General features: G+C 39.1%; 2 protein-coding genes across 2 annotated transcripts; one reads left to right on the forward strand and one right to left on the reverse strand.

Moving 5' to 3' along the window:
• Positions 1-8732: 8732 nt before the first annotated feature.
• Positions 8733-30100, forward strand: LOC131948710 (uncharacterized). The gene is made up of 14 exons (XM_059310377.1): positions 8733-8826; positions 13062-13110; positions 13558-13818; positions 15289-15387; positions 17112-17230; positions 17449-17659; positions 18369-18629; positions 19791-19883; positions 21822-21934; positions 22182-22395; positions 26198-26482; positions 27065-27604; positions 28147-28196; positions 29285-30100. The coding sequence occupies exons 2-13, from the start codon at positions 13062-13064 to the stop codon at positions 28185-28187; spliced, it is 2286 nt and encodes a 761-aa protein (XP_059166360.1). The 5' UTR covers positions 8733-8826; the 3' UTR covers positions 28188-28196; positions 29285-30100.
• A 99-nt stretch (positions 30101-30199) lies between these two features.
• On the reverse strand, positions 30200-59889 carry LOC131948753 (protein kinase C). Its single transcript, XM_059310433.1, has 18 exons — positions 59809-59889; positions 55918-56066; positions 53311-53374; positions 53018-53110; positions 51836-51946; positions 51066-51158; positions 49681-49752; positions 49372-49463; positions 48531-48593; positions 42149-42281; positions 38170-38250; positions 37473-37580; positions 35805-35928; positions 35459-35610; positions 34294-34370; positions 33698-33837; positions 32872-32985; positions 30200-30413 (listed from the first exon to the last, which is right to left on the reverse strand). The coding sequence occupies exons 2-18, from the start codon at positions 56049-56051 to the stop codon at positions 30409-30411; spliced, it is 1656 nt and encodes a 551-aa protein (XP_059166416.1). The 5' UTR covers positions 56052-56066; positions 59809-59889; the 3' UTR covers positions 30200-30408.
• Positions 59890-60948: the final 1059 nt, after the last annotated feature.

Here is a 60948-nt window from a genome sequence, read left to right on the forward strand (position 1 = left end):
GTGGGGCCACTAACTCAAACGAAAAAAAAAGAACAGATTCATACTCACAGCCGTAGACATATGCACACGGTGGCCAGAAGCCGTACCGCTGAAAAGTGTAACGGCAGCAGAGATCCAAGATGCGCTACTCTCCATCTTCACGAGGATGGGATTCCCGGAAGTCATACTCTCAGATAACGGGACCCAGTTCACGTCGGAAATTTTCTGCACCGTGTCTAAAATGTTGGGGATTAAAATCATTCACGCTTCGGCATATCACGCCATGGCCAACGGGGCGGTAGAACGATGGAATGGAACTTTGAAGGAAATGCTAAAGAAAGTAGCTATAGACAAGGATGACGATTGGGACGTGTTCATCCCAGCAGCACTTTTCGCCTACAGAGAAGTTCCAAACGAAAGCACTGGTTACCCGCCATTCGAACTTATGTTCGGCAGGAAAGTGAGGGGCCCGATGAGCATCCTAAAGGATATCCTCACAGGAGAAGTAAGGGAATATAAGACAAGAGCTGCATATGACTACCTGCTGGACCTTAAGCAGCAGTTGCAAACGGCATGCAGTTATGCAACCCGCAAATCAGAAAATGAGAAAGATAAAGCAAAGAGCTACTACGATAGATCAGCCACAACCAAAGATATCAAAGTGGGGGATCATGTACTGATACTGAAGCCCCAACTATTAAACAAACTTGAGCTAAGGTGGGCGGGACCTTACGAAGTCTTAAAAAAAATCGGAGACTTGGACTATGTTATTAAAACAGGGGACAGCACTAAGGTGGTCCATGTAAATCGGATGATGCTGTACCATCACAGACAAAAACCAGACGACAGCAAGGGACACCCCATGTTAGTGGCAGTGTCAGGAGTGGTGGAGGCAGAAGAAGAAAACCAAGTATCACTAACAGATGAGGAGGACAGGGAACCGGGTATTCCATTGGACAATAAAAACTCCTGACATACTGGAGGAAACTAAGTTAAGTGATATCAAAATAGGAGACACCCTGACAAAAACACAGCGGACAGATCTAGACAAAATTATCCAAGAGTACACAGCTGTAATTAGCAACTTACCTGGAAAAACAAGTTTACTAGAACATAAAATAAAACTGACCAACACCAGAGCAATAAGAACGAAACCCTACTGCATACCATACGCCCGAAGAGAGCTTATGAAGAAAGAGATGGACGAAATGGAGAGACTGGGGATAATAGAGAGGTCCGACTCCGACTTCAGCGCACCTGTAGTACTAGTTAAGAAAAAAGATGGGTCGACACGGTTCTGTGTAGACTATAAGAGACTTAACGCAGTCACAGTCTACGACGCGGAACCCATCCCAGATACAGATGAGCTGTTCGCTAAATTAAATAGGGCAAAATATTTTACTAAACTCGACCTCACAAAAGGGTATTGGCAGATCCCCATGCAAAATGACAGCAAAAAACTCACCGCATTTGTCACACCCTGGGGCCTATTTCAGTTTAATTACCTGCCCTTTGGCCTATGCACGGCACCCGCCACATTCGCCAGATTAATGCGAGTCGTATTAAAAGACTTGGAAAATGTGGTGTCATTTTTTGATGACATCTGTATCTACAGCGAGACATGGGAGGAACACCTTATGGCAATAAAGGCGGTGTTCAATAGATTGAGGGACGCGGGCCTGACAGTAAGACCTGCCAAATTAGAGCTAGGGTTTGAAAAAATTAATTTCCTAGGGCACATAGTGGGGAGGGGGCTACTGACACCAGAGAGAAACAAGGTAAACAAAATCTTAAACGTAGCAATACCCACCACAAAGAAAGAGGTAAGATCATTAGTGGGTCTTATAGGGTATTATGCTAAATTTATACCAGAATTCAGCGAGGCCAACGCAATACTGACAGACTTGTTAGCAAAGGGTAAACCTGAAAAGGTCGTGTGGTCAGATGAATGTAACCGTGCTTTAAGACTGGTCCAGAAACACTTGAACTCAGAACCATTTCTTATTTTACCTAATATTAATGAGCAATTTATTCTCAGGACCGACGCCTCGTCACGAGGTATCGGGGCAGCCTTGATGCAAATGAGAAATGGGGTCCTAAGACCAGTAAAATACATCAGCAGAAAACTCCAACCGAGAGAGACTCGGTACTCTACTATAGAAAGAGAGTGCCTAGCAATTGTCTGGGCCACAGGCAAACTAGCGTTGTATTTATACAACGCTAGCTTTGTACTGCAGACGGACCAGCGTGCTCTAAAATACCTTCATAAATGTAGGTTCAATAATGCCAGACTGACACGCTGGTCCTTACTGCTACAGGAATATAAATTTACTATAGAACACATTCCGGGGAGGGATAATCTTCTAGCGGATTTTTTGTCAAGAAATTTTAAATCGGGAGTCTGAGATGTAAATTGTAATTTAAACCACAGATTTGTTGGTTTGTTTTTTTTTGCTGTTTTTTTTTTCGGTTATTTTTACTCGGTTGTTTGTCTTGGAGTCATGTACAAAGAGATGTATAAATGCATTATTTATTTACTCTCCTCTTGGTGTAGTATACCTGTCAAATCATTATTTTTTATTTTTTTTGTTTGTTTTTTAAAATTATTTTATTTATCTATTTATCTATTTTGTCTCTGTTTGTTTTCGCCCTCTAGGTTAACTTAGGATTTGGGGATTTAGTTAGTATTTGTAGTATGTACTACAAATACTTGGGTGGGGGGTAGTGTTACGGGTCAGTGTAGGTTAGACTAGAATATGATAGAATGATCTAGAATTAGGGGAGAGTGAGTGTGTGACTTGAGTTTACCCTAGAATATTGTTAACCCCGGTGTGTTTGTGTATTGTTATCCCAAGGTCGAATGCGGTATAAAAGCTGGAGTGAATGGTTGTCAGGGGCAGTTAGTTGGCAGTCAGCGGGTTAGTAGCGGTTAGGACGAGGGCTGTTCTGTTACGCTTGAATGCATTGAGAAGAATAAAAGTAGTGAAGTTAAACACGAAGCGTTGTTATTGATTTGAAATGAACCCAGAACGTAACAAATACGTATACAGTGTTTCTTCCAGACTTTTTTCTCCGGGGGGGCACTTGAAATCTTCGGGGGGGCGGTAAACTTTCTTCGGGGGGGCGGACACTGTTAAAAGTATATATTTTCTATATAAATTATATAAATTTCATTTCGTTCGGGGGGGCGGTAAAAAATTTTCGGGGGGGCTTCGCCCCCCCGAAGAGATGCCTGGAAGAAACTCTGTACGTATATATGAAATTTCATCAACCTAGCTGTAACGGTACTCAAGTTATCGTGTTTACACACAGACAGACAAAAACACAGACAGACACAGAGACATACGGACAAGATTGCAAAATTATGTTTTTCCGTATCAGTGAGGTGTAAAACGTCGAGATTTGTAAAAATCTCGATTTATTTTTTTGCACGATTACAAGACTTTCTCTTTACTTCGTATATACGAGAAAGTAAAAAAGAATATATTAGCAGTAAATTCGGTTTTATATACGTTTACTTTTACAAAGAAATGTGATAGCAAACTGGTCTACTTTGAGTTATCTTCCTTGAGTATGTTTGATAATAAATTTGGGAAAAGTAGTTGTGACCAGAGGCGTCGCGAGGCGGGAGCGGGGGGCGCGGACCGCACCGGGTGACACCATTTAGGGTGGGTCGGGTGACACCAAGACATAAAAAAATTGCAAGATATATAGAATAAATACGTTGTTTTTTTTTGTTCATTAGAGTTAAAAAGTACTTTAAGTACATAATGACGATCCTCACAAGGGAGGGGGGGGGGTGGTGACACCATGACGTAAACATGCAAAAAAAATTAAATACATTAAATAAAAATGTGAACACGTATACACATGCGTATATACATATACATATATATATATATATATATATATATATATATATATATATATATATATATATATATATATATATATATATATATATATATATATATATATATATACATATATATATATATATATATATATATATATATATATATATATATATATATATATATATATATATATATATATATATATATATATATATATATATATATATATATATATATATATATATATATATATATATATATATGGCTCCGCCCTTGGTGCAATAGAACACGGGGGCTGGTGCGTTGGCCGCAAGGTCCACGAAGAGAGGGCCAAAACTGACCTCGACTGACCGGCCGCTTATATGAGCTATATTACGAATAAACCTTTTGCCGAATACCCCCCCCCTTTGATATGTTGTGAGGTCGTAGACCGACCCTAGAGGGTAACAAAAATACATTATTCCCGTCGGGAGGGCCCCCTAGGGCAGGGGTCGGCAACCTGCGGCTCGCCAGCACTATGTCATTGAAAGTTATTGGCAAACTTATTACTCGCAATGTTATTAGAAGCAAATGCTTTCATAAAAGTATAAATAATTTAATTATATTAAATTTACTTTCACAAACAATTATTACAATTTCAGCACAATACATAACTTAATTTATTACGAAATGTCTAAACAAATGCTATACTTTGTGATTTTTTTTTTTTTTTAAAAAATAGTATACATATTATTTAAAAAGAGTACTTTAAAAAGTTACCTCCCCTGTACATATACCAAATTACGTTACTTTTTCACAAACAATTCTTTATATAAGAAAATATGGCATCTGGACAAATCTAACGACCCTAGGGCAGCAGAGGCGTAGCGACCCCACCCCGTGCCCGGGGCGAACATTCAGTCTGGCGCCCCCCATATATATATATATATATATATATATATATATATATATATATATATATATATATATATATATATATATATATATATATATATATATATATATATATATATATATATATATATATATATATATATATATATATATATATATATATATATATATATGCGTGTGTGTGTGTGTGTGTGTGCTCGTGTGTGCTCGTGTGTGCGTATATGTGTGTGCGACAGTCTTGAATAAAAATAATAATTACGCTGTATGATTGTCGTTCCCTAAAACTTTACTCGGCGTCAATTAAATTCATCTTAAGATGCATTATCCTTTAAAGATGATGATTAGTAATATCAGAAAAAAAGTGTAGCGGTGCTCAATCGTTTGGGACAGACTTTTTTAATCTTTTGAGCAGTCTCTGTTATGATTTAGTATATATTTGGATTATAAGTTTGTTAGATTAAGGTCATACAATTGACATACAATAGCAAATTATTGTTCACATTGGAATACGATATGGGTATTTCGTTGACAGGTCGATTGTATAATGAAACAAGCCAGAGGAAACACATTTCTTTTCTAAGTGTTAAAAGAGTTATCTAGTAACCAATCCAATACAAATCCTGCGATTTTTGTTGGTGAAAAAGCGCCCCCCCCCCCTCCTCACCATCTTGGACAAAAATGGTAGAGCGGATTTTTAACGTCACTAATTCTTGTTTTTATGTTACACAATCGTAAAATACGCTTTAGTTACATGGGTTCTTTTCTGAGTGATATGGGTTATTTATTCCTTTATTTCTCCGATTTTAGTCTTCGAAAAAGCGCCCCCCCCTCAACTAGGAAAGCTGGAAAGCAGTTTTTCCGGTCACTGTTTCTTAAGGATATACCTTTTACAGTTACTTAATCAAGGTAGAAAACAGCTAAATCAGTATGCAAAGGCTCTTAGCCGTTAAATTTCTTTACTTTGACTGTTTATAATTCAAAACTGCAGCTTAAAATGAGCTTGTAAAAAAAAAATTCTACCCCTTTTGGCGCCTCACTAGGGTCGGCGCCTGGGGCGGCCGCCTTCCGCGCCCTCCCCTAGCTACGCCTCTGTAGGGCAGGGGTCGGCAACCTTTTAAGACGAAAGCGCCAAAAGTTACCCCTTACAAAATTCCCAGTTTTTAAAGACCCACTAACATTTTTATTTCAATATTTGGTATTTGACTAGGATTAGTTAAATAAGTTTAATTTTTTATTTAAAGTAAATAACTTTAAATGTGAAATAATATGTTCTTCATATTAGAACATACACATGTTTCGCACAAAACATTAAATTATTTTAGCTAGCTCTGCTATGATAAAATTAGTAACCAAATAATATAAATATAGGACTATCAGTAACTCAATCCACTTTAGAAGCTGTTAACCTTTTTTTTTTCTTTCTTTACGGACATCGCCGGCTCAGGGGAGTTAACTCAGCTAACTCCGACTAACTGGCTTGGATCTAGGTTTGATTACTATGTATATGTATAATGTATATATATATATATATATATATATATATATATATATATATATATATATATATATATATATATATATATATATATATATATATATATACATATATATATATATATACATATATATATATATATACATATATATATATATACATATATATATATATATACATATATATATATATATATATATATATATATATATATATATATATATATATATATATATATATATATATATATATATATATATATATATATATATATATATATATATATATATATATATATATATATATATACATATATATATATATATACATATATATATATATATATACATATATATATATACATATTATATATATATATACATATATATATATATATATATATATATATATATATATATATATATATATATATATATGTATGTATGTATGTATATGTATATATATATATATGTATATATATATATATATATATATATATATATATATATATATATATATATATATATATATATATATATATATATATATATATATATATATATAGGCTATATTATATAGGCCATAAAATTTATAGATTAACAAATTTACGGGGGGGGGGGTTGAGAACATTAAGTGCCGCACCGGGTAAAACCCGCCCTCGCTATGCCAGTGGTGACCGGGTATTGTATTCTGCAATAAACGTAAAATTTCACATTTTTAGATATTTTGTTACACTCGCTTGAGCATTCAGATTTTGTATCGAAATACCCTGAACGGTTGACCTACTTGTAGCAACCGTTTCCGGGTTTGGTGTTGTGACCAGGTGCGTCGTAGTGTGTTGTCGCCAGGTAGGCCTCGCTTGACAGGACGATAGCGTGTTTGTTTCTGTATGTACCTCAGTTTAGGACGTTTTCGATGATGATCCCCATCGGTAAATTTGAATAATTTATGCATCCAAAGCGTAAGTATAATGTGTTTTTTTTTTAAATTATTGCCAATTAAAACGAACCTGAAGGCCAGGTAGGAATCTGGTCATGATAAAGTAGATCTAAAATCTAAATTGTAGTAAAACAACACTTAAAACTGTAAAACTAGAACTTAAAATACTGCTAGCTACAGTTAGTCGTTAGTAGATCTAGCTAATCTAGATTCTAGATCTAGTAACTTAAAGAGTTAGAGCCAATAGCCTACTGTCAACTGAACTGTTGTTACGTACTTCTCAGGCTGCACGATGAATAATGACATTAATTGACATAGCAGAATACATACTAGATCTACTACATGTGTTATAAGTCTGTGTTTGAGTACAGCGGTTGTGAAACGTTGGGGTGACGAGATTTGGCCTAGATTTTGATCAAGACACTTCCATTTTTTCGTTCATGGTGATGATCTATTTTTAGTAACGAGGTCATTGGTTGTAAAAATCGTCCTAACAGTAACAGAAATGACAAAGCCTCTTTTAACTCTTTATCTTACCCTCAAAACCTAGGGCCTATCCTCAAATTAATCCAATCATTTATTAAAGTAAACATGTGTTTGGTTTCAAAATGGGGGAGGCGGGCGGATTAGAGGTTGACATAAACACATTGACACACAACACTGTTACTCACAACACATTTTGTGGTGACACACAACACATGGTGACACACAACACATGGTGGTGACACACAACACACTGACACAACACACTGTGGGGACACACAACACATGGTGACACACAACACATGGTGGTGACACACAACACATGGTGGTGACACACAACACATGGTGACACACAACACATGGTGGTGACACACAACACATGGTGACACACAACACACGGTGACACACAACACATTGTGGTGACACACAACACACTGTTACACACAACACATTGTGGTGACACACAACACATTGTGGTGACACACAACACATGGTGGTGACACACAACACATGGTGACACAATCTACTGACAGTCTACTGTATTTGTTTTACCTCAACATTTTACTGTTGGTGTGTGAACAGGTATAGTGTACTTATTTTATATATATAGGCCTATATATATATATATATATATATATATATATATATATATATATATATATATATATATATATATATATATATATATATATATATATATATATATATATATATATATTAAACCTAACCCACTGTTAACACAACTCTGGTGAGAGGGTTATGACAAAATAAATCACTCTTATCTTAGTCATAATGTTATTGATTAGATCCCCCTTATCTAGGGCAGGTACTGGTAATAGGTGTTATACATGGTGTATCGACTTAGTGGATCGACTTGGTATATGGACTACTGATTTCATTCTAGGTTCATTCTAGGTTCATGAACTACATCTCTAGACACTTACACCAGCTAGCAAATAGTTTTAAATCACTCAAACATTTCATTAGTAGTCTCATTCAAGTGCAAGAAGATCAAAGTAAAAATTTCAAGTTCATATAATTAATAAGTTGAGCTTTGGGGTGTGGCCAGAAGAAATGGGTGTGGCCAGAGAACAGGGGTGTGGCCAGCCAAAGAGTGTGGATAATCACTTGCACAGAGGTGCACATAGTACCACTGGTGAGGCTAATCAGTACCATAGGGTATTTTGACATGTTTAGCTCAAATTAGTTGATTTTTTATGTTTCAACTTTTTGTTGCAATATGTTCAGCTCTACATGCTGTCTCATCATGCTGTCTCTACATGCTGTCTCTACATGCTGTCTCTACATGCTGTCTCTACATGCTGTCTCATCATGCTGAGCTAAATAGGTCATCTACACCTTCAAATGTCAAATTGGTTTCTTCTATGTTACATTTCTTTGGTTACATCTGAATCTTTTGCATGGTATACTTGTGGTAGCTTGGTTTAAAGTACCTGTGGTAGTTTGCTTTAAAGTACCTGTGGTAGTGGTAGCTTGGTTTAAAATACCTGTGGTAGCTTGGTTTAAATTACCTGTGGTAGCTTGGTTTAGAATACCTGTGATAGCTTGCTTTAAAATACTTGTGGTAGCTTGGTTTAAAATACCTGTGGTAGCTTGGTTTAAAATACCTGTGGTAGCTTGGTTTAAAATACCTGTGGTAGCTTGCTTTAAAGTACCTGTGGTAGCTTGCTTTAAAATACCTGTGGTAGCTTGCTTTAAAATACCTGTGGTAGCTTGCTTTAAAATACCTGTGGTAGCTTGGTTTAAAATACCTGTGGTAGCTTGGTTTAAAATACCTGTGGTAGCTTGGTTTAAAATACCTGTGGTAGCTTGCTTTAAAGTACCTGTGGTAGCTTGGTTTAAAATACCTGTGGTAGCTTGCTTTAAAATACCTGTGGTAGCTTGGTTTAAAATACCTGTGGTAGCTTGCTTTAAAGTACCTGTGGTAGCTTGGTTTAAAATACCTGTGGTAGCTTGGTTTAAAATACCTGTGGTAGCTTGGTTTAAAATACCTGTGGTAGCTTGCTTTAAAATACCTGTGGTAGCTTGGTTTAAAATACCTGTGGTAGCTTGGTTTAAAATACCTGTGGTAGCTTGGTTTAAAATACCTGTGGTAGCTTGGTTTAAAATACCTGTGGTAGCTTGGTTTAAAGTACCTGTGGTAGCTTGGTTTAAAATACCTGTGGTAGCTTGGTTTAAAATACCTGTGGTAGCTTGGTTTAAAATACCTGTGGTAGCTTGCTTTAAAGTACCTGTGGTAGCTTGGTTTAAAATACCTGTGGTAGCTTGGTTTAAAATACCTGTGGTAGCTTGGTTTAAAATACCTGTGGTAGCTTGCTTTAAAGTACCTGTGGTAGCTTGCTTTAAAATACCTGTGGTAGCTTGCTTTAAAATACCTGTGGTAGCTTGCTTTAAAATACCTGTGGTAGCTTGGTTTAAAATACCTGTGGTAGCTTGGTTTAAAATACCTGTGGTAGCTTGGTTTAAAATACCTGTGGTAGCTTGCTTTAAAGTACCTGTGGTAGCTTGGTTTAAAATACCTGTGGTAGCTTGCTTTAAAATACCTGTGGTAGCTTGGTTTAAAATACCTGTGGTAGCTTGCTTTAAAGTACCTGTGGTAGCTTGGTTTAAAATACCTGTGGTAGCTTGGTTTAAAATACCTGTGGTAGCTTGGTTTAAAATACCTGTGGTAGCTTGCTTTAAAATACCTGTGGTAGCTTGGTTTAAAATACCTGTGGTAGCTTGGTTTAAAATACCTGTGGTAGCTTGGTTTAAAATACCTGTGGTAGCTTGGTTTAAAATACCTGTGGTAGCTTGGTTTAAAGTACCTGTGGTAGCTTGGTTTAAAATACCTGTGGTAGCTTGGTTTAAAATACCTGTGGTAGCTTGGTTTAAAATACCTGTGGTAGCTTGCTTTAAAGTACCTGTGGTAGCTTGGTTTAAAATACCTGTGGTAGCTTGCTTTAAAATACCTGTGGTAGCTTGGTTTAAAATACCTGTGGTAGCTTGGTTTAAAATACCTGTGGTAGCTTGGTTTAAAGTACCTGTGGTAGCTTGGTTTAAAATACCTGTGGTAGCTTGGTTTAAAATACCTGTGGTAGCTTGGTTTAAAATACCTGTGGTAGCTTGGTTTAAAATACCTGTGGTAGCTTGCTTTAAAATACCTGTGGTAGCTTGGTTTAAAGTACCTGTGGTAGCTTGGTTTAAAATACCTGTGGTAGCTTGGTTTAAAATACCTGTGGTAGCTTGGTTTAAAATACCTGTGGTAGCTTGGTTTAAAATACCTGTGGTAGCTTGGTTTAAAATACCTGTGGTAGCTTGCTTTAAAATACCTGTGGTAGCTTGGTTTAAAATACCTGTGGTAGCTTGGTTTAAAGTACCTGTGGTAGCTTGGTTTAAAATACCTGTGGTAGCTTGGTTTAAAATACCTGTGGTAGCTTGGTTTAAAATACCTGTGGTAGCTTGGTTTAAAATACCTGTGGTAGCTTGGTTTAAAATACCTGTGGTAGCTTGGTTTAAAATACCTGTGGTAGCTTGGTTTAAAATACCTGTGGTAGCTTGGTTTAAAATACCTGTGGTAGCTTGGTTTAAAATACCTGTGGTAGCTTGGTTTAAAATACCTGTGGTAGCTTGGTTTAAAATACCTGTGGTAGCTTGGTTTAAAATACCTGTGGTAGCTTGGTTTAAAATACCTGTGGTAGCTTGGTTTAAAATACCTGTGGTAGCTTGGTTTAAAATACCTGTGGTAGCTTGGTTTAAAATACCTGTGGTAGCTTGGTTTAAAATACCTGTGGTAGCTTGGTTTAAAATACCTGTGGTAGCTTGCTTTAAAATACCTGTGGTAGCTTGGTTTAAAATACCTGTGGTAGCTTGGTTTAAAATACCTGTGGTAGCTTGGTTTAAAATACCTGTGGTAGCTTGGTTTAAAATACCTGTGGTAGCTTGGTTTAAAATACCTGTGAAGCTCCTGTAGTGTGAGGCACTAACAATTGATGTGGATTTAGCCTATCACAAATTCTTGGGTGTCTTTACTTTATTAAACACTGCATGAGTTGACCAATCTTTGCCAGCAATTATTCAGGAAATTTGTGTGAGAAGTTGTTTGGTCCCGAGTCTGAAATTCAAATTGCCAGTTATCTCAGGTCCTTTCTTTAATATGGCCACATCGCTGGGTGACTTATTGAGACCATTATCAGCCAATGAAGTTTTCTGTTTTCTGAAAAAACAGTTAGACCTATTTGATATATAAAGAATCAATATATGAGTAGAGTTTGACCTTGGTGAGGCAGGTGAGCTGTATTCACTCAAGTTTTTGTACCTGTGATCCTGGACTCAGTGAGGGGCAGACGATTGTTGGTTAGGGTTAATAATCAGGTTCAAATTTAAAGCAAAGTTCTGATGATGACACCACTGAGTTGACCAGAATCCTCCCCTCATTATTGTTGACATGGATTAAATAAAACATGTTTTTTTATTATTATTATTATTAATTTTGGAATTAAAGCAACTGTAAAAATATAAGCCTAAAAATTAAGAAATTAAATATTTTTAGAATCAATGTGGCAATCCAGATAACTTTAAAATAATTTTTGAGTTTAAGGCTACATTTTTATTTATTTTCAAAAAGCCTATGTTATAACATGGTTTCACTTTCCTAAGACTCCGTGTTCAATATTGTGAAATCCCTACTTTTAAGAAAAGCCATATTTATTTGTAAAAACTTTGCCATACATCGTTTAAAGTTTAACCATTTTTGTTTTTAATTTCTGTGATAACTGTATACAATTAAGTTGCTTTTGGCCTCTTTTTTTTGAAAAATAAATTTTGCTTAGTTACAGAAAATACTAAAAACATTAATACATACAATGTTTATAGCCACACTTATTTTATTAATATTGTACATGATTTTTAAAATATTTAATGGGCCTTTCAAATTATTTTGAGACTATTTTTGGTTGAGTCCATTACAATTGACCCAATTTAAAATTAAAATATTGTACTAATTTGGTTTTTTAAAAATACATACGGACTTACCTTTCCACCTTTACCAAATCTAAATACTAAAAAGTAGAAAATAAAACAAGTATAAAATCTTTATAAACTTTTAAATGCACTGAAATTTAGAATGTAAACAAACAAAAATGTCTTGAGTAAAACGTTTTGCTGGCTCATCTGTTTAGCAACCACTGATAGAAATTGTTATAAAAACCTTATAGTTACTAGCTTTTAAATGCACAGAAAATAAGAATATAAAAAACTTGCTTTCTTTAATAAAAGCATTGGTCCCTAAAATATGTAATAGATTTCATTGCACAAAAATATATAAGAGATCGGATAACATTTAGAAATGAAGAGGTTCCATTACACTAAAATACGTCAAAGATCTTATTTTTATTTATTTCTTCCTCTCACAGATGCAGTACCCAAGGATGATACTTTTGATTTTCATTGTCTTTGGACTTGGTAAGTGCTCATTGGTGGACTTTTGCACATATATTTGTTTGTATGTTCTTTTGTCTGTGTGTAGGGGTTCTGATAGAGTTTCTATGAATGTTAAATTTATTTGTCACCTTGGCCATGAATTCCCAGATTTCTCTGTTGAACTGATGTAGCAGCTGATGTAGCAGCTGATATTTCTGGGCTGACCACAGGGTTGACCATGGAGTAGTAGGGGCTAACCATGGAGTAGTAGGGGCTAACCATGTGGGATCATTGGCTAACCTTGCCCTAAGAAGGGCAAGCCATGCACCAGAAAGGGCTAACCTTGCCATAGGAAGGGCAAACCATGCACCAGAAAGGGCTAACCTTGACATAGGAAGGGCAAACCATGCACCAGAAAGGGCTAACCTTGACATAGGAGGGGCAAACCATGCACCAGAAAGGGCTAACCATATTGTTTACTGTCCCCAGCTGGTGCCGCTACTGTCGTGCAGGTCGAGTTTGAAGAGGACGGTCCCATCACAGCTATAGAAGGCTCTAGCACCAGCTTTACATGTACAGTCAGTGGCAACATCCAGGAAGTCACAGACGACAGACTGCAGATTGTTAAACTAGACATCAGGGGGCAGCAGGTCCTTGTTAATGGCCAAAATGTGGCAGAGCCCAAATTTTACAGCGTTTTTATCAGGCGCTCTGTAGACACCATCAGCATTCATTTCAGTATCCTGAAGGGTGAGTTTTCTTAGATAGTGACTGGCTACTTGACGGATGACTGATGACTGACTGTGTCTGTCTGACTGTGTCTGTCTGATGACTGTTGTAAACCTAATTGGTAAATGCGACAGAAACATTGTACAATCCTGTCTGTCCACCCCAACCAGTTGTCATAGTTTGAATGGCCAGCAAACTTGTCATAGTTTGAATGACCAACAAACTTGTCATAGTTTGAATGACCAGTAAACTTGTCATAGTTTGAATGACCAGTAAACTTGTCATAGTTTGAATGACCAGTAAACTTGTCATAGTTTGAATGACCAACAAACTTGTCATAGTTTGAATGACCAACAAACTTGTCATAGTTTGAATGACCAGTAAACTTGTCATAGTTTGAATGACCAGTAAACTTGTCATAGTTTGAATGACCAGCAGACTTGTCACAGTTTGACCAGCAAACTTGTCATAGTTTGAATGGCCAGCAAACTTGTCATAGTTTGAATGACCAGTAAACTTGTCATAGTTTGAATGACCAACAAACTTGTCATAGTTTGAATGACCAACAAACTTGTCATAGTTTGAATGACCAACAAACTTGTCATAGTTTGAATGACCAGTAAACTTGTCATAGTTTGAATGACCAGCAGACTTGTCACAGTTTGACCAGCAAACTTGTCATAGTTTGAATGGCCAGCAAACTTGTCATAGTTTGAATGACCAACAAACTTGTCATAGTTTGAATGACCAACAAACTTGTCACAGTTTGACCAGCAAACTTGTCATAGTTTGAATGACCAGCAAACTTGTCATAGTTTGAATGACCAGTAAACTTGTCACAGTTTGAATGACTAACAAACTTGTCATAGTTTGAATGACCAACAAACTTGTCATAGTTTGAATGGCCAGCAAACTTGTCATAGTTTGAATGGCCAGCAAACTTGTCATAGTTTGAATGACCAGTAAACTTGTCACAGTTTGAATGACCAGCAAACTTGTCATAGTTTGAATGACCAACAAACTTGTCATAGTTTGAATGACCAGCAAACTTGTCATAGTTTGAATGGCCAGCAAACTTGTCATAGTTTGAATGACCAGCAAACTTGTCATAGTTTGAATGACCAGTAAACTTGTCACAGTTTGAATGACCAACAAACTTGTCATAGTTTGAATGACCAACAAACTTGTCATAGTTTGAATGACCAACAAACTTGTCACAGTTTGACCAGCAAACTTGTCATAGTTTGAATGACCAGCAAACTTGTCATAGTTTGAATGACCAGTAAACTTGTCACAGTTTGAATGACTAACAAACTTGTCATAGTTTGAATGACCAACAAACTTGTCATAGTTTGAATGACCAACAAACTTGTCACAGTTTGACCAGCAAACTTGTCATAGTTTGACCAGCAAACTTGTCATAGTTTAAATGACCAGCAAACAAGAAGTTTTCTGAGGGAATCAACTGTGTCCACCCTGTTTTTATTTCAGTGCGTGTGGCAGATGACGGCAAATTTAAGTGTAATGTCAAGCCTTGGACAAATCTAGTAGTGAATGTTTTACAGGAGGAGTTGGAAATACAAGTTATCAGTAAGTCAATGTTGAATAGCAGTAGTAAGTTGATGTTGAATGGCAGTAGTAAGTTGATGTTGAATGGCAGTAGTAAGTTGATGTTGAATGGCAGTAGTAAGTTGATGTTGAATGGCAGTAGTAAGTTGATGTTTAATGGCAGTTGTAAGTTGATGTTGAATGGCAGTAGTAAGTTGATGTTGAATGGCAGTAGTAAGTTGATGTTGAATAGCAGTAGTAAGTTGATGTTGAATGGCAGTAGTAAGTTGATGTTGAATAGCAGTAGTAAGTTGATGTTGAATGGCAGTAGTAAGTTGATGTTGAATGGCAGTAGTAAGTTGATGTTGAATAACAGTAGTAAGTTGATGTTGAATGGCAGTAGTAAGTTGATGTTGAATGGCAGTAGTAAGTTGATGTTGAATAACAGTAGTAAGTTGATGTTGAATGGCAGTAGTAAGTTGATGTTGAATGGCAGTAGTAAGTTGATGTTGAATGCATCAGTGACTTGATGATTATACTGAATACTGACTGTCACACTTGTAACTGGGTCAATGAAATCTTGTTTGCCACATCTAGAAGCTTATATTACCTGTACATCTAGAAGCTTATATTACCTGTACATCTAGAAGCTTATATTACCTGTACATCTAGAAGCTTATATTACCTGTACATCTAGAAGCTTATATTGCCTGTACATCTAGAAACTTATATTGCCTGTACATCTAGAAACTTATATTGCCTGTACATCTAGAAACTTATATTACCTGTAGATCTAGAAGCTTATATTGCCTGTACATCTAGAAGCTTATATTGCCTATACATCTAGAAGCTTATATTACCTGTACATCTAGAAGCTTATATTACCTGTACATCTAGAAGCTTATATTACCTGTACATCTAGAAGCTTATATTGCCTATACATCTAGAAGCTTATATTACCTGTACATCTAGAAGCTTATATTACCTGTACATCTAGAAGCTTATATTACCTGTACATCTAGAAGCTTATATTGCCTGTACATCTAGAAACTTATATTGCCTGTACATCTAGAAGCTTATATTACCTGTACATCTAGAAGCTTATATTACCTGTACATCTAGAAACTTATATTGCGTGTACATCTAGAAGCTTATATTGCCTGTACATCTAGAAACTTATATTGCCTGTACATCTAGAAGCTTATATTACCTGTACATCTAGAAGCTTATATTACCTGTACATCTAGAAGCTTATATTACCTGTACATCTAGAAGCTTATATTGCCTGTACATCTAGAAGCTTATATTACCTGTACATCTAGAAACTTATATTACCTGTACATCTAGAAACTTATATTACCTGTACATCTAGAAGCTTATATTACCTGTACATCTAGAAGCTTATATTGCCTGTACATCTAGAAGCTTATATTACCTGTACATCTAGAAGCTTATATTACCTGTACATCTAGAAGCTTATATTGCCTGTACATCTAGAAACTTATATTACCTGTACATCTAGAAACTTATATTACCTGTACATCTAGAAGCTTATATTGCCTGTACATCTAGAAGCTTATATTACCTGTACATCTAGAAGCTTATATCACCTGTACATCTAGAAGCTTATATTACCTGTACATCTAGAAGCTTATATTACCTGTACATCTAGAAGCTTATATCACCTGTACATCTAGAAGCTTATATTACCTGTACATCTAGAAGCTTATATTACCTGTAAAACTTGTTGCATTGTCCACCACTAGGGCCCCCTGTGAATATTGCCTGCAGTAACGCCACAATTGATGCTGTCAATCAAAAGATTGAGGTCACATGCAAGTCAGAGCTCTACCCTGATGGCATTTGTAAAGTGAACTCTATGGGGGTAAGTCTTCACAATTTTTTTGTTTACACGATGTTTGTAAATCTTGACTAGTTTTTACTTTTTTAACTACATATTTTTACTTTATTAAAGGTGTAGTAAAACTATATGCAAAGTCTTTTTGTTGCTCTTGCTTAAGCTGTTTCCTCTTCTTTGTCCTTAATTTGAATGTTGTAAGGAATTGAGTCAATATCCAAGCATTGCTTGCTCTATTGAACCAGGGCACAGCAAATGGCTGGAGGTTTGATGTAGCCATTGACTACCAGCAGTCAGTGGACGATGAGACCGGCTACTACACCACCAGCTGTAAACTGCGTGTACCTGTCCCGATGGTCCTATTTGGCAGCATCTACAGCTTCAACGTCAGCATTCAGCCCAATGTTGGTCTCAGCAACTTCAGCAAGTCTACCAGGGTTGCAGGAATCTATGATGGTAACTCCTTTTGACTGTAGTGTAATATGTGCAAACATTTGTACTACTTTACAAATTAAGGACAACACCTGTAATTATATTTTTACCTTTAGCCTCCACCATAAGGACCAACACCTGTAATTATATTTTTACCTTTAGCCTCCACCATAAGGACCAACACCTGTAATTATATTTTTACCTTTAGCCTCCACCATAAGGACATTATATTTTTACCTTTAGCCTCCACCATAAGGACCAACACCTGTAATTATATTTTTACCTTTAGCCTCCACTATAAGGACAACACCTGTAATTATATTTTTACCTTTAGCCTCCACCATAAGGACCAACACCTGTAATTATATTTTTACCTTTAGCCTCCACTATAAGGACCAACACCTGTAATTATATTTTTACCTTTAGCCTCCACTATAAGGACCACACCTGTAATTATATTTTTACCTTTAGCCTCCACTATAAGGACCACACCTGTAATTATATTTTTACCTTTAGCCTCCACTATAAGGACAACACCTGTAATTATATTTTTACCTTTAGCCTCCACTATAAGGACATTATATTTTTACCTTTAGCCTCCACTATAAGGACCAACACCTGTAATTATATGTTTACCTTTAGCCTCCACTATAAGGACAACACCTGTAATTATATTTTTACCTTTAGCCTCCACCATAAGGACCAACACCTGTAATTATATTTTTACCTTTAGCCTCCACCATAAGGACAACACTGGTGCAGTTTTTGGAGCGCAGTCCCCTCTATGCTGTTATTGGCTCCACTGTGAAACTGACTTGCCAGATTGCTGGCCTCAACCCCAATGTTTCTCTGGACAGTTTAGAGATAATCCGCACAGGTGGCGCCGCCTCTACCCTCTCACAGGGCAATAAGGTCATCTCAGAAAGAAATTATTACAACGTGACCATCTCTAAAGCTCTTGATCAAGTCACTCTTGAGTTCTTCATAACAAAAGGTACTTTTTAGATTTTAATATCTTCCTCATAGCCGTCCATGGAGCAGATCAAGTAGAGTTCATCTGTTTCTGTGTACTTGTCATTATTTTACAATTTTAACATTGAAATAACTTTCTTAATTATTATTAAAATTGATCAAAATTTTCTCTGGTTATTTTGTATACATATACCAACAAAATTGATAGAACACATTTTTGAAAATTTGTATGGTTTTTCTTTTACAATTAAAATGGTGTATTTTTTGCTCAAGTTTTGATTTTTAGAAAAAAAATTGTAAAAACAAAAGCATTTTAAAATGTAATCTATTACTATTGTTAGCAAACTGTATCTCTATAACTCTGCAAGTTTTTTGTCGAATTCGCATAAGCCATCTTTGATTTATTTGGATATTAAAATGGTAAATAAAATACAAGATGGCCATGGCAACGGCATGAAATTTTCGGCCATTTTTTTTATTTTTAGACTTTACTCTTTAAGTCATAATTATATGCTAAATATTGTAGCATTAGCTTTAGAAATAAGCATTTTGGTTAATTTGGTTTTCAGCACTCGCCCATGCTCTTAAAAAGTTACCTTTTTGTTTCATTAAAAAGTTAACTTTGTGTTTCATTAAAAAGTTAACTTTGTGTTTCATTAAAAAGGTTAACTTTGTGTTTCATATAAAGTTAACTTTGTGTTTCATTAAAAAGTTAACTTTGTGTTTCATTAAAAAGTTAACTTTGTGTTTCATTAAAAAGTTAACTTTGTGTTTCATTCAAAAGTTAACTTTGTGTCACATTAAAAAGTTAACTTTGTGTTTCATTCAAAAGTTAACTTTGTGTTTCATTAAAAAGTTCTTTGTGTTTCATTCAAAAGTTAACTTTGTGTTTCATTAAAAAGTTAACTTTGTGTTTCATTAAAAAGTTAACTTTGTGTTTCATTAAAAAGTTAACTTTGTGTTTCAATAAAAAGTTAACTTTGTGTTTCAATAAAAAGTTAACTTTGTGTTTCATTAAAAAGTTAACTTTTTGTTTCAATAAAAAGTTAACTTTGTGTTTCAATAAAAAGTTAACTTTGTGTTTCAATAAAAAGTTAACTTTGTGTTTCATTAAAAAGTTAACTTTGTGTTTCAATAAAAAGTTAACTTTGTGTTTCATTAAAAAGTTAACTTTATGTTTCAGTACGAATCATAGACGACACAAAGTTTGTTTGCCACATCAAGAGAGGAGACTACACACTTGAGTATCAGACAGAAGTCCTTGTGTCAGCCATAAGTAAGTAGCTGCTGTCAGCCATAAGTAAGTAGCTGCTGCCAGCCATAAGTAAGTAGCTGCTGTCAGCCATAAGTAAGTAGCTGCTGCCAGCCATAAGTAAGTAGCTGCTGTCAGCCATAAGTAAGTAGCTGCTGCCAGCCATAAGTAAGTAGCTGCTGCCAGCTATAAGTAAGTAGCTGCTGCCAGCCATAAGTAAGTAGCTGCTGCCAGCCATAAGTAAGTAGCTGCTGCCAGCCATAAGTAAGTAGCTGCTGCCAGCTATAAGTAAGTAGCTGCTGCCAGCCATAAGTAAGTAGCTGCTGTCAGCCATAAGTAAGTAGCTGCTGCCAGCCATAAGTAAGTAGCTGCTGTCAGCCATAATTAAGTAGCTGCTGCCAGCCATAAGTAAGTAGCTGCTGCCAGCCATAAGTAAGTAGCTGCTGCCAGCCATAAGTAAGTAGCTGCTGTCAGCCATAAGTAAGTAGCTGCTGCCAGCCATAAGTAAGAAGCTGCTGTCAGCCATAAGTAAGTAGCTGCTGCCAGCCATAAGTAAGTAGCTGCTGTCAGCCATAAGTAAGTAGCTGCTGCCAGCCATAAGTAGCTGCTGCCAGCCATAAGTAAGTAGCTGCTGCCAGCCATAAGTAAGTAGCTGCTGTCAGCCATAAGTAAGTAGTTGCTGCCAGCCATAAGTAAGTAGCTGCTGCCAGCCATAAGTAAGTAGCTGCTGTCAGCCATAAGTAAGTAGCTGCTGCCAGCCATAAGTAGCTGCTGCCAGCAATAAGTAAGTAGCTGCTGCCAGCCATAAGTAAGTAGCTGCTGCCAGCCATAAGTAAGTAGCTGCTGTCAGCCATAAGTAAGTAGCTGCTGCCAGCCATAAGTAAGTAGCTGCTGTCAGCCATAATTAAGTAGCTGCTGCCAGCCATAAGTAAGTAGCTGCTGCCAGCCATAAGTAAGTAGCTGCTGCCAGCCATAAGTAAGTAGCTGCTGTCAGCCATAAGTAAGTAGCTGCTGCCAGCCATAAGTAAGTAGCTGCTGTCAGCCATAAGTAAGTAGCTGCTGCCAGCCATAAGTAAGTAGCTGCTGTCAGCCATAAGTAAGTAGCTGCTGCCAGCCATAAGTAGCTGCTGCCAGCCATAAGTAAGTAGCTGCTGCCAGCCATAAGTAAGTAGCTGCTGTCAGCCATAAGTAAGTAGTTGCTGCCAGCCATAAGTAAGTAGCTGCTGCCAGCCATAAGTAAGTAGCTGCTGTCAGCCATAAGTAAGTAGCTGCTGCCAGCCATAAGTAGCTGCTGCCAGCAATAAGTAAGTAGCTGCTGCCAGCCATAAGTAAGTAGCTGCTGCCAGCCATAAGTAGCTGCTGCCAGCCATAAGTAAGTAGCTGCTGTCAGTCATAAGTAAGTAGCTGCTGCCAGCCATAAGTAGCTGCTGCCAGCCATAACGACTACATCCTATGTACCTTTTGTGATGAATTGTGTAAAAAAAAAATGTCCTTGTACCTAGATGAATCACCTGTGTAAAAAAATGTCCTTGTACCTGTCATGAACAACCTGTGTAAAAAAAATGTCCTTGTTTGTACCTAGATGAATCACCTGTGTAAAAAAAAAATGTCCTTGTACCTAGATGAATCACCTGTGTAAAAAAATGTCCTTGTACCTGTCATGAACAACCTGTGTAAAAAATGTCCTTGTACCTGTCATGAACAACCTGTGTAAAAAATGTCCTTGTACCTGTCATGAACAACCTGTGTAAAAAATGTCCTTGTACCTGTCATGAACAACCTGTGTAAAAAATGTCCTTGTACCTGTCATGAACAACATGTGTAAAAAAATGTCCTTGTACCTGTCATGAACAATCTGTGTAAAAAAATGTCCTTGTACCTGTCATGAACAATCTGTGTAAAAAATGTCCTTGTACCTGTCATGAACAACCTGTTTATATCCTGAAAACTTTGTGTTACCAGAGATCCCTGATCCTGTCAACTGTGGATACCCTGTGTCCAACCAGCGGTCAGTTCAAATCAAGTGCTCCACCACCTCCTACCCTGCTGCTCAGTGCACCATCAAATCTGGACTGGTCAGTAAACTCTAGTCAGCCCTGGTACCTGGGAGGGTTAGACCTAAATGTCTGGATGCTTTTGGTCTAAAACTAAATTCTTAGACCAAAACTAAATTCTTAGACCAAAACTAAATTCTTAGACCAAAACTAAATTCTTAGACCAAAACTAAATTTTTAGACCAAAACAAAATTCTGTAATGGCAGGAAACCAAAAATGTAGAGGGAAAAAAGTCTTGAACTGTATCATGGGATTATTTTGTTCCAGAGCTCAGCGGGCAGCTTTAGCTACCAGGTCCAGTACAATTTCTACATGAGTGGCGGCGCCACTGGGTTCTACACCACAGAGTGCTCCATCAGCCTGCCCCTGCAGAGTGTTCTGGTTGGCTCCTACTACAAGTTTGTGGTCCAAGTGGCCCCTAATGTCGCGGACAGGAAAAATTTTACAGTCTCATCTCGCTGGTTCATTGGGACACCTGGGGGTAAGTTTCTTTAGTGTAGTGGTCAGCAGAGTTATAAGGTAAGTTCAGCTGGGTCTAAGGTTTCTTTAGTGTAGTGGTCAGCAGAGTTATAAGGTAAGTTCAGCTGGGTCTAAGGTTTCTATAGTGTAGTGGTCAGCAGAGTTATAAGGTAAGTTCAGCTGGGTCTAAGGTTTCTTTAGTGTAGTGGTCAGCAGAGTTCTATCTACTGTTATAAGGTAAGTTCAGCTGGGTCTAATGTTTCTATAGTGTAGTGGTCAGCAGAGTTATAAGGTAAGTTCAGCTGGGTCTAAGGTTTCTTTAGTGTAGTGGTCAGCAGAGTTATAAGGTAAGTTCAGCTGGGTCTAAGGTTTCTTTAGTGTAGTGGTCAGCAGAGTTATAAGGTAAGTTCAGCTGGGTCTAAGGTTTCTATAGTGTAGTGGTCAGCAGAGTTATAAGGTAAGTTCAGCTGGGTCTAAGGTTTCTTTAGTGTAGTGGTCAGCAGAGTTATAAGGTAAGTTCAGCTGGGTCTAAGGTTTCTTTAGTGTAGTGGTCAGCAGAGTTATAAGGTAAGTTCAGCTGGGTCTAAGGTTTCTATAGTGTAGTGGTCAGCAGAGTTATAAGGTAAGTTCAGCTGGGTCTAAGGTTTCTTTAGTGTAGTGGTCAGCAGAGTTCTATCTACTGTTATAAGGTAAGTTCAGCTGGGTCTAAGGTTTCTTTAGTGTAGTGGTCAGCAGAGTTATAAGGTAAGTTCAGCTGGGTCTAAGGTTTCTTTAGTGTAGTGGTCAGCAGAGTTATAAGGTAAGTTCAGCTGGGTCTAAGGTTTCTATAGTGTAGTGGTCAGCAGAGTTCTATCTACTGTTATAAGGTAAGTTCAGCTGGGTCTAAGGTTTCTTTAGTGTAGTGGTCAGCAGAGTTATAAGGTAAGTTCAGCTGGGTCTAAGGTTTCTTTAGTGTAGTGGTCAGCAGAGTTATAAGGTAAGTTCAGCTGGGTCTAAGGTTTCTATAGTGTAGTGGTCAGCAGAGTTCTATCGTTATACAGTAAGTTCAGCTGGGTCTAAGGTTTCTTTAGTGTAGTGGTCAGCAGAGTTATAAGGTAAGTTCAGCTGGGTCTAAGGTTTCTTTAGTGTAGTGGTCAGCAGAGTTATAAGGTAAGTTCAGCTGGGTCTAAGGTTTCTATAGTGTAGTGGTCAGCAGAGTTCTATCTACTGTTATAAGGTAAGTTCAGCTGGGTCTAAGGTTTCTTTAGTGTAGTGGTCAGCAGAGTTATAAGGTAAGTTCAGCTGGGTCTAAGGTTTCTTTAGTGTAGTGGTCAGCAGAGTTATAAGGTAAGTTCAGCTGGGTCTAAGGTTTCTATAGTGTAGTGGTCAGCAGAGTTCTATCGTTATACAGTAAGTTCAGCTGGGTCTAAGGTTTCTATAGTGTAGTGGTCAGCAGAGTTCTATCTACTGTTATAAGGTAAGTTCAGCTGGGTCTAAGGTTTCTATAGTGTAGTGGTCAGCAGAGTTATAAGGTAAGTTCAGCTGGGTCTAAGGTTTCTATAGTGTAGTGGTCAGCAGAGTTATAAGGTAAGTTCAGCTGGGTCTAAGGTTTCTATAGTGTAGTGGTCAGCAGAGTTATAAGGTAAGTTCAGCTGGGTCTAAGGTTTCTATAGTGTAGTGGTCAGCAGAGTTCTATCTACTGTTATAAGGTAAGTTCAGCTGGGTCTAAGGTTTCTATAGTGTAGTGGTCAGCAGAGTTATAAGGTAAGTTCAGCTGGGTCTAAGGTTTCTTTAGTGTAGTGGTCAGCAGAGTTCTATCTACTGTTATAAGGTAAGTTCAGCTGGGCCTAAGGTTTCTTTAGTGTAGTGGTCAGCAGAGTTATAAGGTAAGTTCAGCTGGGTCTAATGTTTCTATAGTGTAGTGGTCAGCAGAGTTATAAGGTAAGTTCAGCTGGGTCTAAGGTTTCTATAGTGTAGTGGTCAGCAGAGTTCTATCTACTGTTATAAGGTAAGTTCAGCTGGGTCTAAGGTTTCTATAGTGTAGTGGTCAGCAGAGTTATAAGGTAAGTTCAGCTGGGTCTAAGGTTTCTTTAGTGTAGTGGTCAGCAGAGTTCTATCTACTGTTATAAGGTAAGTTCAGCTGGGCCTAAGGTTTCTTTAGTGTAGTGGTCAGCAGAGTTATAAGGTAAGTTCAGCTGGGTCTAATGTTTCTATAGTGTAGTGGTCAGCAGAGTTATAAGGTAAGTTCAGCTGGGTCTAAGGTTTCTATAGTGTAGTGGTCAGCAGAGTTCTATCTACTGTTATAAGGTAAGTTCAGCTGGGTCTAATGTTTCTATAGTGTAGTGGTCAGCAGAGTTCTATCGTTATACAGTAAGTTCAGCTGGGTCTAAGGTTTCTTTAGTGTAGTGGTCAGCAGAGTTATAAGGTAAGTTCAGCTGGGTCTAAGGTTTCTTTAGTGTAGTGGTCAGCAGAGTTCTATCTACTGTTATAAGGTAAGTTCAGCTGGGTCTAAGGTTTCTTTAGTGTAGTGGTCAGCAGAGTTATAAGGTAAGTTCAGCTGGGTCTAAGGTTTCTTTAGTGTAGTGGTCAGCAGAGTTCTATCTACTGTTATAAGGTAAGTTCAGCTGGGTCTAAGGTTTCTTTAGTGTAGTGGTCAGCAGAGTTATATCTACTGTTATAAGGTAAGTTCAGCTGGGTCTAAGGTTTCTTTAGTGTAGTGGTCAGCAGAGTTCTATCGTTATACAGTAAGTTCAGCTGGGTCTAAGGTTTCTTTAGTGTAGTGGTCAGCAGAGTTATATCTACTGTTATAAGGTAAGTTCAGCTGGGTCTAAGGTTTCTTTAGTGTAGTGGTCAGCAGAGTTATAAGGTAAGTTCAGCTGGGTCTAATGTTTCTATAGTGTAGTGGTCAGCAGAGTTATAAGGTAAGTTCAGCTGGGTCTAAGGTTTCTATAGTGTAGTGGTCAGCAGAGTTATATCGTTATACAGTAAGTTCAGCTGGGCCTAAGGTTTCTTTAGTGTAGTGGTCAGCAGAGTTCTATCTACTGTTATAAGGTAAGTTCAGCTGGGTCTAAGGTTTCTTTAGTGTAGTGGTCAGCAGAGTTATAAGGTAAGTTCAGCTGGGTCTAAGGTTTCTTTAGTGTAGTGGTCAGCAGAGTTATAAGGTAAGTTCAGCTGTGTCTAAGGTTTCTATAGTGTAGTGGTCAGCAGAGTTCTATCTACTGTTATAAGGTAAGTTCAGCTGGGTCTAAGGTTATAAGGTAAGTTCAGCTGGGTCTAAGGTTTCTATAGTGTAGTGGTCAGCAGAGTTATAAGGTAAGTTCAGCTGGGTCTAAGGTTTCTTTAGTGTAGTGGTCAGCAGAGTTATAAGGTAAGTTCAGCTGGGTCTAAGGTTTCTATAGTGTAGTGGTCAGCAGAGTTATAAGGTAAGTTCAGCTGGGTCTAAGGTTTCTTTAGTGTAGTGGTCAGCAGAGTTCTATCTACTGTTATAAGGTAAGTTCAGCTGGGTCTAAGGTTTCTTTAGTGTAGTGGTCAGCAGAGTTATAAGGTAAGTTCAGCTGGGTCTAAGGTTTCTATAGTGTAGTGGTCAGCAGAGTTCTATCTACTGTTATAAGGTAAGTTCAGCTGGGTCTAATGTTTCTTTAGTGTAGTGGTCAGCAGAGTTATAAGGTAAGTTCAGCTGGGTCTAAGGTTTCTTTAGTGTAGTGGTCAGCAGAGTTCTATCTACTTTTATAAGAAGTGTTCAATAGGGTGAGGGGGTTTGTATTTTTGCTTCATCACAAATGTTGAAACTGGAATTCTTTAGCAGCCAACACCTTAATGAATGGGATTTGAATTTTTGTCTCCAGAAGTGAAGGAACCAACTGTAGATTTTTTCACTGCTAACTCAGAGAGTGGCTACATAACAGCGGAGCCAGGAAGTGATGTGACATTTGTGTGTGGTGCCACAGGAGCCCTACCAGGGTCCCTGCAGCTGTACAGGAGCCCCAGCAACATCCTGCACACCAGCGCAGACAGCAACACACTCAACTTTGTTCTGGCTGATGTTGGCTGCTCCCAGGAGGGCGAGTATGGCTGCAGGGTGGACTACAGCACCAGCGCAGCCAGGAAAATATTGCTGCATGTCAAGTCTTGTGAGTTGGACAGTCAACCTTTACTGGAACACTCAACTGTCTGTCATACAACACTCAACTGTCTGTCATACAACACTCAACTGTCTGTCATGCAACACTCAACTGTCTGTCATACAACACTCAACTGTCTGTCATACAACACTCAACTGTCTGTCATACAACACTCAACTGTCTGTCATACAACACTCAACTGTCTGTCATACAACACTCAACTGTCTGTCATACAACACTCAACTGTCTGTCATGCAACACTCAACTGTCTATCATACAACACTCAACTGTCTGTCATGCAACACTCAACTGTCTGTCATACAACACTCAACTGTCTGTCATACAACACTCAACTGTCTGTCATACAACACTTACCATCTCAGGCATATGACCTATGACATCTGTCACTGACCTATGACATCTGTCACTTACCTATGACATCTGTCACTTACCTATGACATCTGTCACTTACCTATGACATCTGTCACTTACCTATGACATCTGTCACTGACCTATGACATCTGTCACTGACCTATGACATCTGTCACTTACCTATGACAGTGATATCTGACATCCTCTACCCCCTACCAGGTGGATCAGGCTCTGATGCCACGCCCCTGTCCGTCATAGTGGCAGTGTGTGTGGGCGTGCCCATCCTGGGCATCGCCTTCATTGCTGCTGTCGTCATACTGATAGTCTGCTGTGTCAGGAGAGCCAAGCACCGGAGGAGCCTCTCATCCACCCCAGTCACCAGGTCCCCTGGGGGTGGGGATGACCTGGACTACTACAACACAGTCTGCTTCAGCCATGACTCTGTCTACTTCTCCGACCCCCCACCCTACAGCGTGGTGTGTGGCACCAAGGATGAGGACAAGCCACCCCCCTACTCACCAGATATAAGCGCCACCACACAACACTTAGCACCAAACTACACACCACCCACCACACAACCCTCAGCACCAACCTACACACCACCCACCACACAACCCTCAGCACCAACCTACACACCACCCACCACACAACCCTCAGCACCAACCTACACACCACCTACCACACAACCCTCAGCACCAACCTACACACCACCCACCACACAACCATCAAGGCATGTGGAACAAGAGCTGTCCCATCCCGGTAAGTTTGACAAAGCTTTTGATCATGTCAACTAAATTAACCCTAGCCCAGGAAACATTAGGTGATTATCAAGCAAGCACTCCATTGCCGCTCACCTTATTTTTGTTTTCAGCTGTGATTTTAGACTCGCGTCACATGTGTTTTATACTTTTGTTTTTAGCTGTGATTTTAGACTCGCGTCCCATGTGTTTTATACTTTTGTTTTTAGCTGTGATTTTAGACTCGCATCCCATGTGTTTTATACTTTTGTTTTTAGCTGTGATTTTAGACTCGCGTCCCATGTGTTTTATACTTTTGTTTTTAGCTGTGATTTTAGACTCGCGTCCCATGTGTTTTACTTTCATTTTTAGCTGTGATTTTAGACTCGCGTCCCATGTGTTTTATACTTTTGTTTTTAGCTGTGATTTTAGACTCGCGTCCCATGTGTTTTATACTTTTGTTTTTAGCTGTGATTTTAGACTCGCGTCCCATATGTTTTATACTTTTGTTTTTAGCTGTGATTTTAGACTCGCGTCCCATGTGTTTTATAATTTTGTTTTCAGCTGTGATTTTAGACTCGCGTCCCATGTGTTTTGATGTGTGAACACAGCCAGTGAGTTTTTTAATTGGTCTTTTAATTAATTAGCTGTGGTTAAAGGGGAAGACCTTAAAACTTGATCAATGGCAGAATAGATTATCTGAGGTTCATTTCACAATTATATTGCTCTGATTTTATAAATCTAAAGTTGATCTAAACTTTTCATGTCCACTGAGTTTGATCTAAACTTTTCATGTCCACTGGGTTTGATCTAAACTTTTCATGTCCACTGGGTTTGATCTAAACTTTTCATGTCCACTGAGTTTGATCTAAACTTTTCATGTCCACTGAGTTTGATCTAAACTTTTCATGTCCACTGGGTTTGATCTAAACTTTTCATGTCCACTGGGTTTGATCTAAACTTTTCATGTCCACTGAGTTTGATCTAAACTTTTCATGTCCACTGGGTTTGATCTAAACTTTTCATGTCCACTGAGTTTGATCTAAACTTTTCATGTCCACTGGGTTTGATCTAAACTTTTCATGTCCACTGGGTTTGATCTAAACTTTTCATGTCCACTGAGTTTGATCTAAACTTTTCATGTCCACTGAGTTTGATCTAAACTTTTCATGTCCACTGGGTTTGATCTAAACTTTTCATGTCCACTGAGTTTGATCTAAACTTTTCATGTCCACTGAGTTTGATCTAAACTTTCATGTCCACTGAGTTTGATCTAAACTTTTCATGTCCACTGAGTTTGATCTAAACTTTCATGTCCACTGAGTTTGATCTAAACTTTTCATGTCCACTGAGTTTGATCTAAACTTTTCATGTCCACTGGGTTTGATCTAAACTTTTCATGTCCACTGGGTTTGATCTAAACTTTTCATGTCCACTGGGTTTGATCTAAACTTTTCATGTCCACTGGGTTTGATCTAAACTTTTCATGTCCACTGAGTTTGATCTAAACTTTTCATGTCCACTTGGTTTGATCTAAACTTTTCATGTCCACTGCGTTTGATCTAACCTTTTCATGTCCACTGGGTTTGATCTAAACTTGTCATGTCCACTGAGTTTGATCTAAACTTTTCATGTCCACTGCGTTTGATCTAAACTTTTCATGTCCACTGGGTTTGATCTAAACTTTTCATGTCCATTTCAGGCCTTGAAGACACTTAAAGAATGTGAGAATCTCTGGGACCTTGGACCCCATCAAATGACCTTCACCTGATGAAAATGAACAAATCCCACTCATGACATAGATCGAATTAATTTTTTCAGCAATTTGAAACGAGTAGATTTCTCTTGAGATTTGAAACCTACATTTTATTTAGGTTATCGATTTTACAGTTTGACGAATTGTGTGTGTGGCTGTGTGTACGACTGTGTGTGTGTGGTTGTGTGTAAGACTGTGTGTGTGGGTGTGTGTTTGACTCTGTGTGTGGTTGTGTGTAAGACTGTGTACGACTGAGCTCTTTTGACATTCATGTAAATTTTTTTACTTTTTCCCCATTGATTTAAGTTTCAACTTTTGATTATAAATTTAAATTTGTTAAAATGTCATATAGATTATATTTCACAATTTAGACTTCATTAATCATTTTTGTTTCGTGATGTGATAGTGTTTGATCGACCAAGTTAATGTCAAGTTCACTCTATTTTAGCACCCATAGTAGCCTGCTTGTGTAGACTTGACTCACATGATAGTTTGTTGACAGACTTTGTCACGGCTTGTCATAATTATGTCATTGTAAATAGTTGTATTGTCATTAATGAAACTCACATTCCAAATCTAAAGCTAAACTGGCTAGCTTTGTTGCAAAACTGGCTAGCTGTGAAGCTAAACCAACTAACTTTGATGGTGCTCAAACTGTACATATAATGAGAATGTAAATAGCACAGGAACAATGTACCTGCCTTGATCTTGTCACTTGATCTTGTTTGAAATGTATGGGACACAAATACATTTAATCTGGAATATTTTTTTAATCAAAGTTTTCTTTTCTTTCTGAATATGTAGCCCATGTTCATGTAGTGTGTGTGTGTGGGGGGGGGGGTGAATGAGAAAATGTCAAGTAACAAAATGTCAAGTAACAAAATGTCAAGTAACAAAATGTCAAGTAACAAAATGTCAAGTAACAAAATGTCAAGTAACAAAATGTCAAGTGACAAAAGCTTGCCAATGACAGGAGGACAACTGTCAGCTGCTGTCACACTTGACTGGCCAATGACAGCTACTGTCTTGCATATGGTTGCAGACAGGTAGATAGCACTCATTGATTTGTGTCACTCTGTAAAAGTAGCAGAATTACCAGTCAAATGTCTATTTTTGGAACATCTGGTTGGCAGCTGTTTGGTGGATGGCTGTAGCTGCTTGCTCTCCTCCTTGCCTCCTCAAACCTCACTTCTCCTCAAACCTCACTTCTCCTCAAACCTCACTTCTCCTCAAACCTCACTTCTCCTCAAACCTCACTTCTCCTCAAACCTCACTTCTCCTCAAACCTCACTTCTCCTCAAACCTCAGTTCTCAAACCTCACTTCTCCTCAAACCTCACTTCTCCTCAATCCTCACTTCTCTTCTACTGTAAATAATTTGACTGGCGCTGTTCCTTGGTTCTTTGACAAACCTTGGTCTGTAGTCCTCTGTCATGGAAAACATTCACTACATCATAGTCACTACACTCACATCATAGTCACTACACTCACATCATAGTCACTACACTCACATCATCGTCACTACACTCACATCATCGTCACTACACTCACATCATAGTCACTACACTCACATCATAGTCACTACACTCACATCATGGTCACTACACAGTCACTACACTCACATCATAGTCACTACACTCACATCATCGTCACTACACTCACATCATCGTCACTACACTCACATCATGGTCACTACACAGTCACTACACTCACATCATAGTCACTACACTCACATCATAGTCACTACACTCACATCATAGTCACTACACTCACATCATAGTCACTACACTCACATCATGGTCACTACACAGTCACTACACTCACATCATAGTCACTACACTCACATCATAGTCACTACACTCACATCATAGTCACTACACTCACATCATAGTCACTACACTCACATCATAGTCACTACACTCACATCATAGTCACATCATAGTTACTACACTCACATCATAGTCACATCATAGTCACTACACTCACATCATAGTCACTACACTCACATCATTGTCACATCATAGTCACTACACTCACATCATAGTCACTACACTCACATCATAGTCACTACACTCACATCATAGTCACTACACTCACATCATAGTCACTACACTCACATCATAGTCACTACACTTACATCATTGTCACATCATAGTCACTACACTCACATCATAGTCACTACACTCACATCATAGTCACTACACTCACATCATAGTCACTACACAGTCACTACACTCACATCATAGTCACTACACTCACATCATAGTCACTACACTCACATCATAGTCACTACACTCACATCATAGTCACTACACTCACATCATAGTCACTACACTTACATCATTGTCACATCATAGTCACTACACTCACATCATAGTCACTACACAGTCACTACACTCACATCATAGTCACTACACTCACATCATAGTCACTACACTCACATCATAGTCACTACACTCACATCATAGTCACTACACTTACATCATTGTCACATCATAGTCACTACACTTACATCATAGTCACTACACTCACATCATAGTCACTACACTCACATCATAGTCACTACACAGTCACTACACTCACATCATAGTCACTACACTCACATCATAGTCACTACACTCACATCATAGTCACTACACTCACATCATGGTCACTACACTCACATCATCGTCACTACACTCACATCATAGTCACTACACTCACATCATAGTAACTACACTCACATCATAGTCACTACACTCACATCATAGTCACTACACTCACATCATAGTCACTACACAGTCACTACACTCACATCATAGTCACTACACTCACATCATAGTCACTACACAGTCACTACACTCACATCATAGTCACTACACTCACATCATAGTCACTACACTCACATCATAGTCACTACACTCACATCATAGTCACATCATAGTCACTACACTCATATCATAGTCACTACACTCACATCATTGTCACATCATAGTCACTACACTCACATCATAGTCACTACACTCACATCATAGTCACTACACACTCACTACACTCACATCATAGTCACTACACTCACATCATAGTCACTACACTCACATCATAGTCACTACACTCACATCATTGTCACATCATCGTCACATCATAGTCACTACACTCACATCATAGTCACTACACTCACATCATAGTCACTACATAGTCACTACACTCACATCATAGTCACTACACTCACATCATAGTCACTACACTCACATCATAGTCACATCATAGTCACATCATAGTCACTACACTCACATCATAGTCACATCATAGTCACTACACTCACATCATAGTCACATCATAGTCACTACACTCACATCATAGTCACTACACTCACATCATAGTCACTACACTCACATTATAGTCACTACACTCACATCATAGTCACTACACTCACATCATTGTCACATCATAGTCACTCCTCACATCACTATAAATCTCAGTATCTCGTTAGGATTTTAATCCCCCTCCCCCACACCCTGACCGACTAGCGTGACACTATAGCTGAACACTGACCATCATCCAGCTCTCCAGTGTCCATAGTTGCCAAATCCCTGAACCTTGTAATGGACATGTATCTGTCTCCTAGAGTCCCTTTTCGCCCGGGTACGTAGTTGGATGTAAGCAAGTCTGACAACACACAACATAGAGTTTTATTTTTGATATACATCTGTATTTGTATGTATGTATGTATGTATACAAATATGGATATACAGTAGTACTTTGAGATACGAGTGCCCCGACAAACACCTCTACCTCACACCTCTACCCTACACTGGGCCTACACCTCCACCCTACATTGGGCCTACACCTCCACCCTACATTGGGCCTACACCTCCACCCTACACTGGGCCTACACCTCCAGCCTACACTTGGCCTACACCTCCACCCTACACTGGGCCTACACCTCCACCCTACACTGGGCCTACACCTCCACCCTACACCTCCACCCTACATTGGGCCTACACCTCCACCCTACACCCTACACCTCCACCCTACGCCTCCACCCTACACCTCCACCCTACACTGGGCCTACACCTCCACCCTACACCTCCACCCTACACTGGGCCTACACCTCCACCCTACACCTCCACCCTACATTGGGCCTACACCTCCACCAGCAGCCAACATCAAGCTTGTCAGCTTTCTCGGCTGATCCTCAATGTAATTACACGTAAATACATTTTTCGAATTAAAAAACAAACAAGTAACAAAAATAAATATATATTATATATATATATATATATGTATATATATATATATATATATATATATATATATATATATATATATATATATAAACTATCAATGAAATAAAAAAAACATCTCAGCTTCGAATCACCAGCTGTGGACGCTTGTGAAAATTGAACTTGTGTCAACTCCGGTGCATCTGTACTCCTGGAGATAGTCAGGTCCTGGAGCTTTAGGATACAGTCCTCTACGTACAACTTGCCCTCCGTCATTGGGTACCTAGGGGGCTCACTGGGGGGGGGGGCATGGAAATACGACACTGTTTTACAATCACTGGCCCTAACATCACTTGCCATACAATCACTGGCCCTACAATCACATCACTGGCCATACAATCACTGACCGTACAATCACTGGCCATAAAAACACACAACATTTAACCCTCCTAATGCTGCAGCATCAATTTGGATTTTAAATGAAGTCAACCTTTCACGTTTTGATAAATTTTATTCCACGCTGTTTTCAGAAGTTCTGTTTATATTGTGATAAGTTGTGAGAAGGTCTGTTTATCTTGCGATAAGTTGTGGGGAATGTGTTTTTTGAAGGGGTGGAAGCAAGACATGTTGTAAAACAGATCACAAGGTTTTAAATGTTTAACAACCTGGCAAGTCACATCAACAAAGTCACAAGTCACATCAACAAAGTCACACGTCACATCAGCAACGTTACAATAATTGTTTGACTTACAGATGGTTGTTCATGTAGGCAAAAACCTCGTCCATCTTGCCGTGGTGTTTAATGTACACAGTCCAATCCGTGCTCAGCTGAAATACAGGTCAGTAGGGTGGGTACAGTGGGGGTGGGTACAGTGGGGTGGGTGCAGTGGGGTTGGGTACAGTCGGGTGGGTACAGTGGGGTGGGTACAGGTCAGTAGGGTGGGTACATTGGGGTGGGTACAGTGGGGTTGGGTACAGTGGGGTGGGTACAGGTCAGTGGGGTGGGTACAGGTCAGTGGGTGGGTACAGTGGGGTGGGTACAGTGGGGTTGGGTACAGTGGGGTGGGTACAGGTCAGTGGGGTGGGTACAGGTCAGTGGGTGGGTACAGTGGGGTTGGGTACAGTGGGGTTGGGTACAGTGGGGTGGGTACAGGTCAGTGGGTGGGTACAGTGGGGTTGGGTACAGTGGGGTGGGTACAGGTCAGTGGGGTGGGTACAGTGGGGTTGGGTACAATGGGGTGGGTACAGTGGGGTGGGTACAGGTCAGTGGGTGGGTACAGTGGGGTTGGGTACAGTGGGGTTGGGTACAGTGGGGTGGGTACAGGTCAGTGGGTGGGTACAGTGGGGTTGGGTACAGTGGGGTTGGGTACAGTGGGGTTGGGTACAGTGGGGTGGGTACAGGTCAGTGGGTGGGTACAGTGGGGTTGGGTACAGTGGGGTTGGGTACAGTGGGGTGGGTACAGTGGGGTTGGGTACAGTGGGGTTGGGTACAGTGGGGTGGGTACAGGTCAGTAGGGGTGGGTACAGTGGGGTGGGTACAGGTCAGTGGGGTGGGTACAGTGGGGTGGGTACAGTGGGGTGGGTACAGGTCAGTAGGGGTGGGTACAGTGGGGTGGGTACAGTGGGGTGGGTACAGGTCAGTAGGGGTGGGTACAGTGGGGTGGGTACAGGTCAGTAGGGGTGGGTACAGTGGGGTGGGTACAGTGGGGTGGGTACAGGTCAGTAGGGGTGGGTACAGGTCAGTGGGGTGGGTACAGTGGGGTTAGGTACAGTGGGGTGGGTACAGGTCAGTGGGTGGGTACAGTGGGGTGGGTACAGGTCAGTGGGGTGGGTACAGGTCAGTTAGTATGTCTCAGAGGAGTATCTACTTTTTAGGATTGTGAGAACGTACCTGCATTTGAATCGAGTCTACTCACCTCATAGTCGTCAAAACACATTGGCGTTAAGGATTTTCTGGTCAACTTTTTTTTGGCGGCAATGGCGACGTCCAAATCCAGAACTTCCAGACCTTCTCGCGTGCAATCAAGAGGGTTGCAGAGTTTTGCTGGCATCCGACACAACGCGTGCTCTACAAAAACAGAGAGGGGGGATGAATGAGCTTTCCGCGAGAGTTATCTTCTTACAGGTGCTGTTTCTTTTTTTTAAGTACACAACATTTAATGTTCGATTTTGGATCTTAAGAAGGTTCTGTCAAACTGAATTGACACTCGTGACAGATGACAACCTCACCTGATAGATTAGATAAAACCTTTGTCAACTTACCTGGAATCCTAAAGGGCGGGTCGTACGTCCGCTCGCCGACCTTGACCCAGTCGATCTGTGAGAAGAACTGGTGGTGTCTGATGGTCGCCCCGCTCAATCGGGCTGCTGGGTTTTTCTCTAGCAGCTGCACAAAGATTGTTCGTTAGACGGCCATTGTGTCAAGAGACACACAGACCTTACTATTGTGACAAGTGACACACAGACCTTACTATTGTGACAAGTGACACACAGACCTTACCATTGTGTCAAGAGACACACAGACCTTACTATTGCGACACACAGACCTTACTATTGTGACAAGTGACACACAGACCTTACCATTGTGACAAGTGACACACAGACATTACTATTGTGACAAGTGACACACAGACCTTACCATTGTGACAAGTGACACACAGACCTTACCATTGTGACAAGTGACACACAGACCTTACCATTGTGACAAGTGACACATAGACCTTACCATTGTGACACACAGACCTTACCATTGTGTCAAGAGACACACAGACCTTACTATTGTGACACACAGACCTTACTATTGTGACAAGTGACACACAGACCTTACCATTGTGACAAGTGACACACAGACCTTACCATTGTGACAAGTGACACACAGACCTTACCATTGTGACAAGTGACACATAGACCTTACCATTGTGACACACAGACCTTACTATTGTGACAAGTGACACACAGACCTTACTATTGTGACAAGTGACATACAGACCTTACCATTGTGACAAGCGACACACAGACCTTACCATTGTGACAAGTGACACATAGACCTTACTATTGTGACACACAGACATTACTATTGTGACAAGTGACACATAGACCTTACTATTGTGACAAGTGACACACAGACCTTACTATTGTGACACACAGACCTTACTATTGTGACACACAGACATTACCATTGTGACAAGTGACACATAGACCTTACTATTGTGACACACATACCTTACTATTGTGACAAGTGACACACAGACCTTACCATTGTGACAAGTGACACATAGACCTTACTATTGTGACACACAGACCTTACTATTGTGACAAGTGACACACAGACCTTACCATTGTGACAAGTGACACGCAGACATTACTATTGTGACAAGTGACATACAGACCTTACTATTGTGACACACAGACCTTACCATTGTGACAAGTGACACATAGACCTTACCATTGTGACAAGTGACACATAGACCTTACTATTGTGACACACAGACCTTACTATTGTGACAAGTGACACAGACCTTACCATTGTGACAAGTTACACACAGACATTACTATTGTGACAAGTGACACATAGACCTTACTATTGTGACAAGTGACACATAGACCTTACTATTGTGACAAGTGACACATAGACCTTACCATTGTGACAAATGACACACAGACCTTACCATTGTGACAAGTGACACACAGACCTTACTATTGTGACAAGTGACATACAGACCTTACTATTGTGACACACAGACCTTACCATTGTGACAAGTGACACATAGACCTTACCATTGTGACAAGTGACACATAGACCTTACTATTGTGACAAGTGACATACAGACCTTACTATTGTGACACACAGACCTTACCATTGTGACAAGTGACACATAGACCTTACTATTGTGACACAAAGACCTTACCATTGTGACACACAGACCTTACCATTGTGACAAGTGACACGCTAGTCTCGGCGTGTAGGGGCGGGAAGTGAGGTTTGGTGTAAACAATGTTCCAGTAAAGCTGTCGGCGGTTCGGCCCCACAAAGGGCATCTGATGACAGACAGGCATGACAGACAACATGACAGACAACATGACAGACAACATGACAACAAGGCAAAATCTGATGGATTACGCGATTGATACATGACAAACAGGCACTATCAGACGGATTCCTTGACAAAGACATGGCACAAGGACTAGAGAGAGACGACAGACTGGCGCTAGACAGACAGACAGACCACAGACAGACAGAGCACAGACAGGTAGACGACAGACAGATGACAAACAGACAGACAGACGACAGACAGACGACAGACAGACAGACGACAGACAGACAGACGACAGACAGACAGACGACAGACAGACAGATGACAGACAGATAGACAGACAAATGACAGACAGACGACAGACACGCGACAGACAGACAGACAAACGACAGACAGACTACAGACAGACAGACGAGAGACAGAGACAGACGACAGACAGTGTATAGGTGTATGAGTTACCTTGCCATGCATCAGGAGATAGAGGATGACAGACGACAGACAGACAGTGTATAGATGTATGAGTTACCTTGCCATGCATCAGGAGATAGAGGATGACAGACGACAGACAGACAGTGTATAGGTGTATGAGTTACCTTGCCATGCATCAGGAGATAGAGGATGACCCCGAGTGACCACCAGTCAGCCTCGCTTGAATATCTCAGACTGGTGATAAACTGGACACGAGATATCATGCTTACATCTAATGGTGTAATGTTTGCTTACATCTGGTGGTGTAACGTGTGCTTACATCTAATGGTGTAATTTTTGCTTACATCTGGTGGTGTAATATTTGCTTCGTGTTTTCTAACGTCTCCAAGAAAAGAATTATACATATATCTATATCTATATATATATATATATATATATATATATATATCTATATCTATAATAATAGTTTCGCTGTCTGTCTATGTATCTATCTATCTATCTATCTATGTATCTATCTGTCTGACAAGAACGCTCTAGAGAAAACACAAGCAAATTAAAAACTTTCACAGTAAAGCGGCTGGCGAAATATGACGTCATAGAGTAGAAAATAATATCAAGCCGGAGAGTGCACACAGTAATATGACGTCATTGATTCTCGAGTAAACATTGAATAAAAATGCAATTTTGTCTAATCTAAGTGGTTTGCGTGAAGAGTTTCATTCATACAATTCTTCGGGTAGGGGCGAAGCCCCACCCCCGCGTAAGAACGTCTGAGCCCCCCCCCTCCCCAACTCAAAAGAAATTTCTTCATCGATACTCTATAATAAAATTACCGTCTAATTAATGTGTCTAATCTAAAAAGTGGTTTCTTTCATGCAATTCTTCGGGTAGTGGCTAAGCTCGACACCAGTGTTTCTTTCAGACTTTTTCCTCCCCGGAGGGGGGAACTTTTTCTAATCTACAAAGTGTTTAGCGTGCAGTTTTTTTTTCAAGCATCTCTTCCGGTAGGGGCGAAGCCCCACCCAGATTCTTCCTTTAGTTTGTATGATCTACAAATGCGACCAGTGTTTCTTTCAGACTTTTTCCTCCCCGGAGAGGGGTGGGGGTACTTGAAATTTTCGGGGGCGGGGGTAGAATTTTCTGGGAGGGGGCGGACACTGGAAAAAGTATATAATTATATTTCGTTGAATGGGACGGTAGACATGTTTTGGAGTGTGTGTGGGGGGGGGGGGGAGGGGGGGGGGGCGAAGCCCCCTCCTCCCAAGTAGAGTTGCCTTGCAAGAAACTCTAAATGCGACTTTTTTCATGAATGAGATTAGGTGCATGGTTTAGGGATATGCCTATGACTATATTTTGTATAAATTAAAGTACCGAGAAAATAGACAGCACAATCAACCTAGCGCCCGTTGTATCCTTCCTCAACGGGCCATTTTTCTCGTCTATAATAATAGTTTCGCTGTCTGTGTATCTATGTATCTATCTATCTGTCTGACAAGAACGCTCTAGAGAAAACACAAGCAATTTAAAAACTCTCACTGTGAAACGAAAACGAAGTATGACGTCATATAGTAGAAAATAATATCAAGCCGGAGAGTGCACACAGTAATATGACATCATTGATTCTCGAGTAAACATTGTCTAATCTAAGTGGTTTGCGTGAAGAGTTTCTGTCATACAATTCTTCGGGTAGGGGCGAAGCCCCGCCCTCGAGAAAGAACGTCTAAGCCGCCCCCCCCCCCCCCCCAACTCAAAAGAAATTTCTTCATCGATACTCTATAATAAACATTACCGCCTAATTAATGTGTCTAATCTAAAAAGTGGTTTCATGCAATTCTTCGGGTAGTGGCTAAGCGCGACACCAGTGTTTCTTTCAGACTTTTTCCTCCCCGGAGGGAGGAATTTTTCCAATCTAAAAAAAAGTGTTTAGCATGCAGTTTTTTTCATGCATCTCTTCCGGTAGGGGCGAAGCCCCGCCCAGGTTCTTCCTTTAGTTTGTATGATCTACAAATGCGACCAGTGTTTCTGTCAGACTTTTTCCTCCCCGGAGAGGGGTGGGGGTACTTGAAATTTTCGGGGGCGGGGGTAGAATTTTCGGGAAGGGGACGGACACTGGAAAAAAAGTATATAATTATATTTCGTTGAATGGGACGGTAGTGTGTGTGTGGGGGGGGGGGGGGTTGGTTTTAGTTCAGAGAAAAGAGACAGCACTATCAACCTAGCGCCCGTTGTATCCTTCCTCAACGGGCCATTTTTCTCGTATATATATATATATATATATATATATATATATATATATATATATATATATATATATATATATATATATATATATAGAGAGAGAGAGAGAGAGAGAGAGAGAGAGAGAGAGAGAGATTAAATGTTTTGTGGAAGAAGACCTGACCAACGGAAGGACTAAGTGAGCGATCAATCATGTTTTCTTTTTTGTTCACTTCGCTCATTTAGGCGGGGGGGGGGGGGGGTGAATGAGGAGTATCAAAAGGGGGGGGGAGTATAGAAGAATGTACGCCGTCACTACGTTAGTCCGTTTGTGGATTCTCCCTGTATTATTCCAGCTATGGATATGTTGTTTATTGACTTAACTCCAAGGTCTACATTTGTGTTCAGCGGAGAAGTGGTGCTGTCTACTTGATAGCACCAACCCACAAAAACATTGCTACCATCTATTCACCACCGTGACATTGGTGTCAGAAGTTCTTACACTCTCGGGTGAGTAGTGTTCATTGTTACACGTGTGTTCATTGTTACACGTGTGTTCACGTCAAAAAGTTAGTGATCGAGACTGTCAGTTTAAGATATTGATGATTGGATGTTTCTTTTTGTTTTGTTTACACTCTTGTGTGTAAAGTTGAAGTCGTGATATTTTAGTGTCAGAAAGAAAAAGCCCATTCGTCTACACATCGGTTCAGGCAGATACACACTGGATAGCAAATATCCAGAGTTTCTTCCAGGCATCTCTTATATATATATATAGAAAATACATACTTTTAACAGTGTCCGCCCCCCCCCCCCCGTAAATTTTAGTCCGCCCCACCCCCTCTCCTCCTGAAATTTCAAGTGCCCCCCCGGAGAAAAAAGTCTGGAAGAGACACTGGTCTGTAGCGGTTCTAATTTTGTTACACCTGGTAACGATGGCTGTCGGGAGCAAAACTTCAGTTAGATATTATAAGCTGTCTCCATTTACTATAAACATTGTGACGGTGGGCGTCACAATTTGGGGGGGGGGGTGTCTACTCAATAACCAAACCAGGAGTGTGTTTTCAAATTGGATACACCAGCATAGTACATCCATAGTGTATCCATAGTGTATCCATTGAATTTAGCAGAGAAAGTTGGTCTGGATGCAAGTATTATCTCATAATAAGTCATTTTTTTTCCTATGATTGTATGTACCGTAACAAAATATGTCTGATCTCGAATTATTAATAGAATATGCTAATGAATTAGAGCTGACAGCTTACTTGAGAGAAAAAGAAAAAAAGATTGCAAAGGAAACAAAAGAAAGAGAAGATAAAGAGAGAGAAGGGTGATGATAGAGCAAGAGGAAGAATGGCAGCAACAAAAACAAAAGCACATGGACGAGAAATAATAGAAATAGAAGCCAAATCAGAGGCAGAACAACTAAAATTAGAAACTGAAACAGGACTAAAAACCACAAACTGAAGAAGAAAGCACCGACAAGCAAAAGAATAAAGAACACATCAACATAAAATTAGAAGATCTGAAACCCAAGGAGAATATGGAGATTGAACTAAACAAAGATTTAAGGTAATAGATACTCTAAGTGTACTCATGAGATTGGCTCTATCTTCAATCATACTCAAGTGAGCAAGGATGACTGTTTCGTTATACCATCACAGGGTGGTAGTTATAGGGATAAGACCATCAGAGGGTGGTAGTTATACAGGGTGACAGTAATCAAGATAAGATAACTCTGTCGGATGATAGCAAGCCAAAGCGTATCAAGATATGTACCTCGGTGGGAGTGGGGAGTCTTAAGAAACGCACCTCGCATTTGGGGATTGGTAAGATACGCACCCCTGGGGAGGGTGGAGGGTGGTGGTAAGATACGCACATTACATTTGGGGAGTAAAATACGCACCTCTGAGGGGGTAAGATACGCACCTCTGGGGGGTGGTAAGCTTGCAGACCGTAGTTTTCAAACAGGTCCTGCCCATTATTCAGGTATGCTTCCTCCAGGTCAAAAATTTTCAAGTTGCCGTCCGTCAAAACACCAATGGTACTTGCCGTCAGGTTCCTGTGACGGCAGTTAAACTCTGTCAGCTCAGCTCATAAAGAATGTGTAACACATACAAGTTAAAAGTACACACATACTTGACTACCCTTAGTTTTTAAATTGGCCGCCTAGACCACGCCTCATTCTTTTGTGAAATAATCACTACACAAGTTAAGCATAATAAGATAAACAAACAAACGCGCCTCTGTTCAATGTTGCGAGACGCCGCGCCGCATACACCATGTCATAAGCGCTGTATACCCACCGCAACACGTCGGCAAACAATGTGTTTAATACATTCATCAAGAGAATGTAAAGACACCGACACGAACATCATCAGACATTTATTAAAGAATAAAGATTTTTACAGCCATTTTTCAGTTAAAGAAAATAAAAGCTAAATTGTAAAAGGTTGGGGGGGTTACATCCCCCCTCATGGACCCCTCTGTAAAAATATCTTTATTGTAATTATACCACTGTTACTTATTAAATCTATTTCCGAATCAGTAGATATGTATGATTGTATATGTATATTTAGAACAGTCACCCAAAAAGTGAAGATATTTTCACTCTATAATTGACTATCCCCCCCCCCCCACCTCATCATCAGAACTGAACAAACCGTAATTGTGTAGAGCGGTATTAATATCACACCTAGGTATGTGCTGGGTAAGATAATTGACTAAAGTGACCGGACAGTGGTCAATGAACCCCCCCCCCCCATCCACACACACACACACCGAACTGATGTGTTAAGTACATTTGGGAAAACGCGTAATTAGGTAACAAAGTACCATGCCGCCATAATCATAGCTTTTAAAACAGGGAAAACTCTGTAAATATTGTTTTTGCAATTACCAGTGAAGAGGTATGTGATCAATACAGTGATCTAACCCATACCATATCATTATGTTAAATTGATCTTTAAATAACACAAAAATCAATAGCTAATTAAAAAATGCATGATCTCAACTGCAAGACTAATATTTTAGTTAAACGTAAGCTATTATTTAGAATATTCCACCTATTAAAATTAGGTTTTCTATAAGTTTGAAAAGCGTGGTTTTATACCAATTCTGATTTCAAAAACTTTCGTTATGCTGTAATATTTTAGCATTTATGAAGACAAAATATTTAATTCTGATTCTAGACAACATATTTTTGTAAAAAAATTCATAAAGAAACGTTTTAATAACAAGCTTTTATGTACTAATGCACTAAAAAGTAGAAAATAAATTATACACTACTATTTAAATTACTATAAAGAAAAGCGTGGGTCTCTTCTCAAATATTAGTAAAGGTATCCAATAGGTACTAAAGTGACCCACGCTTTTCTTTATAGTAATTTAAATAGTAGTGTATAATTTATTTTCTACTTTTTAGTGCATTTGTACATAAAAGCTTGTTATTAAAACGTTTTTTTTATGAATTTTTTTTTCAGTACTTTACATGTTTTATTTACAATAGAGTTACATGACTAAAAACCATTGCGCGCCTACTGAACGTGATGGTGCAGCCATTGAACGTGATGGCGCAGCTATTGGACGTGATGAGGCGTGTGGTGTGGTTGGATAGACATGCCTACTAATTCGGTCCAAATTTTAATTAATTCATAAAAAATTAATTAGGCATCCAATTAAGTCAAATTTAATTTCAGATTGCATTGTCTTCATGTCTTGACCCACTTGCCAACTGTGAATCGTATCGGTCAAGTAGAACTGTCCGAATTTTCACTCCTGCGTTTCTATCTAGACTGACGACAGACTGACGACTGACGACAGAGGAAGTGAGTTAAATAAAAGCTTGTAAAAAAAATTCATTAAAAAAACGTTTTAATAACAAGCTTTTATGTACTAATGCACTAAAAAGTAGAAAATAAATTATAGACTACTATTTAAATTACTATAAAGAAAAGCGTGGGTCACTTTAGTACTTTAGTACCTATTTTATACCTTTACTAATATTTGAGAAGAGACCCACGCTTTTCTTTATAGTTATTTAAATAGTAGTCTATAATTTATTTTCTACTTTTTAGTGCATTAGTACATAAAAGCTTGTTATTAAAACGTTTTTTTATGAATTTTTTTTCAGTACTTTACATGTTTTATTTACAATAGTGTTACATGACTAAAAACCATTGCGCGTCTATTGAACGTGATGGTGCAGCTATTCAACCTGATGGCGCAGCTATGGAACGTGATGACGCATGTGGTGTGGTTGGATAGACATGCCTATTGATTCGGTCCAAATTTTAATTAATTCATAAAAAATTAATTAGGCATCGAATTAAGTCAAATTTAGTTTCAGATTGCATTGTCTTCATGTCTTGACCCACGTGCCAAATTTGAATCGTATCGGTCAAGTAAAATTGTCCGAATTTTCACTCCAGCGTTTCGATCTAGACTGTCGACAGACTGTCGACAGAGGAAGTGAGTTAAATAAAAGCTTGTAAAAAAAGAATAGTATTAAGCCAATATATTACATAATAGAGAAATTATTGATCTGTTTTGATGTTTACAATTAAATGTTTAGACATATACATTTCTATATTAAGAGAGTGATTAAGAGAGTGATCGCTTTTCTTAATGAATATTCCAGGAATCATTACGTCATTTTTTTACAACAATTACAAAACAGATTGTGTTGCGTTCATTGTTTTTGGTTGTATGGTGTGTATATTTAGTTGTTTTTTTTTTTAGAGTGATAAATTGTTTTGCTTTGTCGGCCTACATTGTGTCTTTTCTTATTTCTTCAGAGTACTACTTTCAATTTATTTTACGTCATCACGTTCATTAGGTGCGCAATGGTTTTAGTCGTGAAACTCTTTTTTTTTTTAATTTAAAGTACTGAAAAAAAGCATGATTTGATAAAGTGCAATACGGTAGGTAAAACACGGATATTTTAAATATTGCCTTTTATTTATTTTATACACTGAACGTACTGTTTACTAATTATTAATCTAACTTTCCGTTTGCGGACAAGCTGAGAATTTTATAGTCATTCACTGAATCAGGCGCGTCCGCCGGCGCTTGGATAGGGTGCGATTTGGCGCTACGGGCTAAACTGTGAGCACTATGCGTTTATGTTTGCATTCAAGTTGTATTTATGTTATGAGTGTTATGTTTGTTTTTTCGTTTGTGTTTTGGTGCGTTTGTGTTTGCATTGTGTTGGTGTTTTTATTTGTGTTTTTAATCTTTTATTGTTTTTTTCTTTTATGTTTGTGTGTTGCATCTGTGTTTTCGTTTGTGTTTGAATTGTGTTTGTGTTTTCTTTTGTGGTTGTGTTTTGTTTGTGTTTTCTTTTGTAATTGTGTTGTGTTTAGTTTTGTTCTGGTCCCAATTTGGTACATTTAAACTAGATTTACCGTGGCGGAGCACAGGTATGCAGCTAGCATATGTATAATTATATATATCTATAATATAAGCGGGCAAGTAGTGTGTCAGTCCTTCCTTCCGTCATCGCTATAGCTTTTGGAATCATAAAAGTAAACATTCGCACCATGCTGTGCTTTTCAGTGCACCGCAGTGTCTTATTATATGTATTAGAGTAGGGTTTGTTTATATAGCGACATAGAGCTATTTTATAATTGCCACGGTTTTTACTCTTTCGCATAACGTCAAGAAAATATTAAATACACGCAAACTGCTAAAACGTATTAAAAAGATTAATGTCAAATATCATTATCGTTTAGGCTCCCAGAAAAAGTGCATACATTTTAATAACATAATAACAGCAGGGTAGAAAAATCAAATTAATTTAACTCTTTTCTAATTTTGACAAAGGAGGTAATTTAAAAATACATTAAACTCACGCTAATAAAAAATGTGAATGCAAATATACGTTCGTCATAGAAGGAATTAGTGTTGCAATAATATAATTAGCAAAATGTGAATGCAAATTATTCGGATGTGTAAGAGGAAATTATAGTTAGAAAATTATAATTAGCATGGATTGATAAAAGGCAATCTTTTATTTATTTTATTCACTGAATGTAGGCCCTACCGTTTATTACTTATAATTTTTAATCAACTATTCAGCACTATTATAGACGCGTCATCACGTTCATAGGTTTTATTAGTGCGCAATGGTTTTAGTTATGAAACTCTATTGTAAATTTTTAAAATTTAAAGTACTGGAAAAAAATGCGAGAATGGATAAATTGAAATATTGTAGGTAAAACACGGATATTTTAAATACTGCCTATTATTTATGCTGATTTCTAATTATTATTCTATCTTTCGGGTTTTATAGGAGAGGCGTAGCGAGGGGGGCATATGTCCCCGGGTGCCGACCTTAGGAGCGCCAAAGTGGGTTGGAAAAAATTTGCGAGGGGGGGGGGGGTGGTGGAAATCGAAAGTTTTAGGGCGGGGGGGGGGGAGGAAGGGGTGCAAATCGAAAGTTTGAGGGGGGTGCAAATCACCGGAAAGGGCGCGATTTGGCGCTACGGGCTAGACTGTGAGCAATATGCCTGTATGATTGCATTTAAATTGTGTTTATGTTATGAGTGTTGTGTTTGTTTTTTCGTTTTTTTTTTGTTTGTTTTTTTTGCGTTCGTTTGTGTTGTGTTTAGTTTTGTTCTGTTCTGTTCCCAAGTTGGTACATTTAAAAAAGATTTACCGTGGCGGAGCACGGGATGCAGCTAGTATATATATATATATATATATATATATATATATATATATATATATATATATATATATATATATATATATATATAAAGCAAAGTGGTCAGGTGCCCGATAGGCGCGTCAAATTTGGCACGATGGTGCCTTGGGGCGATAGAACACGAGGGCAGGTGACGGTTTGCCGAAAAGTCTACGGAGAGAGGGTTAAAACTGACCTCGACTGAACGGCGCATCATATGGGCTCTATTACGAAAAATAATTTCCGACGACGACCCCCCTTGAAATTTTGTGAGGTGGTAGGAAAACGCCTTGGGGTGTCACAAAAAACTCGCCATGTCCGGGAAAATTCGGGAAATGGGTAAAAACTAACCAGTCGTATTTTCCTATATAATCTTTGTATTTTATGGGAAAAACAGAGGGTGATTACAAAACGGATTTTAGGGCACTTACCGTCTTTACATCTGGCTAATTTTTTGCATGCTCTTAGGTAAATGGCATGACCTTTAGGGAAAACTGTCGGTTTACTCAGAGCCCTCGACGAGGGCCAAAACATGACCGCGAGTGAAAATCTCCTTATTTGAGCTATATAACGAAAAAAAAATCTTGCCAGACGACCCCCCTTGAAATTTTGTGAGGCGGCAGGAGAACACATAGGGATGTCACAAAAAACGTGGCATATCTGGGAAAACTTCGTAAAGGGGTAAAAACTGACCAGTTGTATTTCCTTATATGATCTTTGTATTTTATGGGGAAAACGGAATTTTCAACACAATTTTTAGGTTATATAACCTCTGTACATCATGCTAATGTTTTGCATACACTTCTATAGATGACTAGGCCGTATGGAGAAACTGTTGGTCAGACTCAGCGCCCTCGACCAGGGCTAAAAGATGACCGCGAGTGAAATTCTCCTTATATGTGATATATATAAATAAATTGACGAACGATCCCCTTAATATTATTTGAGGTCGTAGACCGACCCAGGAGGGTAACAAAAAAACTTTATTCCCGTCGGAAAAAGCCATTGTAGTCGTTAAATATGTTTATATATCGTATTTTCTTATATAAGCATGGTAACTGTTTGTTTTTTAAAAAAAAGTAAACAAAGACACACGACAATCGGTCCATTTTCAAGGGAGGTAACCTTTTTAAATAATAATTTTTCAAATAATTGTATACTATTTTAAACAGAAACAGAAAACGACAAAGTATAGCATGCGTTTTAGAAAAAAATAAGTTGTTAATTAAGTTACGTATCATAATTAAATAAAAATTAATTTTAAAAGTCAATGTAATATAAATTATGAGATATACAGTTCATGGAACCTCTATAGTTCTAATTCCATTTTAGTTATAAATTGCTTACTTTCAAATATTCTCTGTGATGCGGATGTTAAACAACATACAAGATCTTCTCTAAAATTAGCATTACTGTTTAAATTTAAGCACTCCACGCCTCATCCATCACCAAATAATTAGTACTCAAATTATCAAATGTTTTTGAAAACCTAAGCGAAGCTAGGCAGTATGCCTAGTATATATATATATATATATATATATATATATATATATATATATATATATATATATATATATATATATATATATATATATATAAAATAACACCACACCTGTGTGACCTCACCTTAAAGTAACACCACACCCGTGTAGAAATATAAGGGCTGTGACCAGTTGGGCAGCATAAATCCTACACAAAAAAATGTTGAGCTTTCACAGACTAGCATAATAACACAGTCTATTCTTTTATAAACAACTTAGTATATAAATAGAGATAAATAGATGTACTGTACGACTGTAATTCATGTGCTTTATGGACGGGGTTGTCGGAAGACCTAAGCTAAACTCTAAATATGGGATTGTCAGCTGACTTGTTCAACTCTAAAGATGGGGTCAGTGACCTGTTAACTCTAAAGATGGGGTCAGTGACCTGTTAACTCTAAAGATGGGGTCAGTGACCTGTTAACTCTAAAGATAGGGTCAGTGACCTGTTAACTCTAAAGATAGGGTCAGTGACCTGTTAACTCTAAAGATGGGGTCAGTGACCTGTTAACTCTAAAGATAGGGTCAGTGACCTGTTAACTCTAAAGATAGGGTCAGTGACCTGTTAACTCTAAAGATAGGGTCAGTGACCTGTTAACTCTAAAGATGGGGTCAGTGACCTGTTGACTCTAAAGATGGGGTCAGTGACCTGTTAAACTCTAAAGATGGGATTGTCAGCAGTAGCGTAGCGAGGAGGGGGGGGCGGGGGGTACATATTTCCCCGGGCGCCGACCCTTAGGGGGCGCCAAAATCGAAAAGTTTGTCCCCGGGCGCCAGGAAGGGTCGCTACGCCTCTGATTGTCAGTGACCTGTTAACTCTAAAGATGGGGTCAGTGACCTGTTAACTCTAAAGATGGGGTCAGTGACCTGTTGACTCTAAAGATGGGGTCAGTGACCTGTTGACTCTAAAGATGGGATTGTCTCACCTGAGCTCCTCATCGATCAAGTGGAATTTGTTTTTGATCAGGTTGTGGAGCGTCGTCAGACCAAAGCTCTCCATCACCAGGTAGTGGCCGCTCTGAGGACATGTGGTTGCTATGGTAAATCTTGGTTTGTTTACAGTGGACATTTTTAAAACATAAGTTTCAAACATGGGGCCCTTTTAGGGTACGGTTTAAACACATTAAAGTTTGTTTTTCTGTCGATAATATCTTTAAAATGTAAATGTAATCCTACCATCATAGTCCAGTCTTACCACCCCCCCCCCCCTCTCCATTCATTCAGCTGAATCCTACCAAAGTTTTGAAGCACTCTTGAACGTTGACAACAAACGGACACTCTCGGGCCAGTTCCAGGATCTTTGCCTCCTGACAGATGAGGGCAATGGGCAACATATCTACACTTAGTACACTGACGACATTGGCAACATATCAAAACTTAGTACACTGACGACATGGGCAACATATCAACACTTAGTACACAGACGACATTTCAACACTTAGTACACAGACGACATTTCAACACTTAGTACACAGACGACATTTCAACACTTAGTACACAGACGACATTTCAACACATAGCAAATATCCAGACGTTTGTCGGGGTTGGGGACTGAAGTAAAAGACAGTCTGGGGTTGGGGACTGAAGTAAAAGACAGTCTGGGGTTGGGGACTGAAGTAAAAGACAGTCTGGGGTTGGGGACTGAAGTAAAAGACAGTCTGGGGTTGGGGACTGAAGTAAAAGACAGTCTGGGGTTGGGGACTGAAGTAAAAGACAGTCTGGGGTTGGGGACTGAAGTAAAAGACAGTCAGGGGTTGGGGACTGAAGTAAAAGACAGTCTGGGGTTGGGGACTGAAGTAAAAGACAGTCTGGGGTTGGGGACTGAAGTAAAAGACAGTCTGGGGTTGGGGACTGAAGTAAAAGACAGTCAGGGGTTGGGGACTGAAGTAAAAGACAGTCTGGGGTTGGGGACTGAAGTAAAAGACAGTCTGGGGTTGGGGACTGAAGTAAAAGACAGTCTGGGGTTGGGGACTGAAGTAAAAGACAGTCAGGGGTTGGGGACTGAAGTAAAAGACAGTCTGGGGTTGGGGACTGAATTAAAGACAGTCAGGGGTTGAGGACTGAAGTAAAAGACAGTCAGGGGTTGGAGACTGAAGTAAAAGACAGTCTGGGGTTGGGGACTGAAGTAAAAGACAGTCTGGGGTTGGGGACTGAAGTAAAAGACAGTCTGGGGTTGGGGACTGAAGTAAAAGACAGTCTGGGGTTGGGGACTGATGAAAAAGACAGTCTGGGGTGAGTCATTCTTATTCCTTCGGTGGATGTCAAGACACACAACCGACTCGTATAATTCACGATCGGATACGTGTACATAACACCACTGTCACCTTATGTGTACATAACACCACTGTCACCTTATGTTTACATAACACCACTGTCACCATAGTGTACATAACACCACTGTCATCATACATGTACACAACACCACTGTCACCATACATGTACATAACACCACTGTCACCATACATGCACATAACACCACTGTCATCATACATGTACACAACACCACTGTCATCATACATGTACATAACACCACTGTCATCATACATGTACATAACACCACTGTCATCATACATGTACACAACACCACTGTCACCATACATGTACACAACACCACTGTCACCTTATGTGCTAGCTTCTCCTGTTCTACTCCATTACAGTGGTACAACCTGATAGCGCAGAGGTCATCATTCTTTTTATTTTTAGCATAGTAAATCTAGATACATCGTTCGATCAATAAGCATATATATATATATATATATATATATATATATATATATATATATATATATATATATATATATATATATATATATATATTAAGCTTCCAACAATTAATATAGTTTTCTTTAAACATTTTAGCTGGGCAAAGGTCTTCAGTTTGGAATGGAGTGATTACAAAATCATTTTCACTTTATTATTTCTATTTTTTGTGTGTTTCCTTTTTCAGTCAGGTTTCACCTGAATTTGAACATTTTCTTGTGTTACGTGTGAGGTCAAAAGGTTCGTGTTTTTTTGCTTTGTTTTGTTCGAAAAAATTCTAATATTCTTGATTGTTTTTAGACGCACATTCATGTTTTATGTTACATTGAAATATAGCTATCTAAAGACAAAGCAAGTGTAGACAGAAAGACACACACACACACACATATATATCCACACTGAAAAACACATGCACACAGTTCGACAGAAAGAAGGACACACGGACACACAGACAGACAGACAGACACAAAAACTCACATACAAACTGACAGATAGACAAACAGACAGACAAACTGACAGACAGACAAACTGACAGACAGACAAACTGACAGACGGACAAACTCAAAGACTGACAAACTCAAAGACGGACAACCTCTCAGAAAGACGGACAGACAAACGTTTGAAGCCTACCAAAGAGTTTTTGGAGGTTGAGAAGATATCCAACAAAATGTACAGATCGTTAACAGTGTTCAAGTGCATGGACGTCTGCCTTCGTTGTAGTGACAAGTTTCTCGTATTGCGCTGCGGTTCAAGGTTGGGAGGTTAATGGTGACACTTCGGGGGTTAATGGTGACATGTGGGGGCTAATGGTGACATTTGGGGGACTAATGGTGACATGTGGGGGGCTAATGGTGACATGTGGGGGGCTAATGGTGACATGTGGGGGGCTAATGGTGACATGTGGGGGACTAATGGTGACATGTGGGGGGCTAATGGTGACATGTGGGGACTAATGGTGACATGTGGGGGGCTAATGGTGAGATGTGGGGACTAATGGTGAGATGTAGGGGGCTAATGGTGACATGTGGGGGACTAATGGTGACATGTGGGGGGCTAATGGTGAGATGTGGGGACTAATGGTGACATGTGGGGGGCTAATGGTGAGATGTGGGGACTAATGGTGACATGTGGGGGGCTAATGGTGACATGTGGGGGCTAATGGTGACATGTGGGGGACTAATGGTGACATGTGGGGGGCTAATGGTGAGATGTGGGGACTAATGGTGACATGTGGGGGGCTAATGGTGAGATGTGGGGACTAATGGTGACATGTGGGGGGCTAATGGTGACATGTGGGGGCTAATGGTGACATGTGGGGGGCTAATGGTGAGATGTGGGGGGGACTAATGGTGACATGTGGGGGGCTAATGGTGACATGTGGGTGGCTAATGGTGAGATGTGGGGACTAATGGTGACATGTGGGGGGCTAATGGTGACATGTGGGGGCTAATGGTGACATGTGGGGGGCTAATGGTGAGATGTGGGGGGGACTAATGGTGACATGTGGGGGGCTAATGGTGACATGTGGGGGGCTAATGGTGAGATGTGGGGACTAATGGTGACATGTGGGGGGCTAATGGTGACATGTGGGGGCTAATGGTGACATGTGGGGGGCTAATGGTGAGATGTGGGGGGGACTAATGGTGACATGTGGGGGGCTAATGGTGACATGTGGGGGCTAATGGTGACATGTGGGGGCTAATGGTGAGATGTGGGGGCTAATGGTGACATGTCGGTAGAAAGGCTTTTGGTGACATGCAAAAATAACTTATGTTAGGTAGGTTGACAGATGAGCTGGAACGCCAGACTTACAATGTACTCGTTGGTCAGCCAAGGAAAGGTCAAGTTTCTTGGGTTCTTCTTGTCCAGAAAATAGTTTTTCATTGACGCCGTTTTCTGTGTTTTCTGGGGATACATTCATTTACAAATGTAGAAAAAAATGGACACTTTTACAAATGTAGGACAAATGAAAACTTTTACAAATGTAGGACAAATGGAAACTTTTACAAATGTAGAACAAATGAAAACTTTTTATAAATGTAGAACAAATGAAAACTTTTTACAAATATAGAACAAAAGCATTTTCAAAAATAGAAAACATTTACCACTTGACTGTCGGCAGGAACTTTGTGCTGTGCGTGAATCAGTTCCTCTAACTCCAAGATTGAACTGTGAATACAAGTGTCAGAAAAAGCCATTCACGCGCCCTCTCGCTTTCTCGGATATATACATTTATGTAAAGTATATAATTATATATATATAAATTTTGGCGGCGGTTTAAATTACGCCTTGGGTTCCGGGTGGAGAGATGTCTGGGCGGACGTCAGAGGCGTAGCGACCCTTCCCGGCGCCCGGGGCGAACTTTCAATTTGGCGCCCCCCCCCCCCCCGCTTATATATATATTATATATATATATATATATATATATATATATATATATATATATATATATATATATATATATATATATATATATATATATATATATATATATATACATGTGTGTGTGTGTATAATTATGTGTGTGTGATAGTGTGTTTATATATAAGCTTGTGTGTGGGTAAGAGTGTATTTGTGTGTGTAAGCGTGTGAGTAAGCGTGTACGCTACAGTCCGGACAAGGTTTAATAATTACATTATATGATTTTCATTCCTTAAAACTTTACGACAATTTAATTCCCATTAAGATGCGTTTAACTTTTTTTTACGAAAGATTAGTAATGTCAGTAAAAAAAATAAGCCTGATCTGTGTTAGAGGGTAGTTTGTAGCTAACGCTAATATGTTTAGACCAGCCTTTAATGTTCTAGTTTTGGAACGATCTCTGTTGTGATATGGTACATAGTTGGATTCGAAGTTTGTTAGAGTAAGGACACACAAGTGACATACAAGAAGAAGTTATCAGAAATATTTATAGTTCACATTGGAATACGACATGGGTATTTCGTTGATTGGTTGATGGTATGACAAAACAAGCTAGAGAAAACAAACTGGAATCCAACGGATGTTAACAGCTCGTAGTCTTGGATTTCGCAGATTAGCCCTGCCTTCTCGCACACAGAGTTTCTTCCAGGCATCTCTTCGGGGGGGGGGGGGGGGCGAAGCCCCCCGAAAAATTTTACCGCCCCCCCCCGAACGAAATGAAATTTATATATAGAAAATATATACGTTTAACAGTGTCCGCCCCCCCACCCCGAAGAAAGTCTACCGCCCCCCCCCCCCCGAAAATTTCAAGTGCCCCCCCCCCCCCCCCCCCCCCGAAGAAAAAAGTCTGGAAGAAACACTGCTCGCACAACGTCAACAACAAATGCAGAACTAATTGTATTGATTGAAGAAGCAGTAACAATCAATTTAATGATAGCCCATGACGTTCTGATTATAATCAGCAGCAATAAAACGCGTTTTAATACTCTAAGAAAATGTAGAATTCAAATGCATTGTCAAAAAAATTCAATCAGGATCTATAACTAAATGTGGTCTCTTTTACTGTATGGCTTGGAGCTAGATTACAGACAGTGGAGAATGAAATAAGAGCATGGAAAAAAGTGGTGGTTAGTGGCTTAGGGATTCAAGAATCCGTGATATTTAGTTCTCTTTAATATAGTTCAGTGATCCAGGTAAGATGTAATGCAATCAATCAAAAGTATCTGATCTCTCACGTTGAAGTTGAGAGAATCGTAAGAATCTTACAAAGAACTAGTCGCGTCTTTTTTTTAAAACAAAACTGGCTATTGAAATTGTACATTACGCGTTAATACACTTGGTTTCTTTACTAAGTGTTAAGAGAGTTATCTGCTCACCAATCCAGTACAAATACTTGCGATTTTTTTAGCGAAAAAAGCGCCCCCACCCCCACCCACACACTCATCAAAACCATCTTGGACAAAGTTTGTAGAGCGGTTTTTAACGTAACAAACTTTTTTTTTAAAATGTTACACAATTATACAATGCACAGTACAATTCGTTTCTTTCTGAGAGCTAAAGGTTGTTTTCTCAGAATCCTGTGTAATTTTGCTATTTTATTTAGCCTAAAAGCGCCCCCCCCCCCTGCACCATCTTGATAAAAGTCACTAACGTATTTTACAGTTCAACAATCGTACAATACGTTTCAATACAATTGGTTTCTTTTAATAGTGGTAACGTTTATCGACTCAACAATCTAGTGTAAATTCTTCCGTTTTAAGTCTCGAAAAAGCGCCCCCCCCCCCCCATCTAGGTAAAGCTTCAAAGCGGTTTTGCCGGTCACTGTTTCTTAAGAGTATATGTTTTACATTAAGAAATCAAGGTAGAAAACAGTTAAATCAGTTTGTAAAGGCGTGTAGCCATTACATTTCTTAACTTAGACAGTTTATAATTCAAAACTGCAGTATAAAATCAGCTTTAAAAAAATTTTCCCACCCCTTTTGGCGCCCCCAAAGGGTCGGCGCCCGGGGCGGCCGCCCCCCCGCCCCCCCCCCCCCCCTAGCTACGCCTCTGGCGGACGTCCGTGAGAACTTTGGCTCTCAATTTTTTTTTTACCGTAATCTAATTTTCGTGAAAATCGGTATTCGCACCAAAGTGCTACCTGAGGTGACTGATATTGACCTGAGGTGACTGACCTTTAAGATGACTGAGGTGACTGAGATGAACCTGAGGTGACTGACCTTGAGATGGACCTGATGTGACAGACCTTGAGACTGGCCTGAACTGACTGAGATGAACCTGAGGTGACTTACGAGGGCGCCTCTAGCTTGTCCGGCATAAGTTTGCCACATTTGAAGCAGAAACAGTCGATCTGAGCCAGCACGGGGTAGCGCTCGGCCAGGGGCTGGCCATGTTTGATCTTGTTGACCCTCGGGGCCCGCGACATCGTCCAAGGCAGTTCCTGTAAGCCAGTGGAAGGGGGGAGGGGGGGTGGACTTTCAGACAATGGATCATCAGAACTGACCAGACGAATATCAGATGGGGTCACACCCACAGTAGACTTAATGACTGAATCTGGCATTAACGTGAACCCAAACTTTTTTTTACCAATCTTTAATTTACTTTCTCTCTCTCTCTCTCTCTCTCTCTCTCTCTCTCTCTCTCTCTCTCTCTCTCTCTCTGTGTACGTGTGTTTGTGTGTGTATGTTTGTGTATATATCAAATTGTGGTGATGTAATGTGTATGAAAGGTGAATACGTGGAACGGGTCACTGCGTGTGTGTATGTATCATGTAGTGAGACGCGAGGCCGGGTGTGTTGACGTGTATGTCAGTATGTTGTTGTACGGAGTGAACGAGAGTACAAGGGAAGCGACTGGTCGGGTGACAGTGGCTGTGCTGTGAGCGAGAGAAAGGTGGTGTGTAGCGATGAATGCGGAGGACAGTTAAAGGTTGAGTGTGGAAGCAAGGAGGTTGATGTTGGGACTGGAGGCACGGGAGATAGAGAAATAAAGAATACTGTAATAGCCCCAATCGTGTTGTGCTTTCTTTGAGATTCACATGTCCTCACACAAATGTGTAATTCTCTATCAACTTTTCCGGTAACAGGAAGTAATAGTCCACTTCCTGTTACTCAAAACTTGAGTACCTGTAAAGTTAGATGGACAACATTTCAAATCTAAGTATTGTATGCGAAGACTTATGTCAACTATTGAACTATTTTTGTTATAAGCTGAATTGGTAGGCCTATTTCTCGATAGCCTGAGTACTGTTTCAGTTAGGTAGATAAAATTTCATACGTAAGTATAAAATCTTAAAGTGAGAAGACACAGACTTTGAGTGACCGCCGACATTCGGAAGTGATACTGTAGCCTGTTGGAATCTTGTAGAGAAAAAAAATTGTGCACCAAATGAACAGCAAACAACGTGAGTATAATAGTGCGGATCATTAGTACTTTATGTGAGCGGGTGAATGGATGTACTATTTTATTTGGTGCGACTCTGCTGTGAGTAAATGGACAGCGGCCACGGGGCTCCCCTTCCGCCCGAAGCGGTCAGTATATAAACTGACCACTCGGATATTTTCTTTCTTTTTTGACCGCCAGAATGTAGATCAGGTCAGCTTCTGTGGTCGCGCTTTGTGCGTTGGAGTGAGGTTGCTTGGGCAACTTGGCTGGGTGTTTTGTTTGGTGGAAAAAGTTTGTTTGGTATATACTGTTTTGTACGTACTGTTTTCTACGTAATGTCTTTTGTGTGTGCTGAAGCGATGAGGTGAGGGCGAAGGCGTTCCTCTTTCCATCAAGTATAAATCTGTTTTGTTTTGTTTAGTCGTGTTTTGTTCCATTAAGTCTGTTTTGTTTTGTTCCGTTGAGTTCTGTTTTGTAAGGCTCGAGTGTTTTGCTTTGTCTAGATCTAGATTCTATGTTTTTTTATATAAGCTTTGATTCCATATATTATTAAATAAATTTTATTATATTGTTAAAGTTTTTGTTTTATTTTTAACACGTTTTTCTTAACTCAGCTTCGCGTTTGTTTGTGGGTTTGTTGTTAAAATTGACAACGAAAATTAGCCCACTTCTGATTGCTCTAGAGATCTGAAATTCGGCATGCAGGCTATTTTCGCCTAACAATTTCAGATGCAATCATAAAAACTAGCAATTAGAGACCTAAATTAGCTTAATTAAATTACGCCCCAAGGACCCTAAAATTGAGGACATGATTTCTAAAGATACCGACAAGACTGGAGGCCTATTGACACAGTTACTTAGTATAGTGGCTAGTACTTCGCGTTGTGGCCGCGACAACCCAGGTTCGAATCCTGGTCACGGCGTGTAGGCTGCTGTGGGTCTCGCGCTGCCAAGCTCACATAACAATTTCAGATGCAATCATAAAAAACTAGCAATTAGAGACCTAAATTAGCTTAATTAAATTACGCCCCTTCTCTGTTTAAAGCCTATCGGTCGCTCAAGATTTTTAGTCCGTGTATTTAAAAACACTTAGTCAAGTCATTCTTAATCAAGTCATTAGATAAAGTAGAAAGTAAACTATATAAAAAACTTTTCAAAAACCACGTTTTTCATGTGTAGCAACGGACTAAAAAGGAGAAAATAAAATACTTTTAAAAAACGTTTTAAAAAAACACGTTTTTCTTGTGGACTAAAAAGTAGAAAATAAATTTTTCTTCCGACCCTATGGGATCTACCAATGACTGCTCGTAGCTTCCTCGAGCTGTGCAGGTTCTTGTGATGACTGTTCATACATTTGATGACAAAAAACGTGGGTCGGGCAGATTTATGATTAAAGCGAAAAGCACACAACACACGAATTATGGAAATTTGATGGTGAACGTACCCACGTTTTTTGTCATCAAATGTATGAACAGTCATCACAAGAACCTGCACAGCTCGAGAAAGCACAAAATCTACGAGCAGTCATTGGTAGATCCCCTAGGGTCGGAAGAAAAAATTATTTTCTACTAGAAGGGTAGATTTTAGGTACCCCCCCCCCTAGCAGGGCTTACATTTATACAAAAAACGTAATTAATGTTCAAACAGTTAGTTAATCATCTAATCAACATTGCATGTAACAATAAATTGTCTTCGAGTCCTGACATGCGTGAAAAGTTTAAAATAACTCGGTCCGGTGGTAGTGTTCGAAATTTTGTTCGCAATTTTCCAAATGTAACAGACGCTATTCGAGAAATAAATTCATACACATTTTTAAGAGAAATGAGAAATAGCGTAAAGTACTACTTCAGATCACGGGAAATTACTCAAAATTTGATAAAAACAGAGAATTAGATCTTTTACTTGTAAGTGAAATTTCGTGTATTTATCAGAAACAGCACTCAAGTTATAGGCTTTTCAAACACCGAAAGTAGTATCAATTCCACTTTCGTTTACCGGAAATCGCTAAAAAGCTGATACAGAACTACAAATACAACATATATACGAATTTTCATCAACCAAGCTGTAACGGTACTCAAGTTATCATGTTAACAGCCAGACAGACAGACATACAGGCACACACACCTACTCTTTCTCTCTCTCTCTCTCTCTCTCTCTCTCTCTCTCTCTCTCTCTCTCTCTCTTCTCTCTCTCTCTCTCTCTCTCTTTCTCACACACACATACCCACACGGACTAAATTGGAAAATTAAGTTTTTCCGACTCAGGGAGATGTAAAACATCGAGATTTGTGACAATTTCTATTTCAGTTTTTTGCACGAGAACAATACTTCCTCTACAGACCTACTTCGCATACGAGAAAAAAAAATTAGAAACAATTTGAAATACATTTCTATAGCCAGATCGTACTGAACTTGCCATTTCCCTTGCTGATGTATAAAAATATTCGAGAAAGTTTAGGGGAGATCACTCCAGCTTTTTCTTGTTAGTAATATTAAAAGTGACCATATACACAAAAAACACAAAACCTTCGAGTATATTTTGTTAGTCATGTACCAGGAGACTGGCTTGACTGGGTAAATTTCAAGTGACCCGCAAAAAAAAAATGGTTTCTGTCGCAGGATTAAGTAAAGAGACCAGAAACCAATCCTTGTGAATGATGCACACCCAAACACTGCACTGCCGCGCTGGACCAAAAGCCAAGAATTCGATACTGAAGTCATACAAACCTTTAACCACGAAGCCAAGTCACTCAACCAAGTGTTGTGCTAAGTCATATCATTTGTTTTGCTAAATTTTACCTCACTTATATGAATAAAGTTGAATCAAGAAGAATCAAGAAGAATATTTGGCACATCTAAGTCTCGTAATGGAATTATTGTGCATGCATTTTTTTGCACTGGTGCTCAATGGGGTGCACACCATTCATTTTACCGGCGCTAGATTTTACCGGCGCTAGATTTTACAGGCGCGCAGTTTTTACACGCTTTTATTTAACTCACTTCCTCGTCAGCCGTCAGTCTGTCTAGAATAGTCTAGATTGAAACGACCTAGCGAAATTGCAGGCACTTCTACCTGACAGAAACGGTTCGTAGTTGGAGCGTGGGTCAAGACATGAAGACAATGCATCGTGACATTAAATTTGACTTATTTGTATGCCTAATTATTTTTTATGAATTAATTAAAATTTTGACCAAATTAGTAGGCATTTTTATCCAACTACTCCACACGCGTCATCACGTTAAAAGCGCGTCATCACGTTCAATAGGTGCGCAATGGTTTTTAGTCATGCAACTCTATTGTAAATTTGTTTAAAATAAAGTAAGGAAATTTTTTTTCATAAAAAACGTTTTTTTTTTAAACAAGCTTTTATGTAATAATGCACTAAAAAGTCGCTGTATCATCTATTGGATACCTTTACTATTATTTAGGAAGAGACCCACGCTTTTCTTTATAGTTATTTAAATAGTAGAGTATCACAATATATTTAAAGAAATTCGTTTATTTTCTACTTTTTAGCAAATTATTACATAAAAGCTTGTTATTAAAACGTGGTTATGATTTTTTTTTCAAGCTTTTATTTAACTTGCTTTCTCTGTCGTCATATCGTCATATCGTCATAGATCGAAACGAACGAGCGAAATTTCGAGAACATCTAACTGACAAAATCGATTCAAACTTGGCACGTGTGTCAAGACCTGATGAGAATGCAATCTGGCTTCAAATTTAACTTCATTGAATGTCTATTTTTTTATGAATTAATTCAAATTTCTGAAATTAGTATGGTACTACCTATTCCGCATTATCATATTCATTAGGTGCGCAATAGTTTTTAGTTATGAAACTTTTGCATTAAATTAGAGTACTGGAAAAAAAAAATGCATAAAACGTTTTAAAATCAAGCTTTTATGTAATCATTCACTGAAGAGGAGAAAATAAAT

The sequence above is a fragment of the Physella acuta genome, unplaced genomic scaffold (assembly GCF_028476545.2).
Source record: "Physella acuta isolate Inbredline_101_S28 unplaced genomic scaffold, ASM2847654v3 ptg000658l, whole genome shotgun sequence".
Taxonomy (NCBI): domain Eukaryota; kingdom Metazoa; phylum Mollusca; class Gastropoda; family Physidae; genus Physella; species Physella acuta.

Coding starts and splice junctions, on each gene's coding strand:
- LOC131948710 (XM_059310377.1), top strand. CDS start 13,062: ATGCAGTACCCAAGGATGATACTTTTGATTTTCATTGTCTTTGGACTT. Junction 17,231..17,448: donor GTAAAGTGAACTCTATGGGG/GTAAGTCTTCAC, acceptor CTATTGAACCAG/GGCACAGCAAATGGCTGGAG. Junction 26,483..27,064: donor ATTGCTGCATGTCAAGTCTT/GTGAGTTGGACA, acceptor ACCCCCTACCAG/GTGGATCAGGCTCTGATGCC.
- LOC131948753 (XM_059310433.1), bottom strand. CDS start 56,051: ATGTCGCGGGCCCCGAGGGTCAACAAGATCAAACATGGCCAGCCCCTG. Junction 35,929..37,472: donor GCGTGTCACTTGTCACAATG/GTAAGGTCTGTG, acceptor ATCTTTGTGCAG/CTGCTAGAGAAAAACCCAGC. Junction 34,371..35,458: donor TGTGTTTTGACGACTATGAG/GTGAGTAGACTC, acceptor CCTGTATTTCAG/CTGAGCACGGATTGGACTGT.